This window comes from Telopea speciosissima, chromosome 8, assembly GCF_018873765.1.
Source record: "Telopea speciosissima isolate NSW1024214 ecotype Mountain lineage chromosome 8, Tspe_v1, whole genome shotgun sequence".
Taxonomy (NCBI): Eukaryota; Viridiplantae; Streptophyta; class Magnoliopsida; order Proteales; family Proteaceae; genus Telopea; species Telopea speciosissima.
This window is the reverse complement of record NC_057923.1, coordinates 9,854,229-9,926,317: the sequence shown is the minus strand read 5'-3', so window position 1 is coordinate 9,926,317 and position 72,089 is coordinate 9,854,229. Positions and strand designations below refer to the sequence as shown.

At 38.8% G+C, this 72,089-nt stretch overlaps 3 protein-coding genes across 4 annotated transcripts; 1 reads left to right on the top strand and 2 right to left on the bottom strand.

Moving 5' to 3' along the window:
- Positions 1–11,571: 11,571 nt before the first annotated feature.
- Positions 11,572–34,743, bottom strand: LOC122670470 (CRM-domain containing factor CFM2, chloroplastic). Its single transcript, XM_043867357.1, has 13 exons — positions 33,985–34,743; positions 33,035–33,566; positions 32,823–32,953; positions 29,647–29,958; positions 28,448–28,604; positions 27,761–28,053; positions 26,091–26,150; positions 25,905–25,979; positions 23,716–23,934; positions 23,393–23,630; positions 12,047–12,177; positions 11,721–11,957; positions 11,572–11,590 (listed from the first exon to the last, which is right to left on the bottom strand). Exons 1-12 carry the CDS (start codon positions 34,654–34,656, stop codon positions 11,751–11,753), a joined length of 3,027 nt encoding a protein of 1,008 aa, XP_043723292.1. The 5' UTR covers positions 34,657–34,743; the 3' UTR covers positions 11,572–11,590; positions 11,721–11,750.
- A 10,064-nt stretch (positions 34,744–44,807) lies between these two features.
- LOC122671974 (uncharacterized aarF domain-containing protein kinase 2-like) lies at positions 44,808–59,928 on the top strand. 2 transcript variants are annotated; one of them, XM_043869471.1, is made up of 7 exons: positions 44,811–45,020; positions 48,386–48,538; positions 48,612–48,694; positions 51,798–53,136; positions 56,181–56,450; positions 57,525–57,680; positions 59,318–59,928. In XM_043869471.1, exons 3-7 carry the CDS (start codon positions 48,687–48,689, stop codon positions 59,435–59,437), a joined length of 1,893 nt encoding a protein of 630 aa, XP_043725406.1. In that variant the 5' UTR covers positions 44,811–45,020; positions 48,386–48,538; positions 48,612–48,686; the 3' UTR covers positions 59,438–59,928. The 2 variants fall into 2 exon arrangements, with proteins under 2 accessions (XP_043725407.1, XP_043725406.1); XM_043869472.1 differs by lacking the exon at positions 59,318–59,928 and adding an exon at positions 58,411–58,511 and having other exon boundaries at positions 44,808–45,020; positions 48,386–48,694.
- Positions 59,929–67,653: 7,725 nt separating this feature from the next.
- On the bottom strand, positions 67,654–69,060 carry LOC122672014 (protein JINGUBANG-like). Its single transcript, XM_043869523.1, has one exon. The coding sequence runs from the start codon at positions 69,058–69,060 to the stop codon at positions 67,702–67,704; it is 1,359 nt and encodes a 452-aa protein (XP_043725458.1). The 3' UTR covers positions 67,654–67,701.
- Between the last annotated feature and the right edge of the window lie 3,029 nt (positions 69,061–72,089).

Here is a 72,089-nt window from a genome sequence, read left to right as displayed (position 1 = left end):
TCAAAGACGGATTCATTTCTAGAGTCAGATCGAGTGGAATCTGTCTTAGAAGTGGCTGGGGCCAAGCTAAGGGCATTGGGGGGGGGGGGATTGAGATCGGGTTGGGCCAACAACCCACATCAGCTTCTAGTATAAAATTGCTAAGAGAAACCAGTAGTGTCTCGTAGCTTTTGCATGATGAATGAGAGATTAGAAAGCTTGTGAACTTGAAGTACAGAAAAGAAAACTCAGTTGTAGAAAATTTGAATAAGGAGCAAGGCATTGTGAACCAGCTCTCCTCAATGAAGATGGTCTTTGACGATGAGTTACAAGCCTTGTTAATTCTTAGTTCGTGACCCGACAATTAGGAGACATTGGTGGTGTCTCTTAACAATTCTGCACCAGATAAAGTCCTCTTAGTGATTCAAGTCACAAGAAGGAAATCGTTGGGTTCGTACTTCAACAAGGTCGAAGCACTTGTCATAGAAAACCGGGTGAGAAAAAAAAAAAACAAACCAAGGAAGGAGATTATATGCCACTATTGTAAAAAGCAAAAATGATTCCCTACCCTCCCCCCCAAAAAAAATGGTATCAAAACCAGGGCGTGACAATTCTGGTGTGCCCCTGAAAATGGAAAAAATGCTTCGAAAAAAATCTGAATTCCCACGTGTGCTTCCACGTGGAGGGGGAGTTTCATGTGAAAGCATCTATCCCACGTACATCAGCATGAATATTCTGATAGGGAGGAATGTAAGGACTTGGGCACCCTCTTCTTAATTGCTAGCTTTTAAGGATGAAATTCTACCCAAATCCCAACATAAAAATGATGAAAAATAAAGACCCACAATGACAACTTAGAAAAAGAACATCTACCAGCCCTCCAAATGAATGAATTCATGTCATCGAAGGAATGTCATATTCTATTTTCTCATCTATGGTATAGAGAACTTTGATGAATGAGAGAGAAGAAGATCAAACAGCATTAATCAAAAAGCCATTAAGAGTTTTTTCAAGTGTTGAATATGAGTGTTCTTAGAGATTTAACCTAAATTTTTGCCCCCCCCCCCTCTTTTTGGTAGGCTTTTCCTTTTTTCTTTTTTTTTTTCCAATGTTTCTTTTGTTATGCAACACTTATTAAGGAGGATAACCTAATTTTGGAGCTTTTTTGAATGTTAGCTTGATACATATGTGCCAACATTACAAATGTTGTTTTGCCTATGGCTCTATGCAAAACACAAGAGGCAACCGAGGAAGGAAGGCATATCAATTTTTCTATTTATGGTGATGGAATCGCGATAAATAGTACCATCTTTCTAAGTCTACCATACCCAATTTCCTTCATTGAGGGCACTTCAAGTAAAACAATACAACCAGAAACATCCATGATGATAACGAACCACAATATTTGACACATGGTTGAGATGAATTATGTGAAATTAAATGGTTTAGAACAAATTATCCTATTTTGAACTACTATTCTTTAAAAAATAATTATTTCCATAATGATTTTTAAATATATAGTACTACAATAAAGTATCACATATATGTGTTATCCTATATGCCTCCTACTATGATCTAATAATAAAAATTTCAATAGATAATAGAATTTGTGATCGAAATTTTCTATTAATTAGTTAGTCTACCCTAAGATATATTTCCTTTTAATAAGATCCAATAATCATAAGTTCTTCATCATGTGCACGACCTGCATTAAATGCAGTCAGATTGGTATATATGACAATATGAAATGACTTAAAAACCCTCACACCCTTCATTTGATGGAGTACGTTGATGGGAAAATCTCCCGTGTACGAATACCTTCCCCTAATCCTAGTTCAAGTACATGAGCATATCATGTAAATCAATGTAAAATCAACAATTGAAAAATCGTCTAGAGATCTCACATTTCCAACAATGCAAAAGAAATTCAAACATATATATAAATCCACAATGTAAGCTGATCCACCATTACAGATTATGTATGACCATAGTATTTCCATCTCCATGAATTTTAGTTGAAGAGCAAAATTTTCTAAATTAAAAAAAAAAAGAAGTTAAATTCCTTGCACAACAGCTATTTACACATATTTTTCTTAAGAATCCAATCCCTCCCTATTTAACTATGCAAACATTATGCATTAGGTATCATATTAAAGTGGATTCACTTGGTTAACTACAACAAGTAAGAGCTAGTGTACTCACAAGGGGCAAAACTGTGGACCTGAAATTTTCAAGGAATCTGAGGCTGTATTTGGTATGCATTTTAGTTCAATTTTGCATTCTTGGATGATAAAAACAAGTGTTTTTTTATCGTTTAAGAATGCGGACATGGAATATATTCCAAAAATACATACCAAACACAGTTTAAGTACTGCTGCACATAGTGTGTGTTACATCCATCTTTTCCCCCATGGATTACAATGGCAGATTGGTGGATGGTCCCTCTCTGCTTTAATCTACAAAAGACATCATTACATGAAATTTCAAATGGGGAACACCAGTGCCCTTTCCAACTTAGCTAGTGTGGATTTGTAATAATAAGGCAGCCCAATACAGTTGGAGGGTTTATGCTTTGCAGTTCTCTTTCTACCTATAAAGATAATAAAGAGGTAAAAATAGTTTTATTTAAAAGAATATGAAATTGATTTATCAAAAATTATCATGTGGTTGTATATTAGTTTAGACCAACAAAACAAATACAATTAAGAGTTAAAGTGAGAGAAATTTGAAATCCAAAGCAGATTTCAGTTTTTACTTTTTTTTTTTTTTTTTTCTTAACAGAATATTTAAACACAACTCATAGGACAGATACTAGAGATTCTACTTGGCAGATCCTCATGGTTATGCACATGCATGTCTATCTATCCCATGTGTTCTATATGCAAATGAAGAACCAAGTTAGGAGAGCATCAAATTTACATGAAGGTATCAAATACTTTAAGAAGAACAAATCTTCTTCTTAAGCCATAAGAATCACAAACCCTAATCTAAGAGAAGTATATAACTAGAATCTCAAATCCTAATCTAAGAGAAGTATATAACTTACCTTATGAAGACAGATATGGTGGCAAGAGAATTGAAGTTTCTCATCTCTTCATGAGAAAATCCAAGTAGAGCCTTTATTTTCTTGCTTTATCTCCAAGATAATATCAAAAACTTTGCACCAAAATATAAAGAGTATCCCAAGCAAACAACCAATAAAAACCAAACTAACCTTGTTGAAATAGTAATCTTAAACAATATAACATACCATACCACAATACTAACATGTCTTTCTTCTTGTGTTCTTCAGTAACCTAACAGATAGAGAGACACCCAATACCCTAGTCCATAAATATAAGCAAAAACAAAAAGAAACCCATCATAACTAGTAGAGAGCTCTACTAAATTAAACTAGTGTGATTTGCTTGATCTAGCAAATTATCGGACCAACAAGCTTGATTCCCCAAGAAAAGAAAAGAAAAGAAAAGAAGAGAACCCTTTTCACCTCTTAAGAAGAGGCTAGTAAGAGAGTACAGTTGAGAGGGAGGGTTAGTTCTTCTTCAGTGAACCCATCTTCTTCATCTTCAGATCTTGATCTCTTCCTTGTCTTTGTCTTTGTCTTTGTCTTTGATGGTGGATGAGAAACAAAGAGGAAGTAATGATGGAAAGTCACGGGGAAGGATTGATGAGAGGAAGAAGAGAAGAAGGAAGTGAACGTGAGAGGACGAGGACATGATGATTGCTGTTGGGTTTTGGCGTTGAAAGAAGAGAGAAAATCCAAGGTATTGTGTGCCATCATCTCTTTCTCTCTCTCTTTCAGTCTCAGAGAGCTGCAGAATTGATAGCTATCTCCAGTCTCCATGTGGGAGAGAATTATGATGAAACCCATGAAACTATCTTTTTCGTGCTCTTCCTCCCAAAAGAAAAAAGAAAAAACCTCTCCTTCCTTCCTCTCATTCTATAATATTCCAAAAAGGCTGTTTCTGACTGTTTATATATATCTCAGTATATACTACTACTTGTATGTGAGTATTGAGTGATAGATATGGAAAAGCATTCTTGGGTTTGGTAAAAGTCATGGGTGGGCATTTGTCAGGCAGTCACAGACGGAGAGAGAGAGAGAGAAAGAAAAGCTTAGGAGAAGAAAATAGAAAACAAAAAAGACAGAAAAAATGTTAGTTGCTATTCCCAAAAGGGTTTCAAAATCTGTATATTCTTTAGTATTAGAGAGGGTAATGTCCAAACAGAAACAGACACACTCTGTGATTATCAAGTTATCAATCCTAGCCCACCACCTTGATATGGTGGATCTCACTTACTGATCAGCCAAAACTGATGATCTTGTGGTTGCAACTATCTGATCATGGTTCTGAGTATCGGTATCATATTACTCGCATTTGTATCGATTTTGTTAGTCACCAATATCAATATCGTTTTGATACTATATCGATAGTATGGTATAGGCAAAGAGTAATTTTTTTTTATCCAAGCCGATATCGTATCAATAGTGAATTGATTTTACAAATTACCAATACTCATTTTTATACCATACACTAAAACCATACATCTGATCCACATCTAATCATTTCCCTATATATGGGTTACAGAATGCACATGTTGAGAGAGAGAGAGATAGGGAAGGGTCTGTATTTGGACTTTCCCTAGGGTAGGGTTTGGGTAATGGGAAAAGGTTGGATTAGGGTTTTGTTTTGTTAATTAAAAAAAAAACAAGATTTATGCTTAGTTGTCTAACTTTAAGCTTCGATAATGACCCCACTTAATAAGTAATAACCCTGCCCGATGACTTTATATTTGACCCTTAGAGAAAGAATCATATAACTTGAGTGAAAGCAGCTTTCCATTCCACTTTCTTCCTTCGGTTGAAATAGAAATAGAAATAGGGGAAAGTTTAAATCAATTTCAACCCCAAAGGTCCAAACATCAAAAGGTTTTTTCATCTTTTGTTATCTTCTATGTTTCCACCCATGGCACCGACTGAAAATTTAGCCATGTCACCACCTTATATATCACTGTTAAATGCCAATCTGACGTCTGTCAAGACATGAGGACCCACAAAACTTTATTTCGGGTTCCACTTACAGAGATTAGGGGGACGGAATTATAGGGGTAGGTAGTGGTGGTGCCTCAGTGTCTGTGGTTTCTATTCCTCAATAGAGCAATAGAGAGGCCAAAAGATTCTTTAGGGTCCTACTGTGACTTGTTTGGCCTTCCAAAGTTCTTTGGTGATCATCATTGCAATGTAGAAGTGGGTGTCAGCTCTCCTTGAATACAAATTGGAAACTAAAAAAATAATGTTAATTTGATTCTTGTGCATCTTCCCAAACCAAATAATTTTGTGTTGTCTATTTTTTTGATAAAATTAATTTTGTGTTGTCTCACCATAACTAGTAGTGGTTTAAACCGTTGGAATGTTGATAAAACTCTCTTTTACACTTTAACCTTTTTAGGGTTTTAGTCATGCAAATGTCAAAGCAACTTTCCAACTTGGGTGATGGATAGATGGGGCGTATTGGGTCGGATCTTGCTCTCTCTCTTTTCCTTGATCAAGTGTTTGCTTTCTTTTGAAAGCCTTTCCTTTGTTCCATTTGTTCCATTTAGCACTACTATTTGTGTCCCAACATAGACTAATAGTTTGTTATTGGTAAAGTTTGATCTCAGTTCAAAAAGTAATGTGATTCTTCAGTGGACAGTTTTGCATTTTCTGAAGTTAGAATGGTTTTTTATAAAATATTGTTGTCTCTTTGAGAGATGTGAGATTGAGGATTTGTAGTTTTGCTTCAAAGAAGTAATGAAATTGTTCTATCAATCGTAGACGTAGCCTTCCTATTTGGGGGTGAACTATGTAAATCTTGTCTTGTGTGACTGTTCTTCTCTTTCTCTTTGTTTTTCTTCTGCAATATCGTCATTCTGGGCATTGTTCTGTAACATGGTTGAGTACAACAATTATTGATAGAGATTACTTGGGCTGTTGTATATTGAAGGTCAATTTGCAAAAAATCAGATTGTACCAATAAGGGACCGCATTGTACGAGAGTGACCGGCAAGGAGATGAGATAAAATAGGAAAATAAAATATAAAAGAAATAAATAAGAGATAAGAAAGAGATAAAATATGGAAAATTGGCTTTATAACGAAGTCTGTCTTGGCTTGGGTGAGAAAGCCTATCTCATCTCTTTTAAATAAAATTTAGGGAATTCAAATCCGCTTTCATTCATCGAATAATAATAACTTCTACCAACTCCCTATTTATAGTAACTAAACCCATCTCTACCACTATTGGATAACTCCTCAAACTACTCCTATCGTATGTGAATAACTCCCACTAATCCTCTATCACGCGTATAACTCATGCATAGCCTTAAGTCACGTATTGCTTTTGTGTAACATTCCACCCCTTCCCCCCCCCCCCTTAAAATTGCCTTTGTCTCCAAGGGAGATAAGGTACAAATAAAAATTAAAATAATTTTCCTCGGATCCCACATCTTGGTGGAGTCTTCTTCATCATTGAACATAGAGAAATCCAACCTCACAAACTTGGGTAAGAACCTAACAAAATAAGACAGTTTGGGATGATAGCCTTTACCAAGCAATATATTTGAGCATTTTAAATCACGGTATATAATAGGAGAATTCACCTTATCATTCAAAAACTCCAAGCCTTTTGCTGCAATGCAATTGGATCATCCATCCTTGGTTGGGGGGGGGGGGGGCTCCTTCTTGAAATCCAATGAGGGATCTACCTTTTGTCTGTTGTGATTCATTTGCCGAATTCTCTTGATATTCCCAAGTTGTACTTCATGGATTGGGAGTGTAGCCATGGATTTGTGCCCTCAGTTTGGATCGAACAAGAACTAATCTTCTCGAACAACTACTTGATTTTCTCCATGATATGTTGCTGCCTGATGATAAGAGAGCTCACATTATTTTCTATCTTCTTCACTCGTTGAACCATGCTTAAGTCTGATACCACTTGATACATACACGGCAAGGAGATAAGACAAAATAGGAAAAGAAAATATGAAGTAAAGAAGAGATAAGAAAGAGATAAAATAAGGAAAACCGGCTTTACAACGAAGTCTGATGTCTTAGGTTGGGTAAGGAAACCTATCCCATCTCTTTGAGAGATAATTTTGGAAATTCAAATCTGCTTTCATTCATCGAAGGTGTTAGGCATCTCGCTTCACCTGGTTAAACTAGTCTTATTAGTTATTTGATATTTTATAACTAGGAACATGATGTGGATTAAAATATACTCTAAATGTAATATGATAAATCCTAAACCTAATGTAACCTAGGAACATGATGGGGTTAAAGAAAGTATTTTTAAGTATAAACTATAGAGAAATACGAAACCGTCATGGGTAGGAGTTGGTTGAGGAAGGGATGGGAAGTAGAGCAATTCATAAATTGCAGGGAAAGACTGATTAATAGACCAATCCCTTTTTTTTTTTTTTTAATAGATAGATCGGTTGGGAGAGAATCGGCCGATCCCAAATGATTCCATCCAATTCGAATTGACATTAGATGAGAATCAATGGAACCGATTCCAATCCCAATTCCTTCTTCAAATTTTGACATGGGTAGGACTTGTAGTTGGTTTGAGGTGGGGCTCCAATGTTAATAAGGCTAAGGACTTGTAGTTGGTATCCCAGCATCATCAAGGTCCAGTCAATAACCTTGAAATCTGGATTTGATGGTTAAAAATTCAAAGTCATAATGTCCGAGATGTAGCCTCCATCATCGCCCGGAAATTTATCCTCTCAAATGCGGTGCTTAAGAATCTAACTGTCCACCTAACACTTAAAGAGGATAAAAAGACATCATTGCTAATGTTTTGATGGTTGGATTCTTAAGTTTGGTGCGTCTTGTTTCTTTTTCTCTCTCCTTTCCCATAAAATGATGAATATATCTCCTATTGATTAAAGAAAAAATTACATGATTAGCTACTTTTGGGTTTTCATTTACAAAATTGTCCACCCTATGTTTGAGTTAACAAAAATAGACAAAAACAAGTTAAGGTTTACAAAACTGGACAAAATAGTGTCTCTCCCTCCCAAAATTATTTTTTAGATATCTTTACCCCTACCATTGCCTTCTCGCCCAGACATCCTCCGTTCCCTGCAACCCACCCCTATCCCCGTCACTTTCATTCTCTACTACCCAAACCCGCCCCTCCCTTCCCTTCCCTGTGATTACCTAGGACGCCTGGACGAGAAGGCAATGGTAGAGGTAAAAATATCTAAAAAAGTAAGTGAGGGAGGGAGGGAGAGACACTATTTTGTCCAGTTTTATAAACCTTAATTTATTTTTGTTTATTTTTGTTAACTCAAACATAAAGTGGACAATTTTGTAAATGAAAATCCAAACATAACTAATCATGTAATTTTCCCATGATTAAATTGATAGAGGTTTATTGATTGGCTATCGCCTGCCAGCATAGCCTCTGCTAGTGGGCAGTAAATATTGAAAGGTGGAAGTCTTCAAGTATAGGGGCCCATATAATTGGTGGGATGGAGAGAGAGAGAGAGAGAGAGAGAGAGAGGCAGGCTCATTCATTGTCTGCTTCTAGAATATGTGGAAGTACAGAGTACTCCAATGACATTATGCATCCTAAATTACGGAGGTGATTGTGTTATTATTTTATTAAAGAAGAAGAATGTTGTTTGATCGTGTAGCCCTTGCGTTCAATATGCAAAATTACTCCTCCACACCTACTAAAATAAAAAATCGTATTCATGTTGATGCCCCTACATCACGTGATTAGGTATCGATCTCTTGTTAATTTATTATTATTAGTAAGGAATAGAGTATTGTTTGGTCACAAAGTTCTTACACCAAGCATGGAAAGATACAAAATTACCATTCAACTCTCAATGAAATTAAAAAATCCTATTTAAGTAGATATCTCTGTGTGCACTCTCATTGACCCATGCTGGTGCAGGAGCCACACAATCAGGCAGCAATCTCTTGCCCATTTTGTTATTGTTATTAGGGAAAAACAATGTTGTTTAGTCATAAAGTTCCTGCACTAGACATAGGAGGATGCAAAATTACCATTCAGCCCTCAAAAAATTAAGAATCCTATTTAAGCAAATACCTTTGCATGAGCTCTCATTGGCCCATGTTGGTACAGGGCTACACAACTAGGCTGTGATGTCTTGGCTTTATTATTATTAGGGAGAGGGTTCCCTGAAAGACAATGTGGCCCTGCATCAACGCAAAGGACCAATGAAAACATGCACGAAAGTATCAACAAAGGTGGAATTTCCACCTTTCATGGGGGCGAAATGATCATTTCATGCATCTATGTGCCTGGGAGTATGGGCTACTACACTGCCTTCCAAGGTTATTTTTCCCATATCAATATTGCATTTACATTATAGATAAGGATTGAGGAAGGAGAGGAGAGAATAAGGGGATTTGAAAAGTGATTGACAAATATGATATTTTTTAGAGGGAAGCAACAAAATGTCATTCACCGTTGCATCTACCATTAACATTCTCTTTTATCAGTGACACATCACCCTCATCTTCTTTGTTTTTTTTTGGGGGTCCAACATCACCATCACCATCACCATCACGACTTCAGGACATCACTGGGCCTTCTTCCCATGTGAATATGTGATTCCCTCTCATAATTTCCAAATTCCAACCCATCCCTCTTTGCCTCACTCGCTCCTTTGTCAAATGCATGTTGAACCGCATGATAGTGTTATGCGGCCCAATCCTATGGTGGGTTTATTCCTGGGTAAACCCGAGATCCATGTGGGTCATAGTAGCGCCCGAAGTATATTCGATGGTGTAAGCCTATAAGGGCTCTTGGTCAAGTTTTTAGTAAGGATGTTAATGGATTTTCGGAAATTCGTATTCGATCGATGTTTGTATCTGTTTAGGAGAATCTGAATCCGTTCGAAAATTAATCGGATATGAATTTGATAAACCTCCTATCTGACCGATTATTATTCGATTCATTTAATAATTTGACAGTAATAAAATATCTGAAATTTATCTTTGTGTCTGTCTATCCAATTAAGTTTTTTTTATTTTTATAATTTTATAAGTTAAAGATAATGTGATTTTTTTTTCTAGATTTTCTATTGGTTTTATATATATTGTTTTATGCATTGTGATATATGGAATCACATATCTATTAAAATAAATACAAGATAAAATTGAAAATAGAAAACATTAGAAATCAAAGACTAAGAAGAGTAGAAGAAATGATAGTTGCTGAACTCTCAAGTCTCAACCTTAACCATCATCAACAAAACGGTAAAGATGTCAACGGATAGGATACTATCTAAATTCATCCGAAAACTAATGACATATTATCTGAACCAATCTAAATATAATCGGATACGAATATGATAATGTCATTATCCGACCGAATTCGACCCGTACATCCTTAGTTTTCAGAGCTCGAAAAGAAAAAAAGAAAGAAAAAAAACTGGATCAATCGAGCTCGCATGAAGCATCTTCTATGTGTCGATCTCCAAACCCCAAATTGCACCGCACTCGGCAAGTAGGGAATTGGAGAGGATTATAATCCAATGGCTTTCTCCTGATTCTTGACTTTGGATTTTGGAGAGAAACAGAGAACACCAGAAGGAATTGATACAAAGGTTCCGGGGATTTGGATCCTCTACGGCCTGGGATTGAGCTGCTATCGTGCAACACTCAACTCACAAGCCACCACATGGATTTGATGCAAATCCAATGGTTTCAGACTAGTTAAGACTTAATCATGTGTCTACAATATTTATCTAAAAAATGGTAAGAAGTTCTGTTTGTTTGTTTTAGGGTCGGGGCCTCGGGGGTGGGTAAGATCTTTTGAAAGTTTTTGGACCACTAAGAATATGAAGAAAAGGTGCACACATGGTAGAGTACAGTACCATACGACTAAGATGAGCTATCAATATTGGAAATGTCAAATGTGATCCACCCATATGACAAAAAAGTCACATTGAACGAAAATGATTTTTATCTGAAAATTTTTAGAAGGGCAAGAATCAAGCTTTTCACACCACTGTGTATGGCCTGCAATGCTTACCTGATGTGAGTAGTTATCTCCTACTGAAAATAGTAAGTTTTTTATTTTTATTTTTCCAGAAAATAGCTTCAATAAAATAGAAATGAACAACGAGTCCAAAACTCAATGACTTACCATCTTGCCAAGCATCAAAAAGAGATGACGGAACAACCATGTAAAAGGCAAAACTATTTTTGCACAGAAATCTGTCAATATATTTTGAGTTCCAACTCTAATGAAAGTGAACCAGTTGAAACGTCCCTACTGTTGAGTATGAGCTACCCTCGTGGTCCATATACACAGGCCAGCAACTAAAACATTTGATAATTGTATGATGCATGAATCTGCAAAGCTGCTGAACATCATACAGAGATAACGCAATTGTTAGTATCCCAAATAGTGCAATGGCATGGAGGTACTGGCATCACAACATAGTGCAATGGCATGGAGGTACTGGCATCACAACAAGCCTTCCTCTCCTACATAACGGATCTTGAAAAGAGAAAATAGTCCAGAGCTCAATTCAGATTTCACCCAACCCTAAACCAAGTTTATTGAAATAGTCCAGGCCTTCATCTCCTACAGTTTCAACTCTTTCACATGGTGAAAGTACACTAGTGCGCTTTTGATGCTGTGGATGTGTAGTAAACTTGGCACCTCTCCTCGAGCATTAGAAGCTTACCAGGTGCGCAAAGTCGCATCTACTTACCATTTCAAAAACTACTATCGCCCAACAATATTACTCTGCTTGGTTACTCTGCAATCCACATTCAAGTCTAATGGCTGCCATGAGCTGGGGCGGAACCACCTCGGTGGTCCTTTCTTTGCATGGTGAAGTAGTACTTGAAGATCGTTTATCACCACCAGGTTCTTCCCCATCATCCCAACCCCTGTAGAGTATCACTTTGCTGGGCTCCTGAGAGACTAAAACTGCACCAGTTGCTTGCTGCAAAAAACAAAATTGGAACTATAACTTTAAATATTTCCTTTGAAATGGATAAGGGCACCAGAAAGAGGTAATCGCCACAGGCAAACCTCCAGCATGAAGACCACCTCCTGGATTGAAGTTCCCTTGGCTCTGCTTTTGATGTTGACTATAGCAAGGCGGTTCTTTCGGAAATGCGTCCTTATTGCTTTTGCAACACCTGTTACAACATTGTTCCTACCTGATTTAAAGCAATACAATGTGTGAGTACCATGATTTAGAATGCAAGAGATTTATGAAACAATAAAGAGCATGTCCATTGAGATGACAATTTAGTGCTCCATTATGCCAATCCTTGTAGCTTTGGCTTCGGAAAGATTTTCTTGCAACACACTTGTGCAAGCTGTGACACTATCCAAGGGGATTCAATCATGCAAAAGACCAGCTCCATTACCTAATGATAACAACTAACACCAGTTTCCAAGTCAATGGTGCAAACACATCAATCTGAACATCAGTGAGAACCCCAACTGTAGGAAGGAAAACAAGTTCAGCAATGCTGGCCACAATCCTAATGGTACAGTGTGATCAGTCATCAGTGTTTTAATTACATGAGATATTGTTTATTACTTATATCAGATTGTTCATATGGTTTCTCTTAAGCATACGAGTTATAATTTTCCTGAAACTCATAAAATGATGAACAAAATTGAGCGCAAGCAGATGCCAAGCAGTTCAGTCTATGCCAATTTTAAAGTTGAGCTCAAGTATGAAAGCATTTCACATGGTATGAGGCTCCAGCTTGGTTCTATAATATGGGAAACTTAGGGTTGGGCTGGCTGCTGGCCCGAGGCATAGAGAATAAGAAGGCTACACACGAGTTTACATCAGCCTGGCCCAACCAGCAGATTGAAATGGCACAAAACTAGTGTAACTAGATAAATATTCATTGTTTTGATCCACATGCTTCTTATGAGCACTCAAAACACCCCCACCAATATAGAGAGGAGGGGGGGAAGAAGAAAAATTGGGTCAGAGTAGTTGAACAAAAAGATGATAACAACAATAAGCTTCGGCAAAAGGTATTATGGGAGGCCCACCCATACTCTTGTATGGTGAGTAATACATAGGTGTGCCCTGTGGGAGGCTGATGCAGCGATTCCCGACCATTGGATATCTAAGGAACGGTCTGGATAGGCCCCTTGTCATATTTTAGCTCAAATTTAATTATTTACCCTCCCATTTAATGTCACACCCTTCCATATATGTCCATGCACCCTCTTCATAATCCTACATTTTTAATGCTTTGTTTTGCCACATGACCAACTTCGTTTAAGCTGAAATTTGGCATGTGAACAAAGAGACCTTGGGGTCTACTTGACCATGAAATTTCAACGCCATCCAACCTGCCATGTGGCAAAACTAGGTGCCCATCCTGCTATTTTGCATGGGTGAGCCCACCCATAAATACTGCTCCTGGTTTGGTTTTAGCTATTTTGCATGAAAAATGCAATCAACTTCCCATTTTCAGTCTTTTTTCTGGTTCTTCATGAAATCCCATCATTTAAGGGGAAAAAAAAGTCATCAAAAAGGTATCTAAAACTGCACTCTCTTGTTTTCTTTAATAATCATATTACGGAAGGAAGATTATCCCCATCTCAGCCCAGGCTAATGAGGCCTAACTTATTCTGGGGGGGAGTGGAACCTCGAGATCTGTGGTACTTTTCCTAGGCTGCTAGGCTAGTTAATGGGGGTTTTCAACTTCTAACGAATAGAATATTAGAAAACCTGAAAAAATCAGAATCACAGAGAAAGGAACAATAACCAGATTTACAAAAAATTAAATAACTCAAATAGAATTACTTTGATGGACTTGAAACTTAGGTCAATGGTTCACTTCAAGGTTGATCAAGCCTGCAAAGTTAGATGCGATTCTCACGGCCAGATTTCAAGATACGAGGAATCCTACTGCAAGTAAGAAATCTCAGACTTGCAGAATTGATGGAAGAATTTAGAAGGCTTAAACAGAAATCGATTAACAATTTAATCAGTGATTAAAACAGCAAAGTGAAATCAGAAACAGTAAAGCAAACCAGAAGTTGAAGGTAAACAGAATTTGACCAAGATTAGGAAACCAGAATTGCAATTAGAACTTGGAATTCTAAAACAGAAACTGAACAAGAAAAACACAAGCAACTGAAACCAAAATATGGCACTCTTATTCAGTAAATCAATTTAGCAAGCAGAAAATCAGTTAAAGCTCACCTGGAATCCACCAGTCCTTCACTACTGAATCCATAGCAGTATGGTCTTAAAACCACAGGACCAGAGCAGCAAGATAGTTTCTTCATTCATGAAAATCCTTGGGAAGGCTTAGCCCCTTAAATATATTTATAACTTTGTGTAATGTCCAGTCCCACTCAGCATAGGAAAGACTAGATCAATCCTGGACAGGAAAGGAAAAATAAAACCAAAGCTAACCATGAAAACTCCTCCAATCGACCAGCTGTGTTGGAGAGTCCTAAAATAACTAGGATTTTGACAGAACAAAGAAAACAGACCAAAGCAGGACTGGAATTACCTGTTCCTATTCCAGCCGGAACTAAAACAACTTAATAACAATCAAACAAAGAAAACAGGACCCAAATAGAGCCCCACAATGGACTGTGCATGAGAGACAAGGAAATCTGGAAAAATCCAGAACCACAAGCTCTAGAAAGGCCCTTCCAGCCACAGGCTTTTCTTCTTCTTCCTGTAATACTTGCGCTGGTACTTGGATTCTGCATCACTAGTGGTAGTTTAATATTGCTGCTTTCTGGATTGCTTCCCCTTTTAATACATAATACTGCTTCTGTTTCTGAACTTATTCAATTTTCTCCTCTCCCCAATGAGCTGTATTTGGTTGTCATGTCAAGTAGCTCACATGCTTGATCTGTTTTGTGCACTGAGAAGATTTGCTATTAGCTTTGATATTCAATTTGTTAGATATGAGTGTTGTGAGGCCAATAATGGATCTCGGGATTAGCGCCTAGCGCTAATACCGAGAGCCCTCTTAGCCTCGATTTATGTGTGGTGATTTTTACTGTTTTGCCCCTAACCCTATTTTTCCCTTGTACATCTCTTTTCTATTAAATTCAAGTGACTGCTCACGATTGTGTGAGCTCTTCTCCTTCCCTCCTCCCTTCTTCTCTTCTTTCTATCATAGTTGTCAAGGCGTCGCCTTGGCGTCCAGGCGAAAATCCATGTAGTAAGCGAGCCTACGCTTAACAAGACTCATGAATGGCGGCCGACTTGACCATCTAGGCGTCGCCAAGGCGGTTAAAGCGACGCCTTGGTACGCCATGAGGGCAAGTCAGACGCCAATTTGGAGAGTGTATTTGTTTTTTTATTTTTTCATGCAATTATATTTTATTCTTTTTGTTTAATTGGTATTGGTTGGTGTATATTTATCTCACGTATGCTGCTACATGGGATAAATAACCTTTACAACTAAAAATCTAAAATCCCTAAAAGTTAAAACGTAAAAGGCTAAAAGCCTATAACTTCTTCTCTAAAAAATTAAAACCCTCGACTCCTCTACGTAAAAGGTTGTGCGACCTTCCTCTTTCCTTTCCGGCTCCGGCAACAGCAACTCGACTCATGCGAAGGCGAAGCTTCCTCCTCCTCCTACCTTTACGGCAAGGTAAGTCTCTACTCCCTATGCTTCTTCTGATCTTCTCTTCTTCTTTTTTTTTGGCTTGGTAACTTCTATAGTTCTATGATGCTTCTTCTCTGTAGTCTGTAACGGTAACTTCTTCTCTCTTTTTTTTTTTGCTTGGCAACTTCTATAGTTCTACTTCTATGCTTCTTCTTCCCTGTAGAGTGTAGTCTGTAACGGAACTTCTTCTCTGTTTTTTTTTTTTTGGCTTGGTAACTTCTATCTATGCTTCTTCTCTGTAGTCTGTAACGGCAACTCTCCTTTTATTTTTTTTGCTTGGTAACTTCTATACTTCTTCTGCTTCTTCTTCTCTGTAGCCTGTAATGCCTACTGCTGCTGCTTTTTTTTTTTTTTTTTAAGTCTGTAACTTCTATGCTTCTTCTGCTACTTCTTCTATGCTTCTTCTTCTCTGCTGCTTTTTTCTTTTTGGGCTTGGTAACATGGTTAACTGCTGCCTGCTGCTTCTCTGTAACGCACTAACATCCTACTGCTGCTGCTGCTGCTTCTCTGTTTTTGTTTTTTATTGGTTAACTGCTGCTGCTTCTTCTTCTCTGTAGTACTAATACCTGCTATGTCTTTAAGATATGATACTATGATGCATCATGCCATCATGTATTGAGTGTTTGGGGGGGGGGGGGGGGGGGGGAAAAACTAACACTAGACCGCTTTTACCGCTTAGGCACCGCTTTAAAGCCTAAGCGCTTAGACAGGCCTCCACCGCCTTGGACCACCATGCCACCGTGACAACTATGCTTTCTATTCTCTATTTTGGCAGGTTACATGGTATCAGAGCTGATCCATTAATATCAGTGCACACCTTGCGAGATTTTCTTCGTCTTTTTCTTTTCTGCAATTTCTGGTTCCCCTAACCAGAGGTTGTGATCTTCAGAACAGGGATGATTTCACCCCTTCTTTTTGTCTGTTCCTGTCTGCGGATTGAATATCAGTGATGATGCTGTGAATCTGCTTCTTTTACAATACAAAAGCAGATTTCTGAAGGTCTTTATGGTGATTTTGTGAAGGAATTGATGACGGCAGGTTGCTGGCTTGATGTTTGGTCGATGTTTTTGGAATTCTGTGTGAAGTATTGATCGCGGCAAGGTGCTGGTCTGATATTGTGGTGATTCGATTGGTGTGTGGTGATTTATTTGATCATTTTAGTGGCAGCAGGTTGCCGATTGGGTGTTTGAGTAGGTATTTTTCGAATTTTTTGGTGATTCTATTGGTGGAAATTCCAAAAAGAAAATATGGGAGATGATGATAGAAAGAATGCAATGGTTACGAAGGTGGTGTCCTCATCCTCCAATCAAATCACAGAAAAGAAGCTTGAGGGTATCACAAACTTTCAGCAATGGAGGAAGATTGTGAACCTTGTCTTGACAGATCATGATCAGCAGGCTCATTTGACGGGAACCAAACCAGCTGATGATCCGACTTGGGATACTATTGATGCCCGGATTCTTGGGCAGATGTTGAATTCGATGGAGAACCATATAGTGGATTTGGTTACTCACATCGATACTGTTAAAGAATTATGGGAGTATTTGAGTGTTTTATATTCTGGCCAGAATAAATTATCTCGCATATATGAGTTGTCTCAGGAGTTCTACCGGACAGAGAAGAAGGGGAGTTCTATCACCCAATACTTTGCTGATTTCAAGAGAATGTATGAAGAGTTAAACTCACTCCTTCCTATAAGTTCCGATGTGAAACAGATGCAGACCCAAAGAGAGCAATTGGTTCTTATGGGCTTTTTGGGAGGACTTGGACAGGAGTTTGAGTCAGTCAGATCCATAGTTATTAAGGCGACGCCAAGGCGTCCTGGCGGTTTTGGAGGGTCAAGGTGTTTAGGCGCCTTAGTGGAAAGGCGTTATTTCATTTTTTTATTATATTTTTTGCATTTTATTCTAGTTGCTATATTTTTATTGGTTTTGCGTATATGATTTTCTTACAGTGCGATACACCGAATCATTTAAAAACAAAACAAAATTAAAATATGTAGAGTTTTATTCTATTTCTTATATTTTCATGGGCTTGTATACATTATTTCTGTATATTGTGTTACATTGAATCACCTAAGCCAAACAAAAACCAAAAAAAAAAACAAAAGTCTTCACTCTCACCGTCTCACCCATAACCAAAAGAGAAAGAAAGAAAACCTGCGAAAGAGAAAAGGAGAAAAAGAAGCAGCAGTGAGGGCGACTGTCGCGACTCCCTCAGACCTCACTCCTCAGTCCCTCTCAGTCCCCATCCTTGACCGGCGTCCGGCGAGGCGACGACATGTCCAGCCTTGTAAGTATTGTGCTTTTTTTTTTCTTTTCTCCTTAAAAAATCTGAACCTCTTCTAACCTCTTCACTCTCCCCTCTCCACCGACATCTCCATCTCCAGCCTCAACCTCCACCAGCGTCTGGCGACATCTCCAGCCTTGAAGGTAAGTATTGTGCTTTATATTTTTCTTTTTCCTTCTAAACCTCTATCTTCTAAAGTCTAAACCCTTTCTCTAACCATCTCCAGCCTCCACCCCCACCGGCGACATCTCCAGCTTCCACGGGAAGTGTTGTGCCTTTTTTTTCCCTTCTTCTAAAGTCTCCCTTTTCTTCTAACCTTCTCTGTGTTTCTTCCTTTTGCAGCGGTGACCTTTTACATCTTCCGGCACCGCTGCTTCCTTTACTCCGGCATTCCGGCCAGCAGCAAGTGTCCTGTTTTTTTTCGGTTTCAGTTCTTCACTTCTTCCGGCCAGCAGCACTTCTTCACTTCTTCAGGCCACTGGCCGGTGGCTTTGGCAGCTGCATTTTTTCCTTTTATTCTTCTAGCTTCTTCCTCTTCTTTGTTCCATGTCTGACCATCTTCTATTTTTTTTTTTTTTGTCTTATTCTCGTATACCTTATTCTTCTATGGCTGGCTTCTACTAGTGGTGGCCGGTGGCTTTGGCTGCTGCCGGAGTGGCTGTTGCTGTAATTTCTGTGATTCAATGTAAATTGTGCATTCCTTAGTATAATTTATGAAATGCATCTGTTATTGTAAGTTATGCAATCTGTGGTTATGTAACTATTTATTCTGTGATTATGTGAGTTTATAATTCTAACATCATGTGAGTGAGTAATAATGTGATTCATTGATTTTGTAATTGTGATTCACTGATTTTATAATTCTATGATTATGCTATTTTGCAATTCCTTGATTATATACTTCAATTCTTTCATATTTATTTAGTATATAAGTAGAATTATATAAAAATTAATATGCTATTTGTGCCTAATAAAATGGTTATATAAAAAAAGAGCACTAAAACGCCTTGTTCGCCAAGGCGACGCCTTGTTCGCCAAGGCGACGCCTTGCGGCCGCCCTATCGCCAAGGCGCTTAGGAAGGCCCTCAAACGCCATGGTCGCCTTGCTGCCTTGATAACTTCTTGGTGGTGAAATTGTTGCCTCACTCACGAATACCTTTTCTCGAGTTCTTCGAGTGTCCCGTGAGAGTTCTTGTGATGCTACACCTACAGCTGAGGGTTCTGCCCTGGTGTCTCAATCAGGGGCTGGTGTAGGTGGCAGTGGTGGTGGTCGTGGCACAGGAAGGGGCCAATATGGTACTTCTTCTGATGGTTCGGGTAATGTAAGGACTTGTCATCATTGTGGCCAACCTGGTCACATTCAAAGGTTTTGTTGGAAGCTCCATGGGAAACCAGCAACACAGCAATTTGCTAATTCTGCCACTAGTAGTGATTCAGCCCCTCAATCCCAACCCTCTGAGGGTAAGGTTGTGGTAATGTCAAAGGAGGAGTTTGCACGGTACAACCAGTTCTAGATTTCAAAACCCACTTCTTCCACTGCTACTCTGATGAGCACAAGTAATGCAGTGTGTCTTTCTACTACTTCCCATCCCTATATCATTGATTCAAGGGCATCCAATCACATGTCTAGGATGTCAGGTATCCTTTCTTCTTTGTTTCCATCATCTTCCAATGTTACTTTAGCTGATGGGTCTTTAGCAAAGGTTAAAGGCACTGACACTGTTCGCCCTAGTCCATCTCTATCTTTATCCTCTGTTCTCTATCTTCCCAATTTTCCTTGTAATCTTATGTCAGTTAGTAAAATAACCAAAGCCTTCAACTGTTCAATGACATTTTATCCCGATTCTTGTATCTTTCACGATCTTGCTACGAGGAAGACGATTGGTAGAGGACGGGAGTCAGGGAGGCTGTATTTGCTTGAAGATTCTCAATCGGTTGCATGCTCCAATGTTGCTTCCCCCCACCAGATACATTGACAGCTTGGTCACCCATCTTTGGAGAGTCTTAAAAAATTAGAACCTAGTTTTGTCACTTTTGTGTCTCTTTCTAGTCTTGAATGTGAGTCCTGTCAGTTTGGTAAACTTCATTGTATGAGTTATCCCCCTAGAGTCAATAAACGGTCTGTTAGCCCATTTTCTTTAGTTCATTCGGATGTATAGGGTCCTTGTCCAGTTTCTTCCAACTTGGGTTTTAAATATTTTGTTACATTTGTTGATGATTATTCAAGAATTACATGGTTATATTTAATGAAAAATTGTTCTGAGTTTTTCTCTATTTTTTGTGCCTTTGTTTATGAAGTTTATACTCAATTTGGTGTGTGTGAAAGTTTTGCATAGTAAATATGCCAAAGAGTATTTTTCTGCATTTATGGTTCAGCGTGGTATTATCCATCAGTCTTTCTGTTCTGACACACCCCAACAGAATGGTGTGGCTGAACGGAAGAATAGGAACTTAATGGAGGTTACTCATTCTATGCTGTTTGAGATTGCAAGTTCCTAAGTTCTTCTGGGCTGATGCTGTTTTGACAACATGTTATCTTATTAATCGCATGCCATCTTCCGTTCTAAAGGGTGGCATCCCTCATTCCTTCTTGTTTCCTACTGAACCATTATTTATCTTACCTCCTCGCATTTTTGGATGTGTTTATTTTGTTCGTGACCATCAGCCAGGTCTGTCTAAGTTGGATCCTAAGGCAATTAAATGCAATTTTTTTTTCGTTATTCGCATACCCAGAAGGGCTATCGATGTTACTCTCCTATGTTGCGCAAATATTTTGTCACGGCTGATGTGTCTTTCTTTGAATCCACTCGATATCATGTTGAACCAGTTGATGCATCTGAGTTAGATGATGATTTTCCAATTTACATTATTCAGTCTTCACTGTCACAAGGTTCTACTCCAATTGCTTCTCGTCAACGCCCTCCTGTTACCCAGGTTTACAGTCGCAAACCGATGGTCATTGCTGCCCCTCCTGTACTCGCGGACTCTATCACATCTTCTTCCACTGCAGATCTTGATGAGAATCCTCCTTCAGCTAACCCTGTTGTTTCTGACCTTGATCTTCCTATTGCTATGCGGAAAGGTACTCGTAGTTGTACTCAATATTCTATTTCTAATTATGTTTCTTATTCTGGTTTGTCATCCCTTTTCCGTTCCTTTTTGTCTATTGTTGATGCCCATCCCCTTCCTAGTCTGTGACTGAAGCATTATCTAGTCCCGGTTGGAGGACAACTATGGAAGAAGAGTTGTCGGCCTTAGATGTGAATCAGAATTGGGAACTTGTTCCACTGCCCCAGGGAAGACTGCTATTGGTTGCATATGGGTATATGTCGTGAAGGTTAACCCCAACGGCTCTCTTGCTCGTTTGAAAGCGCGACTTGTGGCGATTATTTGGATACCTTTTCTCCAGTTCCCAAGCTTGCTTCCGTGCATATTCTGATCTCTCTTGCTGCCACTGGTCATTGGCCCTTGTTTCAGTTGGATGTCAAAAATGCCTTCTTGCATGGTACTTTGCAAGAAGAGGTATATATGGAGGAACCTCCAGGGTTTGTTGCTCAGGGGGAATCTGGTCTGGTTTGCAGATTGAGAAAATCTTTGTATGGGCTGAAACAGTCTCCTCGTGCGTGGTTTGGGCATTTTACTGAAGTTGTTCTGGAGTTTGGTCTATCTAGATGTGGTGGTGATCATTCTTTCTTCTATTGGCAATCAAGTACAGGGAGAATTTTTATGATAGCATATGTTGATGCTATTATCATTATACGTGATGATTCAGCAGGTATTGTGGATTTGAAGTCATATCTGCAGCAAAATTTTCAAACTAAAGATTTGGGGAAGTTTAAGTACTTTCTGGGAATTGAAGTAACTGCTGAAGGGGGAGATGTTCTTGATGATCCAGAGAGGTAAAGAAGACTGGTGGGTAAGTTAAACTATTTAACAGTTATCCGACCAGATATTGCTTTTCCTGTTAGTGGGGTGAGCCAATTTCTTTCTTCTCCTCGGATTTGTCATTGGGATGCAGTTATTCGTATTTTACGATATCTTAAAAGGCTCCAGGTAGAGGGATAGTTTATTGAGATCATGATCACAACCGAGTTAAAGGATTTTCAGATGTTGATTGGGCAGGATCTCCAACTGATAGGAGATCAACTACAGGGTACTGCACATTTGTTGGAGGAAACCTTGTTTCTTGGAAAAACAAGAAACAGAGTATGGTAGCCCATTCCAATGCTGAATCAGAATATAGAGCTATGGCACACTTGACATGCGAGTTGATGTGGATACAAAAATTGTTATCCGAGTTGGGTTTTAAAATTTCAATTCCCATGTAACTATGGTGTGATAATCAAGCAGCAGTTCATATTGTTTCCAACCCTGTATTTCATGAGAGGACGAAGCATATTGAGATTGACTGTCATTTTGTTAGAGAAGATGCAGAATGGGTTAATTCTTCCAAGTCATGTTAGAACTAGAGAGCAGCTTGCAGATGTGTTTACAAAACCTTTGGGTAGTAGGCGGATCTATTATATTTGTTACAAGTTGGGCATGATGGATATATATGCTCCAGCTTGAGGGGGAGTGTCAGATATGAGCTTTTCTTTCTGAGAGCCCTCTTAGCCTCGATTTATGTGTGATGATTTTTACTGTTTTTCCCCTAACCCTATTTATCCCTTGTACATCTCTTTTCTATTAAATTCAAGTGACTGCTCACGATTGTGTGAGCTCTTCTCCTTCCTTCCTCTCTTCTTCTCTTCCTTCTATTCTCTATTTTGGCAGGTTACACAATTATTGGAGCATTCTTGAGTAAGGTTAAAGCCTTTTTCAAATTATAACTTCTCTGATCAAATTCTTTAATCTCACAAGAGTCTTTTCAATCTGAGTTTGCTTCCATTCTTTAAAGCATATCATTCGGGCTTCAATGAAATTATTGGATGGTTGACTATTCTATCTGATCGAGAATTGATTTTCTCTTAAAGCACAACCATAACCAGAAAGCCACCACGGAAGTGCCGATAAATAATCCCCACATAAGCTGCATTGTGTATTTGTGTATATGGATGTACGATAGCTGCACTTCAAATCTTACTCTATCCGGTCACACGTTATTCAAGTTATTTGATTCCTCCTTCCAATCCTGACAATTGCCACTGTAGATCTCAGTCTCACAAGTAGTTTTTTATTCCAGCTCCATTCATCTCCCTTCAACCCTATTAATCTACCTTGATTATCTAGGGTTTTACTTTCCTCGCCCCATTGTCCACATGGCTACATAGATTGTCAAATGCATCCTGTATACCTTTTCAATTAGTGGAAGAAACAGATGAGCACTCATAACATGTATTTTCAATACAAATTTATCGCAAAGCAATCAATTGCTAAATGGACTACTCTACTTGGCAAAGTGTGTGATTTAACTTGCACCTACCAAAAGGAGAGTAAACGATTAACTGTTTGAGGGATGATAAGAAATTACCAACAGCAAGCACTGGACGCCTTTTCATTTTGAGGGCTTGTTTTCGCAAAAGAAGTCTATCTTTGTTGGAAAGAGGTGCGGCTCTGAAGAAAACCTCACCATCAAGTTTCGCTTCTCCTCTTTGAAAGGATAACCTGATATTGTTTTTGGCACATTCGACTGATGACTTTTTCATCTCATTGTCAGAGGCATGAATAGTAACATTATCATTGGCAGAATACGTCATCATACCTTGCGACTGGAAACAGCAAAGGAGAACACCATATTAGAAATGACAAGAAACATAAAGATAACATAGAAATTTGGAAGGGTGTTGAATGTACCTGTGAATTCTCAGAACAAGAGGTAGGTTCAGAGTACAGAGAAGGTTCTCTGTCTGCTCTATCTACTACCTCAGCCAAAGAGTTACAAGAGAGGGTTCCATCAATGGAAACTGCTTCAGATGAAGATACCATTTTAGACTCGTCAACACTATTGCTTGGAGCATCCATCAAATTATTCATAGGCATTGAAGTTGAATCAGCTCCCTGTTCTTCTTTTGGCTTCAGTTATCATACCAGAAAGCAAATGCAGCTCAGATGTTCAGAAACTCATGGTAGATCATGAAGATATATAGAAACTACCACAGACAATCCTTTGCCTCTTTGCCAACAATCACCAACTTTGGATCTTATACCACTCTTTTCAAATTCACTTTCAAGCAAGGTTTTAAGTATCCTACCAGATCTGCCGATACGTATCGCATCTTAAAGGTACTGATACAATACCTAAAAAAAATTGTATTGACTGTACTGGGTCAATACATGACCCAGTATGACAGATACTTATCAATACACTTGATACATCTCCTATAAACTACATAGCACAATCCGTGATTGCAAAACACTTACCAAGAGTTTCTGTAAGGCATTCTAATCTCCTTTTTTTTTTTTTTTGGCAAAATACAGTTGAATTTTTATTTCTACTAGCAAAAGAGACTCTAGTAGTGTTGATTTCGTCATCATTTGGGGATTAAACAGCCTGCAATCAAGGATCAAAACCAGATATGCGCAAGAATAGTTATCAAACAAAATTTTGAATTATTTGCTCAAATATTGAATTTTTAGAGTCGTATTTTGCAATAGATCATTAGATTAGTGAAAAACAACCTGAATGATTACATCAAAATATTTTTTTTTTCTTCCAATGATGTGTGCATCTAAACCCTAAATCTTCCCCAAACTGAAAATGAAATCTTTTTTGGTATTAGTACATATAAGAAACATCATCCTCTATACATAATCAATTGAATGCACTTGTCTTACTGTATTTTGTTCTCCTTTTTGTACATGATATAGTTTACATATTACCTATTTATAGTGTTTTACGCTTCAAAACTGTATTTTACATATATTCTAAGCATTTCTATACGTTTCTTGACCATTTCCATGAGTATCTTTAGCATATCTTGCATCTCTCCGATACATACGATATGATACGATATGTCTCTTAAGATCACCCTTCGGATACAATACTTTAAACCTTGCTTCCAATAATGAACCAACTGGATACATCATGGTTCTTGGCCAGCATAGACATTAACTTGGAAGAGTGGATAGTGGCATTAGGTTTTCAATAAGGAGAGCAGTCAAATTCATCATGCCAATCCATTAACAGCTCCAATCCTTGCTTGATAATATAAAAGTGTAATAATACAATTATTAGGTCACATAAAAATACATGTTGGAAAGGATTGTCCAGAATTCATGAAGCAGACAACATCAACTCGACATTATCATCATCATCATCAATGTTCAAGCCTACTCCAACACTATTTGAAGCTGACTTAATGAACCCTGCTCCACCATTGATCAACTACTCTAATTGACATTTTGCCACCAGATCCAAGTTCTACTGTTCAAACTTGGGACACAGTTGCTATTTAAAGCAATGGTGTTAAAAAATGACATTAGGTGCAACAAGTGTGCTGACAACATATTATTTAATACAACTGGAAGTTGGAAGATATATTCATCATGTTAATTTAGTGGTCATTTAATACGACCATGCAAAAAAGAAGGCATTCAAGTGAATACAAAAAACAAATCTCTGTAGACAGATTGATTTTGAGGAAAAAAAACATGAAAATTTGTCACAATGTGTACATAATTCTTGTGTTCAGGCACAGCAAATAAATATTGACTACACAAATCCCAAGATTAGGCATAGATAATAGATTAATTGTTCATTGTCATGGTAGACATTTTTTCTTGCTCTAATACATTAAGTGCAACATATGATTTCTATCTAAACTTGATATCCTGGAGCAGCTTACCCATACAGGGGAGGTGGGGAGAACGAAAGAAAAAGAAACAAAAAGATGTCATCATAACAAAATCAGAGAAATAGCAAAGAACTTTGATGCATGTTTAACGCCAAGGTTTACCATGAAGGGGCACTACCACAATACGAAGTCCACAACTAAAAAGTAGCACATACATTCAGTTCTGGGTTTTTGTTGGTTTCTCCTCACCTCTTCAGAATTCCGCACATGAAAAGATTCCATTGGCCCGCTTAGATTATGTGATTCAGACTTGGAATTTGACATCTTATAATCAGTTTAGTGCATCAAGTTAGTGTCCATGTCGTCTCAAAGAATTGCTGTAAAAATACGGTAGAAGGGAAAAAATGTGACTTCCAAAAGAGAGGAGAAGCTCACCAATTTAAGTTTCAATTGCTCTATGTTTCTGGTAAGCTTCAAGACGTGGAGCTTCAAAGACTACATCGATCATATAAGAGAACAAATAAGATGATTAAACCAAATAAAATTACACTTGAAGTTAGGGGAAAAAAATATACAGAAATATAGAATTCACTAGCAATAATTTAAACAAGACATTCACATATATGATTCCCCTTGAGAAAGCAGGGGTTCGAATCTGGAAACAGCCTCTTTGCGAAAACAGGGGTAATGTTGCGTACATTAAGACCCTCCATAGACCCAACAGTGGCAGGAGCCTCGTGCACTAGGTACACCTTTTTTTTTTTATTCACATGTATGATTCCATGGTGTATGCTTTTTGCTGATGATATTTTTCTTTTATGGATGAGATTAAAGCAAGGATTAACGCTAAGTTGGAGTTATGGAGATCAACCTTGGAATCAAAAGGTTTTAAGATTAGTAGAACAAAGACGGACTATATGGCGTGCAACTTTTGTTACACTAGGATAGATAATGAGGTGGTAAAATTGATGAGAGGGAGATTCCACAAAGTGAGTATTTAAGGTATCTGAGTTCAATCATAAATAAAGAAGGTGATATAGAGGATGGATGAAGTGGAGAGGTGCGTCCAAAGTGTTGCGTGTCGGTGTATTCCTTTACAACTTAAAGTAAAATTTTATAGGACAATCATACGACCGGCTATGACTATGATGTGTCATATAGAATTAAAATAGGATGGATGAAGTGGAGAGGTGCGTCCAAAGTGTTGTGTGTCGACGTATTTCTTCAAAACTTAAAGGAAAATTTCATAGGGCAATCATACGACCCGCTATGACTATAATGTATGGTGTACAATGTTGGAAAAATAAAAAACATCATATAGATAAACTCAATGTAGCTGAGATGAGGATGTTGAGATGGATGAGTGACAAAAATAGGAAGGATAAAGTAAGGAATGATCATATTAAAGCTGATTTGAGAGTAGCTCCTATACATGATAAGCTACGAGAAAGTTATTTGAGGTGGCATGGCCATGTTCGACGGAGGCCTTTGGATGCCCCAGTACAAACTACAAAGGAGTGATCTTGATTCAGGTTGAAGGAACTAAAAGAGCCAGGGGCAGACCTAAAATGACTATAGGAGAAGTGGTGAGGAAACACATGCATAGCTCAGGCCTTGTATCAAGTATGACCTCGAATAGAGCTGACTGGAGGGCAAGGATCCATTTAACTGACCCCATTTTGTTGGGATGAGGCTGAGTTGTTGTTGTATTCACATGTATGATTCCAGAATCACATGTAATAGACATGATATATAGGTTGAATTTGTTCACCATCCATGGCACCCCCAGGATCTCCAAGGCCAAAATCAACCATATTATATGTCCCTGACTATCTAGCTAAGTTTTTGGGAGACAATTTGTCCTTCTTTTCATTGTCCGAGAGACTGTTTGTCCCTTCTTTCACTGTCCAAAAGAAACACTACTCGTTCAGGATCATCCAATTGGCTTCTTTGGTTTTTAGGAGATCCTAGTAGGGGGTCTTGACTCTTCACACTTTCTGTAATCACACCACAACTATGACAAATATGGACCAGAATGAGTAGAAGATCTTGAAGTCCTAACCACATTAACCTTCAAATATTTAGAAGAAATTAAACAATTTCACCTCACGACGTTGTGCCTCCAACGATCTCTTCATTGCTTCTCGCTTATTTAAGAGGGTCCGAGGTCTCAATTCAGCAGGGCGTTCATAATTCTTCCCACGATAAACAATGATCGCATAGCCCTTGCTCACTCTCTCCACTGCCACCAATATCCCCCCACTTTCAGCCTCTAAAGTCCTGGCCACTGCACGAACATCTTCTATGCTCCGGTAATTAGAAATTATCTTCACAAGTTCCCTATATTTCCAATGAAGATGCATGTTCTCGATAGTCCCATCAAAAACTCCCCGTCTGCCTGAACATGCATAGAGAAGAAGTTTATCAGAAATCAAGATTCAGGGGGGCTTCTTGAATGGCAACTGTTCTGAATCAGTGGTAAAGCAACGAAATAAATAGATAGGTAACTTAGAACGCACAGGCGATCAAGAATCTTAAAAACTGATCTTATTTAATCCAGTAAGGGTAGATGGGCTTGGGTAGATCAAGACGACTAGAAGCAAACAACACAAACAGTTTATAAAAACTGGCACCATAGGCTTTAAGGTCCATGTGCACAATAGAATGGGTTCACTTTTATGGAAGACTCACCCGAATGGTTTTGAGGGGTCTTCACATGCAATTGGCAGAGCATTTATTCCTAACCCAGCTGCTTTGAGTTCAACAATACTTCAATAGATTGCATAACTCACCCAACAGTAAGAAAGGCTTCATTTTCAGGCCAACCTTCCTTAGCATGTATCTTTCTTCTTCAGCGATACCTTCTTTGTCTAATTCTGGTTTCTGGTGCTCAGCTGCTTTCTCTAGGTCTTCTAGAAGCTTCTCTGCTTTTGCCTTCTTTTCTAATGCCTTTTATGAGAAATATGAAAGTTAGAAAATGATACAAATAAGGGAAAATCTTATTGACCAAAGTGGTGCCCTAAGAAGTCGTAACCTTACTTTTTTACGCTTTTAAGATAACAAACTCTTTCTTTCAATGAGGATAAATCTTGTCATTTAACATAAATAGTGCATTAAATAACTTTCAAATTTTGAAACCCCTTTGTTACCCGTGCATTAAATAACAAGACAAGGGACAGTTAAAAGAAGGTTACAACTTCTTTTTTCCAAGGTTCGAAGTCTCGGTATCTTGGCTGGTTTCGGTTAGCCAAAAAATCGAGTTGTCTCAGCGAGATCTCGGCCGAGTTGATGCATTTTTTATGTCAAATTTTGGCCCTTGGTTTCGTTGGCCATATGACCTGATTAGGTCATGAAACTGGCAGGACAACCTATTTTAGGCCCTATTAACATGGTGGAACCCCTAGTTTTTTTAAAAATACACCCAAAATGGTAATTTGACTTAGGACCCCCTAGGTTGGTAGTGTACGTTGTATGTATATACTGATATGGCCAATTCCACACAATCTTACGTATCAGAACACATATAATTTAAGTAAAACAGCTTAAATAAGCAATAGGAATGAAATTTCTATAATTCAAGTAAAACCCCTAGTTTTTTAAAAATCCACTTGTTCCAAGCTTGGTTGTGTAAGATTTGGTCAAAAAATCAGATTGGGGGGGGGGGTGTTGTGCATTCACAATCGAAACCCACCGAGACAGACAAGACTGGTTGAAATTTCGACCAAGTCTCGCCGAGTTGAGGCTTTTAATATCAAGTGGATGGTAACAGTTTCAACCGATACAAGATCCAAATCTCAGTGAGATACCAAAATTTTGACTGTAACCTTGTTGAATCCCTAACTCGCCTGTGGTTTCGACTCAGTAACACAAAAAAACCGAGATCTCGGCGAGACCTCGAACCATGCTTATTTCACCACTTTGGTGACAACAAGTTGCATCCTACAAATAAGCTTTACTAGGAGATAAGCGTAGCATCTTAAGAGATTAATACCATAGACAGCTTGTTGCTAATGACTTCAATAGCTGACTTTGTTGACCTCACTTCACGTGCTTTAGAGAGAACTTTCATTTCCCTTTTGTCATTTGTTTCTTCAATTCCATCTACAGAAAGAGATCCCTTAGTCTTTTCAACAGGTTCAGACATAGTGCCAATTGATGAACTAATATCCATATTCTCTTTGCCTATTCTATGCTTCCTCCTCTCATTTAATGCAGAAGAAACTCCCACTGGCAAGAAATCCTTTCCTCTGTAAAAAACAATATATTCCCTATCCCTTGAAAGGAGCATTCCTCCAGTCAATCGCTGCAAAATGCATTTCAAAATAATTAGATGTCCGAGTATAAATTACATATAAACAGATCAGCCTTTAAAAATGTTCTTCAAATGATTGACTTCCAAATAATAGATGGCATTCCAAAATTTAAATAAAATGAACAATAAGCATTAATTTCCCAGGTTAATTGTTGTTTGGTCAATTGAGACATGCTATCTGCTTAAAAGATGATGGAACACACACACAACTTATTAACAGAAGTTATTGATGAAGTGATTCAGGAAACAGCCTCTCCGCAAAGCGGGGGGAAAGCTGCGTACATTATGACCCTCCCCAGACCCCGCAGTGGCGGGAGCCTCATACACTGGGTACACCTTATTGATGAAGTGATGCGAAAGGAATAATGTTAATCCAGTGATATTTATGGTTAACATCAATCAGCAAATACCAGCACAACAAAGAAGGTTCTAGTTCCCCTCCACCTCTAACAAACTTCTCATTTGTAAGCATGCTCAGTGTTAAAGCAGTAATGCACTTTTGAGCAATAGGAGACAATTATTATACTCAACAGAAAGTAACTTTCTTCCATTTAATAGAAAGAACTACCTTTACTTTCTTTAAACAAGAAGAGCCTGATAGGATGAGGCAAGGATGTCAAAAGGAAGGAGAATTTCAAAACCCTCAACATTTTTTATTTTATTTTATTTTATTTTATTTTTTTTTTTTGGGGGGGGGGGGTAAGATATGACAAGTTTTCATGTGGAAGAACAAACAATCTTTTCAACTTCTGTACTAATTCTTCCGAAAGGGGTTGAGGCAAGAGAATGCTGTCAGTGACGCAGTTAAATGTTGGGTTAGTTGGGGATAATTATGTAATTTTTTTAATTTTCTTTATCTTGTTAGATTCGTAATAGCAAGTAAAAGTTAGTCTTAGTTGCCTTCAAACTTGTTTTCAGTTTTTAAGTCCAAGTTAGAATCCAAAGTAGATTCAAAGTCTATTTCAGAGTTTACGTATGAATAGGGATTAGTTTGAATCTTTATATATTGTGTAACCATCATATAGACAAATTTAAACTTGAATGAAAAGTTTTGGGTTAATAGCTTTGGCTGCCAAGAGCTGCGCATCCCTCTCTGTTCTCCTCTGATATTCCCTCTTGTTCCAGTTACGATCCATCTCTTCCTCTATCTTTGATTCAGACCACACTTCATGCTATTCCCAGGTTCGAGATTTCCTCAAGGTTCTAAATCTCGTTTCAGTAGGTCATTTTGGTCAAACTGAAATGAGCGAAATACTGAAATTTCACCGAAACACTGTATTTTTTGGCAGACTGTTTCAGTTGGCCATTTCGGTGGGCAAACAGCCATATTAGGCTCTGATACTTCAGGGAAACCTTGTTTTAGCCTATATAAACATACTTAAACCTTCATATTGCAAGAAAAGTCACACAAAGTGCTGTGTTTTGGATTTGCACCCTTGGTTGGCAATAACTGTTGAACCCAATTATATACCTTTATAATATTGCCTAGTCTACACACTGTTTAGTACTAGAAGACAGACAAGTAAAACAAGTAAATTATGTACCACGAGTGAAGAAACATAATATCAATTAATTATTTATGAAATAGTACAAACTACAAAGTACAGTTTGTTGAAGTATATCGAGCACATAGGAGGGAATCTCAAGCAGAATAATGGAATACTGCTCAAGCGGGTGATAGTGGGATGGAAGATGAGAAATGGAAACATACTGATCAATAGGATAAACAGTTAAAGATTTGTGGGAGATAATCTGGTCACCTGGAAAAGCAAGAAACAAACTACTGTTGCACGATCAAGCGCCGAGGCTGAAAATCGGGCCATGGCACATACTATTGCTGAGTTGATGTGGGTAAAGTCATTGCTCCAGGAGTTGGGATTTCCTATCGCTCAACCTCTGAAGATGTTTTGTGATAGTCAAGCCGCTATTTATATTGCAAGTAATCCAACGTTTCATGAGAGGACTAAGCACATTGAGGTTGATTGTCACTTTGTTCGGGATGCTATTATGAAGAAGTTGATTTTTACTCCCTTTGTCTCTACTACCAATCAACTTGGTGATATGCCGCCGTTTGGACCTGCCTTTAGGAGGAGTTGTTCCAAGCTGGGTCTAGGTGATTTGTATGCTCCAGCTTGAGGGGCAGTGTAGAAGTATAAGCACATAGAGAAGGATATTCTCGATCAGAATATTCCATTATTCTGCTCGAGACTCCCTCCTCCTATGTGTCTCTTCTATTTGTGGGGATTAGTTAGGATTGTCTAGTCATAGTTTCTGTTTATGTTAGTTCCTATTGTAACTAGGAGTAGTTTCTATTCTTCATATTGTAACTAGGATTCCTAACTTAATTAGGAATCCCCTCTTTTGGCTGTAATCTAAACTATATAAATAAAGACATGGTGAGGGAGACTGTTAAGTTTGATCCCTCTTGACAGCTCTCCTCTCTTCTTCTCTTGGTTCTCTCTTGTTTAATCTTGTTCATATCTTATTGTCAATCTATCTTAAAGGGCAACTTACTATGGGAAATTAAATAAATTTAGTTACTATCTGCCGAACTTCACTTGCATGGACATCATCGACACAGCATGACAGTTTTTTATTGCTAAAAGGAAACACTTGATAATGTTTTCATAGTTAGTACTCCATCTTCCTGCATTTTCTTACATTTTTCACTGTGATTTTAATCCAAAGCCCAGAAGACATCACATAATAGTAAAAAGAGCCAAGCATGCATCAATTGACGAATGCCAACAAAAGAAAGGCGTTAGGCAGCACAAAATTGTTCATGAAGCAACAACAGTTTCATCACCATCCTACATATAAGAATGAAAGATCTAGATATTAGTCATATTACTAACCTTTAACTCTTCAGCCATCATTTCACTGTTAGTATTTTGGACTCCTCTCTTAACTGCAATTTTTGCGATCTCACATTTTTCCCAGAGCTTAACCATGGACTCTGCCAGTCCTTGCAGATTTCTATTTCTCCCTGAGAAACAGGGAATGCAATTAGTAGTGCAATCAAACAAATGGAAATGGTAAAAAATAGAACTAAGAAAGTTATTCTTACCTAAAGCAAAATGGCATGGCAAGGGCCGACTGAGTCTCCTTAAGATGGTCATTTCATCATTGGTTAGTATAGGCTTTATTCCATATGGGAGAAGACGGAATGGTCTCCGGTATGCAGGAACAATAGCTGGTAAAAGGTCAGCATCCACCGGCATAGGATCGCATCCCCACCAATCAGTAAAACGTGGACCTAGCCCATCCAATACACGGTCAGCTACTTCTGCAAGTTCCATCTCACCTGGCAGTTGGAATCGTACTTTATCTGGAGAACCAACTCCATGTACCAATGGTGAACGATAAATCCAATTGCAAGGGACTGGTGGCGTAGAGTTTGCACCAGCAGTGTACAGTGATCTGGTAGCTTTTCCACCATCAACATCAGAATTCAAGCTTGATTCTGAAGACACCTTATTTTGAGGAGTTTCACTGCTGGAATTGAAGTCGGATAAGAAGTACGGATATTCATAGTCAACCCCTCTATATAAGATAATGGAACTTCCAGACCTCCATATAACTATCCCTCCTGTTTTTCTCTGAGCACAATAGTGCAAACTAGATTAAAACCAAATTAAATCCTCCCCCCTTCCAAAAAATGTGTTCCACGCCCGATAAGTTTGAACATTTTGAAGTTAGAAACTTTTACGCTCATATACATGTCAAAGAGGACAACTAATCTTAATATTGTCATGTGGCAGAGATATGCATATTGAACTGATCTCGTCCATAAGAAACAACCGATATGCTAAGACTGTTAACGAAAAATGCTAAGCAACTAGAGTTCAGGGTTATCCTTTAAAAAACAAATGATTACAGTGACTCGCAATTGAATATAAATGTTTAAAGCAGTAATTATATCTATTTCAGCAGATGTTTGTAATGAGTACTAGTAATAATACTTACTTTGATATTTCGCGTCAAAAACATATTAAATATTTAAAATAGGAAACTAACCTCCAGGATTTTATGAGTCCTCATCATGTTCGTCTTGCATATATCCTCGCATTTGATCTTGACGAGCTCAGACTGCCTCCATCGGTCGTGAATTCCATTAACAATGCCTTCCGTGATTCCCGCCTTCCCAACCTTCAATTTCTTCTTCAAAGCAATCCCAATGGTTCTAAGCCTCTTCAGCTCTTGCATTGGAATCGTAAGTTCCGCTAACGTAGGTGCTCTCTCCTCTTTCGTAACCGACTTCTTTTGCTTCTTTACCTCACTCTTCAACTCGTAAAATCTCGAAATTGCTGCTCCTGACCCCGACTTGGGTACCGGGTTCTCTGGAGTACTCCAGCTCGAATCAAGCGTGTGGCCGATTCTGTATTTGGACAGTTGGTGAGTTGAAGGGATGAAGATCTCACCAGCGGAGCCATGGCCAGTATCAGGCTGTTCGATTTCTTTCGAATTCTCCTCCAAGTAACCAAGACTACGGAGCTTCTCTGCAATTCTTTGGATGGCAGACTTGCTTACGGTCTCGGCATCGACTGTAGAGCTTCGAATGATCCATTGGGGAGTTTTAGTGTTTCGGAAGAATAAAGTTCTACAAGATGGTGAAGGTAAGAACAGTGGTGCTGAATCTAGGGTTCTTAAAGAGAATGAAGAGTGGTGGTGATAAAAAGGAAGCAACATTACACAGAGAGCGCTACAATGAGAAAGAGGAGTTTATCTCTAACAATCTCTACTACTGGAATCTCTCCGGCTCTCCGCTCATCCCACTTCGGATAACCGTTCTAGGTATTCAGACTGAGGAGAAGCTTTTCGCCTTTGCTATCCTTTTCATGATCGTCTGAGTGAGCAACCACCATGATTTGATTTGGTGGGCCATAACAAAGTACCAAACTAGGCCCAAGTCCCAACCCGCTTTCGGCCAATTTGGATCCTCTACTGCCGAGCTGTCCGGCAGGACCGTGCTGCGCAGACACGGTGCTACACGCAATGACCACCTTACCCCACTCGGGCAAGGCGCTCAGGCAGGGGTAAGATGGACATTGCACGCAGCATCGTGTCTAGGCAACACAGTCCTACCGGACAGCTCGGCAGTAGAGGATTTGAATTCGCTTTCAGCCTCACGAGTGAAATCCATGATGCACTTGGGTCGTGCCACCTATGGAAAAAATATCACCTGCGGTTCCCTGTCCGGTACAATTCTCTAGTGCCTCCAATAAGAGGGCAGTGGACCCCACCCGGGCAGAGTATTCGGTCAAGGATGGAATGGTCATTCGCCCCCCTTGTTAGGGAACCGCAGGAACTGTACCAAGCAAGGAACCGCAGGTGATAAAGATCCCCACCTATGGGGTTCTTGTACGAGCAACGACCTTTTTTTTATTATCATTATTTAAATATGTTGATTTATGCGTGAGCAAGGCAAGCTATCTGAATTGCAAAGATCAGACAACCTAGGATTGAAAATTTGTCAAATTGTCCTGCACGTAAGGGACGTGGCTTTCTAGGTTAGTGAGTCAACCACGCTCTTAATCTCCCTCGATATGTGATGTAAAGAAATAGAAGTAAAACAAGCAGCCAAATGCTAGATGTCCTGTACTAGGTTGATAATAGATGGCTGAGGATACTTCTTGTTATTGTTGATGAGAGAGATTAGCTTCAGATTGTCATATTTTACCACCACTTTGTCTATGCATTCTGCTACACATTCAAGGATATAGAATTTTTATCGCCTGCGGTTCCCCTGCCCGGTACAGTTCCCTTGCTATACCCGCACCCAAACTACACCTTAATTCTTCAGGCCACGTCAAACTTTCACTGGTAGATGTGGCGGTCAATACCTGTGATTTCGGGTCGTGACAGTCAATGAGTTAACTGGAATAAAAATGGTGGAATTTTGATCTGATGGGCGATGTGACCGCGTGAAAGTAAACATTTAATCCTTAAATATCATGTGTACGTGCTCCCTTCGTAACCCTCGAAAGGTGGGCCAAAGCCCGAAATTTATTATCCTATTTCTGGTGGGCTGGACCCTGAACTGGACCCGGTGGTGAGTCCACACCTGCCATATGATATATTGTGGATAAGGTGTCGTGGGCCCCATCATCTCCTTTTGTATTTTAGTGTGGGGTCTTAAAATATCTTAGGGACCCACTAGAGACAAATAAAGGTTTTGGAGTTATGTAGATTAATCCAACTATCCACTCATCTATTACTAATATCTTAGGGACCCACTAGAGACAAATAAGCTTTTTTGGGTTCATGGATTATTCTAATTATCCACTCACTAAGCCATGTATTAGTCTTATCCATCCACTCACAAAACCACTAAGCACCCACTAACTCTTCTAACCTAGCAAAACCGTGGAGGTGAGGAGAGAACGGAAAAGAGAGAACAAAAAAGAGAAAGGAAAGAAGAAAGAAGAAAAGGGAGAAGAAGAGAAAGGAAAGAAGAAAGGAGAGAAGGAAAGCAAGGAGGATCGTGGAGCTCAACCTTTGGAGCATCTGGCCACTCGATCTAGGTGAGTTCTTGAACAACCTATCTTCCTCTATATTCTTTATTTCTTTTGGGTTTGGGGAAGAACCTTTGAGGTTAGGGGTTTTTGACCTTGGGTTCCACTTGGAACCCAAGGATATTTATGGATTTGGTATCCTACCTTATTGTGGGCTTAAAGCCCACCTCCAAGACCTTTCTTTACCTTCTATTGGAACTGATTTTTTGGATTTATGGTTCTTGGTGGAGAAACCCTAGATTTGGGGTTTTGATGAAATTAACCTTTGAACCCAACAACCCTATGATAAGGGTAGGGTATTATGACCCTAGGTGACTCAAAAACCCTTTTCCCCTAGTCCTTGTAGGCTAAAACCCATGAGATTTCGAGTTTGGAAGCTTGCATGTGGTGAATTTCGATTTCAGCAGGAAGGTGGACTCAGGCCAGAAACCACCATAAGAGTCCACCCCCCATCTGTCTATAGGTGGACCCAGGAGTGGACCCAGACCAGAGTCCACCCCGTGAGTCCGCATGCTTGCTGGTTCACGTTGGACCCAGGAGTGGACCCAGACCAGAGTCCACCCCATGAGTCCGCATGCTTGCTGATTCACGCTGGACCTAGGAGTGGACCCAGACCAAAGTCCACCCCGTGAGTCCGCATGCTTGCTGGTTCGCACTGGACCCAGGAGTGGACCCAGGCTAGAATCCACCCAAGAGTCCAGTCTTGGGTTTTAGAGTATTTTGCCCGGGGTGGACCCAGACATTGTGCCTCCACTCAAGAGTCCACCTAAACTCTATTGTGTTACCTTTAAGCCTAGACTTCGAGACCCCTCCTACCTTACCTAACTCGCTTTGTCACGTTTCTTTAGGCACCATTACTCTTACGGTGAGGCTTATCATACATTGATCGATGATGAACCCTAATAAATGAATCGCGAACTAATAGGTGAGTGGGTGTGGATTTGACTTAATTTGGGAGTGTTTTGTATTATGTTATGCTTGTATGCCATTTCTCATGCATATTCATCCTTGCATTATTATAATTATGTTTGTGAAAATTGTGAATGTATGCGTTATGAATGTGATTTGTTAATGTCTTCATCATGTTTATAATTGGTCTGCCATGCGCCGTGTCGTGATGATACCGGGGTGATAGATGGTATAGGACGTTAATGCACCCGGAATACCTCTCGATACGATAGTATCATATTGCATCATATGGTTAGTGTTACTATATGATTTGTCATGCGTTGTGTCGTGCTGGTACCCGGGTACTAGATGGTATGCGACATTGATGCACCCGGAATACCTCTCGACATGATAGTTCATATAGAATGGTTAGGATTACGTTCCCCTTGTTACGACCCTTACCAACAGGGGTTTAGGTGTTGGGTAACCAAGGCTCCTTGTGTGTCTGAGGAGTGATACGAGGCCAGGTCAGGGATGATCATTGGTTATCGAGGTTTGCCTCCGGGTGACGAGTGGCTTCTACCGACGCGAGCTCCCTTGTAACAATTGAGGTCTCATCGCGATGATAAGATAAGTGATCCGTGATGTTTTCCGAGTTGTTGCAGTAGCAAGAACCTAGTGACTTAGACATGTTTGTTAGGTGGCTAATATTGTTAATTAATTCATGCATCATGGACTATGTGTTATTGTTTGCATGTTCCCCATCCCCTCACTGGGCTCAGTGGAGCTTACCCCTCTTTGCGCAACCTTTTTAGATGTATTGCAGGTGATGTTTTAGTGAAAATCTATGTGGCTCTTTCTCTTGGATATGTTTTACTTGGTGTTGCTATCATGTAGTCGGTGACTTATATCTATGATGTTGATGACTGTGCCAATGGGGCACTTGGATCGAGACACTTATTTCTTTATTCATTTTAAGTTTCATCATTTGTATGGTATAAACTTTCTAATAATTACTGTTGTTCTTAGTTTTATTTAACCTCGTGAGAAAGGATGTAATATATTATTTGTCTATCACATAGACTTTTGAATGCTTTTATTATTGTAAACGTTTTCATTCTTTTGCATCTACATTTACTTTTATTGTAAATGTATTTCTTCCCGCACTCTGATGTACATATGAGTTATATTGAGTTGACTGTGATTCAAGCCACTGCATTGAGATTCTAGCGGTGTGGGGTGACACGTGTCATCCTAATTATAACCCTTTTTTGTATTTTATCCCTTTTTGGGATGGGGGTGTAACATCCCTAGTGCCTCTAATAAAAGGGGGTGGACCCCACCCGGGCAATGTGTTCGGTCAGGACGTGGAATGATCATTTCAGTCCCCCCTATGAGAGGAACTGCACAATCGTACCGGTCAACGAACCTCAAGGGATAAAGGTCCCAAGGATATCTGCTTTGATAACCATGGCCTCTCCTTAGAGGATGTGATGAAAATAACATGGTTCAAATATGGATCTTTATCACCTCCAGTTTCTTGCCCAACCCAGTTCCCTAGTGCCTCTAATAAGGGGGGACTGGAACGACCACCCTACACCTGCCCAAACACTCTACCCGGATGGGGTCCACCACCCCCTATTAGAGGAACTGGCGAACTGGGCCGGGAGAAAACTGGAGGAGATAATTTTCCTTCAGATATTGCTGAAATTTATTTTCTCCGATAGTTGCGAAAGATGAAACCCATGCCACATTTGTCTTTTATAATCAACGCATCTGGGTTTAGAAGATTGAGGGTGGAGGAGGAGGTGTCCACAAAGGGGTAGGCATTGGAGGAGAAACCGAGGTAGCCATTTGAAATCTGTTACTCAACATAGGAACCAACGCACAAAATTCTACATATTCTTTCTCTGCCATTTGCAGAACCTCCTCCGGTAACAAATGATTTCCCCTAAAAACAAGGTAATTTCAAGTGCCCTTAGATTCCAACATATATAGGAGGCTAGCTCATATATAACTATGCGGAAAATAGTCTCTCGGCTTTGCTAGTCATCAGGAGTCCAAGCTGTTGAATAAAGTGATACAACTAAGGATCATTGGGAGATGAAGAGAAAGAGAACTGTGAGCCGAACTACACCATTCTTGTGATAGGACAATCAAGCAAGAAATGGTTTGATGATTCTCGGGCACCTGAACACATGGGGTAGATAGGATCAATGGGGAGGCTACGTCTTGCAAGACCCTCTGCGGAAGCGAGATTGTCTGAGCAAGCTCTTCATAGTAAGTTTTTGAATTTTTGGCTGTTTTTTTGTTGCCCATATGGCCTGCCGCATCTTCTAGGTGAAATATCCCATTTTTTGTTATGTTTTTGTAACACGTGAAGAGCCTGTTTTAACAACGACACATGGAACTATGGAAGGCCATGGGCCATTGTTTTTGTTGGTCCATATGATTGAAGACTTCACATACATCGCATCACTCTATTCTAAGAGTGTTAACTAATGTGATTTCAGTTAAACGGTATGATTCGGTTCAATTCACGGTGTCAAAGGTATAAATCAAATCGAACCATATATTAAACGATTTCCATGTAATGAAACCAAAACCGTATCCTTTATTAAACAATTATAAAAAAAATAAAAATTCAACATCCAGAAACCTACTCTTGTAGACAAATATATAAACAGTTATTTCATATAAACATATTCATTGAAAAATGCATAAGCAACTATTAAATGTGAGGGCAAGAGATCGTTGGTTGGTCGGTAGCCCCTACACCAATTAATGCGGAGGCCACTGAGAACAAATGCAGGGGTATCAACACAGATGGGAGTTTCTATTTCTAGAGGGGTTGGGCGGTAATTCCACGTGCTCCTATGTTTGGATGCAAGAGTCACGCGACCAAGCAGTTTTCTTTCTATCTAATACAAATTTACTATATCTTTTTGAATTTAAAATGCTTATTTCAGAAGAAAAAAAAGCATAAACAATTTCATCAACAAAGGGATGGAGCCATAGGGATGTTAAAGACTCAGGAGAATGTTATTTATTTAATATATAAAATAAAATTTATTCAATTTTAGTTGATTTAAACGACCAAAATGAATTATTTAACTAAACAATCTCATTTTCTTAACCAAAACCAAACCATTTATTAAACGGTTTCGCGGTTCGGATGTAAACGGATCGGTTCGATAAATGGTTTCGGTTTGGTGTTAACACCCTTACTCAAATTCCGTGGTGACAATAATCGATGAATTTAAAACTTTCTAAAATGTCACATCACTATTAAAAAGAATGGGAGAGGGATGCACACCGCCTGCATGCAATAAGAAGTTGGTGGGCGACACCAGAGAGGGAGCAGGACAAGGCATCACCTAGGAGGGTGGGGGTCATTTTAAAGGGGTAAAAGAGAGATAGACACAATGGACGCTAGCTCATGGTACACAAGCAATGTATCCAACCTTTTCCCTAAATATATACAGTACAAATCACTTGCAACTTAGGTTAGTTTGTTGGTATCTAGGTACTAGGTCAACTTTAAAAGCAAAAGACGAAAAAAAGGACAAGGTTCCCCATCTCGCCAATGTAGGGGGAATCTCCTAATCATGGTGAAAATAGCTTAAAGGGATTGGATTTTAAACCCTGGCAAAGATGAGATCCACATACCTTCCCAAATATGAATATGTTCTTCACTACCAATCTTCTAAACTAGTCCTTCTAACGAAACCTTGCATCCTTCCAAAATACAACGACATACCCATAATGGTTGATTTCTCAAGCCTGCATGTAAGAAATCAATCTCATGGAAATAGATGGACTTAAAAAATGGAACCCATTGAGACTATAGCCCTTGAAATAGTATCCAGACCACCTTGCCTGGCAAAGCTCAATTATGGAGTTTAGAATCTCTAAACCTGAACCCCCCCCCATAATATCTTTAGATTGAAATAAGCTCTTCCATGAAAATCCAAGGAATCTTCTCATTGTGATCGTTGGTCCCCCAAAAGATGCGAGAACATTCTTTGTAAATCCAGCCTTGATATGAAGTGGGAAGCTTAATATAGGTAGCTGCAAAATTAGACATTGAAAGAGTAATTGATTTGAGAAGAACTTCCTTATCCGCATGAGACAAAAATGGTGAGTCCACCCCTTTGGACGATGACTTGTATGATCACAATTTCATGAAATAAATCCAACTTCGAAATCCCAAACTCAATTGGTAAGCCCAGATACTTCTTCAGGGCCCATCAAAATATGGTATTTTGAGGACTCTTAAGAACCATCATCTAAAGTGAGTAGTTGTATTAGGATTGAAAGCCACTAACCCGATAGTAAAGACCTGAACAATCCTTCAGGTAACAAATTTCCTTCAAATTTACCTCAAAGAATAAAGACATGTACAACCGTCTGTAAATAGAATATGTGTGACAGCTTGAGCTCGATTCAAAACCTTCAAACCATGGATACGGCTTTCCGATGTAGCTAGAAAGAGGACGCTGCTAAGAGACTGTGAGCAGAGAATAAATAACGCTGGCGATAATGGATTCCCTTGTTTGATACCAGTGGATGGAACCAGAGAACCACTTTCAGCTCCATTAATCAGGAATGCATATCGGACTAATTGCATGCACTGATACACATCATAATAAACAAACTTACTATCAAACTACATCCACAGTAAAAGTCTCTCAAGAAAAAGTCCATTCCACTCCATCATACGTTTTCTTCATATCTAACTTTAATGCCAGTAATCACTTCTTCCCTTTCATCCTTTTCTTGATATAGTGGAACATCTCATGTGATGTGAAGATATTATTTAAGATCAACCTTTATAGGATATTATACAATTCACTTTTTGACAATTAAGTAAATGTGAATTAGAATATATTAGAAGCCAATGCTTTCAAAGCAATTAATCCTTTGATTTTTTTTATGGGGAAAAGGTTGGGCATGCTGCTAGGGCCCAATCCGTGTCACTCTCTCCCCCTTTGGAAATGACACCCAAGCTCCTCCCCAATCCGCCCTCCCATTGGTGCACGCTGCTACTAGCATGCAACATGTGGGGTGGCTTGGCCAACCCTCTCCCAAATAGAATTATACAGGAGACTTTGTGTGAGAGAGCAAATCGCAAGGTAGAGATGTTTTTTAGTTTTCCATTGGAGGGAGCGGATACAAGTAGAGGTGCCAAATGGTATGGTCCCGGGAAATCGAGTGACTCCTTACTGATTCGGTCTCAAGGGGGTCATTTTCAAAATGGTCTCATATACTAAACAGTCCCAAAACTAGGATCCGATCCCAATTAATATCGGGATGGTTCGGTTTCTTCATGGTTTGAGCATTCAAAGTCTCTAAGACTTAAATATAAGTGTTTCTTTGTGATATAACCCGATTTTGGACCTTCAAAGTCTAAGTACTTAAATATAAATGTTTTTTTTTTTACCCAAAACCATAACTTTTATTTGTAATTATGACATAACCCTTTTATAAGTTATAACGTACTAACTAACCCTAAATAAGTAAATATGTATCTTAAATGGCTCTTAGTCATTTTGATTTCATCTAATTTCTCATTGGTCTTTTTGGTTCTAGATCGCAGTTGAGAAACCTGTCCTAGAATCATCCCGTCTCATTTAATAATCGGTCCTAAAATCAGCTCCTGCAAGGCTGCAACTATCCATTCAATTTTTAGACAAGTCAGTTCCAGGGTTTAACAAGTCGATTCGGGACCATTCCCAATTCCAATCCCAAATCGAGAGGCCTTTAGGTATAAGTCCACTGAAAGCTACGAACTTGTGCCTTAGCTTTGCTTTGTCAACCTTATATTCCACGTGATAAGTCAACTAGTAGCGTAATTGGTGGTTCCCTTGCCACTAGATAGTAGGGTCACATAAGGTTACAAGTTCGACTCTCCTATTTATCGTGGTACTCTGAGATCATATGTAAAATATATTTTAGGCGAATTTTTTTCCTTATATACATAAAGATAGAAATAATTCATTCACCATGGGGTGAAGTGATCTCATGATTGGACTCTTGGATTATCATTATACTCCCACCCCTATCGAAGAATCAAAACTACCCTCCCCTGTGGCCATCTCACGACACCGATGCCAATGGTGAAGGAATTCTTCCTTTGCCACCGGTGAAGGGAAACTCGGTCCTACATTTTTATTTAAAAGATGAAAAAAGGTGAATTGTTATTGTCACAAGCATGGTTTAAAACAGCGATATCGATCTCCGTCGATTTTGATCCTAATAATGATACAGATCGGCTGGATCGGATGGTTTTGCCCCCATTTTTCTTAAAAATAGTAAAATTTTAAACAATTTTATCACGAATTGTTATGCAGTTACGTTATCAACTGATCCGGATCGGCTGATACCATATTGATTACCGTGGTCACATGGGTCTATTATGTATTCAATTATCGTATGACATATATTCCACCACGTAGACAGATTATGTATCTATTTCAATCTTAATAGAAAGGGCATGGTTTGGTTTAAACTTTAATAAAATATCCACAAGTGAAATTTCATAGTGTAATAATGCCCCATTTGTTAGATGGGGACTTAGGTGGGATGGGAAAATTGGGTGGGAACTTCAAATTCCCACCCCAACCTTGTTTGTTTAACCTAAGGTGGTGAACTTACAAAAGCTCAGGAAACAACATTAAATGCTTTTGTTTGTTGATGTGGCATTTGAAAATCCTACCGCTATGCTATCCAAAGTTCCACAAAAAACAAATGACTTTGGTTACCGATCATGAAAAAAGTAAAAATCCCATGTACTTTGATCCCCAACCCACTGCATTGTTAGACTCAGTCCCACAACATTCCCACCCCATCCTCCCCATCAAACAAACAGGACCACTAATTCAATCAAATATCCCCTCTTTGAATCCCATGCATGCAAATATTCCATACTATAAATAGCAAATCAAACAAAATTTAAGCCTCTAGTGGGAAGGCTCGACATGTCTTCATTTACAGGGATAAGCTCTCTACTCCACAAGAAGTTGTAGCAAAAGGCCCATGAAACCTCCCTTGAATTCAAAACTGCAACCCCAATTCCTCAGCCACCTGCTCACAATCCATAACATAGTCAACATTCAACAAACACAACATTGGTCACTCACTCCCCATGAATAATTCCTGGAGACCAGTATGTCTCTTTGTTGCGTGTACTTGTCGCACCCAATCGCCAATCCACTAGAGAGCGACGATCTGGCCAAATTCCAATCTCTAGCTCTGTCATCTTCGATAAAACCTTCGCAACGAAAAATAGAAAGAAAGGTTAGAAAGCCATTACTTTTTGGGTTCGGGTTTGACCCGCTCCGTTTTTTATACTCTAATTCGAATTCGATCATTTTATTAACAGTTGCAAGGGCTTAAAACTAAACAGGTAAACAGTATTCTTCGCTTTCTCCGTGTCTCTCTGCAGCCTTCCTCTTCCTTGGGGTTTCTCCACCGTCAATTCGTTAGAGGCGAGGAAAAGATTAGAATATCAGATTCTATTCAAATATATTTGACCTTGATCCAGGCTTTCTCTACCTCGGCACACCCAGCTTCTTTCCATTGTGTTTCGAATCAAGCTAGCTTGGGAAAGAGTTCGGCACTGCCAGATAAAAAGGAGTGGCGAATAAGGTTCGAGTTGAGCTTAATTTCTTATCTTTATGTGGATTTATTTATTTGTTTCTCCTTTTGATTGGCTATGGTTCTGGATGCAAACGGCTTGAATTGATCCACTTTTCTATCGTACTTTCCAACAGGTTCGTAACTTCGTATGTTTTTTGGATTAAAATTAATTACTCTTTTGGTGGTGGTGGTGGTCGTGGGTATTGGGGGGGGGGGGGGGGGGGAGGGGTTCCCTGGTGTTGGAAACTGTTCATGATCCTTCTCATCAATGGAAAAATCTCCTAGTACCTATGAACTAATTAGGTAAGGAATGAAATAGAAGCTGTAAGGTAACTTTCAGCCTTTCACAAGGATTTATTATTTAACAAAATTTAGTGATTATGCTCTGCAAACGTAAAAGCATGTATGCGAAGATGAGTGCTTGCTTTCGTGATATATCCATGCAAATTCTGATTAAAAAGATTTAATCATCTAGAATTTCTGATTAGAATGGAGTATATCAGTAAAGGAATCATAATTGCTGAAACTCTTTGTACATACTTCATTAAAGTTTAGATAATTTGTCAAGTACGCTCATAAACTGCTGCAGTTGACTAATTTCTCACATACAATTCCATTGAAGTTTCAAATTTTGATCAGAGATGGGAATGTAGTAGGGTATAATAAATCAATCCGTGATTAACTACTACTTTTTCTGCGAAAGCCATTTTGGCTTTGTTGGGTTAGGTTTATTTTATCTATGTATTAATTTTGATGCTAGTTCAACTCTTTCCACAACATTTGAGGGCCTGTTTGGTAACATTCTTCTGGAGTATTTCTGTATTTTTTTTTGTTCCTTAAGAACAATGTTTGAACAGAAAGTCCTGATCAGTGATCGTTGGCTGCAAAGTCTCCTCCATGTTACCTCAGGCATTTCGAACTTGCAGACAAATAAGAAGCGGTCAACGACACAGTGGAATCAGAGGAATAAAAGGAGCTGGTCCAAGTGTGGACCAGGTCAGCTTTGTCAGCCATGTCGAGGCGACCCAAGAAGGCAAGCTTGGCAATAATGATGATGGTGACAAAGGTGGGCATCCGATTAGACCGTATTTTCTTGTTTCGGGGTTAGAACATCTACTCCAACTCCGTCATGAGCCATCATTGATCTTGTTCCATGTTGCTCTGCTACGAAACCCATCAAACAGTTTTGTACCACTCCCTATTTCTCTCTTTCCTTCACATATAGCTATACAAGTAAAGGAAAACCATTCGATTATGGGCCTTGAAAATTTAAAGCTTCACACAACAATTCCAAGAGAGATGGAGATGGAATTGAAGGGTTTGTGGCTGGGTGTTGCGGGCTGGATTATAAAAGAGTATGGATGAGTTTTGGCTTGTGTTGATGCTTCTGAGCCTGGGTTTATCTGGCAAGTGATTGCTTTGTCTTTGCTCGGTTGTTTGAGACTTTATCGATGAGAGTGAGTCTTCGTTATGAATTGGACTACTGTCCTCTAATGGGAGGAGAGGAAATTTTGTAAGAGAGTTTAAGTTGTTCTGTCTCTGTAGTCTGTTAATTAAGTGTTAGTGAAATGGGAGAGAGAAGAGGAGGAGATGTAATGAGCAGTGTTTCCATGTTCCCAAACACATTTCTAACTTGCAGAAATACTTCTATGCAATAGAAACAAAAAAATATTGTCTCAGAAATACTTCAATGGGATAATACAGGCCCTAAGCCTGCGTCATGAACCCCTTTTGGGTTTCATCTTCAATTGGGTTTCATCTTCAACTTATATCAGTGTACCTGTCAAACCCATGGAGTCAAAGTGTTCAGAAGTTTTGTTTGAAATTAAATACTTTGGTTTTTATAGGGGTTAAAATTGTTGTTATTGTCTCCCCCCCATTCTGGGTTGAAACTGACCAAAGTCATGACTCATGAAACTTATATTAATTCAACCAAAACCAAGATTTGTTTCCTTTATATGGCCCACTTCCTTGCAAGGCTTCACTATCTACCTTGTAGCAATCTTTAATTGTTTTGAACTGCTGATAAAGACTTAAAGGCCCAAATCTTCTCTGTTAAAGGTGAAGACTGAGGAGTGAGGACATATGCGTGATTCTGTAAGTAATTTAAGAGATTTTATGTGTAGGTATTTGTAACAAGGTTGCATTTAACATCTGCTTAGTGCATGTATGTCTACACATGCATTTGGTGATAACCATGTTAGAGACATGCGAAGAGCATATTTCGATCCAGTCCTGCTTCTAGGTTCTAGGCAACCTAGAAGCAGAAGTTGGACTGGGTCGGGGGAAAGAAATGATATACTTGGGTGGCTGGTGGCTTCTCGATCCTGGATTCTAGTAGCACAAGCGGAAGCACTAATAATCCAGGAACATGGTTTGGGGTGAGGGTATCTTTGGCTTCTAGCTCCATCTAAGGTATAATGTCCAAGAATCTGGTGGGAAGCTTTTTGTACCCTTAAGCAGGATCCTCAGATTCTGCTTCTCCAACCTCAGAAGTAGGATTCTAGAATGGCGTCAAAGTCTGATAATCTGAGAGACAGGAGCTTAGCCAATCATGCATTTTTAAGCTGGAGAAGGTCTAGCTTTGGGCCATCAACCATCCTCCATAGGGGTTGTGCTGCAGAGTAGTGGGTCCAAACAGAGCCACAGACTAAAAAGAGTGCAGCCCATGTGACAGGGGGTCCCATTTCAGACTTTGGGCTTATCCATCTTGTTTTGATCTTCTGATCTCTTTGAAATGGGTTTTCTGTTACTGGCAAATTGTGATTGTGAACCAACTTAATTATGATCCTTTGCTTCTTCCGGTCAACAGGTTCATATGAGTCTGGGTTTGGGTTTGTGGCCGTCTCCGAGTCGAGTTTTATTTGAAGTTTGTTGGAAATTTTTTTGGGGCTTTTCTTTTGCTGTTTGGGTGTGTAATATTCTTTGAGATTTTTATTTTTGGTGGCTGGAGATTTGAGGTGGCTTGTCTCTCTCTCTCTCTCTGTTCCTTCTGCTAGTGCTCTGCAATGCTTTTTGAGTTCAATAATATTTTGGCTGGGATTTAAAAAACAAAGAGCTTTGACCTCATAGTTGCTTATTTTTGAGCTGATGTGTGACAGCTTGCATTTACTTCTACATCTTCTGTATGGTCTCTTGAATATAGCTTTTCTTGAATGTAGTAGTATTATTATTCTTTTACATGCTCAGTGGCATTGGCAAATTTTTTATTTGTTATTTTCTCAGATAAAGGAATAAATAATAGGGTTCAAACTTACTCTCTGGTTTTAGATTTACTTCAAAACTTCTATTCATTATATTGCTCTACAACTCTTACTTCATGCACTCTGAATTGTATGTTATAGCATGATTATTCTAATTTTCTCTTATTTTAGGTGTTATGCTTTTACAGGTGGTATTTCAACTGCTGTAAGAACTTCTTCAAGCAGGAGTAGTGTACATTACTCGGATTTATCGTGTCATGAAAACTTCAATTGCAAGTTCCTTTTTGCGAACCAAGTTCAATCTTTTGGCTTATTTCTGATGTTGTCAGTTCTTACTAAAAGCATCAACGTTCCCTATATCTTTTTCCTTGCTGCAAGTCTTAGTTTTGGCATGAAGGATAGAAAATGCCAGCAGGAAGTGCTCTGCTTCTTCATACTTTAGCCAGAACTGCACAGGTTGAGAGCAGACACCATGTTAAGGTATACAGCTGTTGCTGTAAAAGCTTGTTTTCATTTCTTCTAGTTCCTTAGTCTTGTTTATATGATTTTTTCCCGTTCCTCTCCCTCAACCCAAGAGATTATGAATCCTCAGTTTTGTTATTTTAAGTCACAGTTTGGACGAAAAATAAATTGTGTGCAGTTGTGAATGTCCAAAATTTGTTTTTCTTTTATGTTCTTAGCTACTACTCTGAGGGGGAAAATCTTTTACAAAGTCTAGTCAAAATAAGCTAATCTTATTCTTAACCGTCTGCCATTTTGAGCCAAGCAAAGAGAAGTGGTCTTGGAAAATCGACCGTTGGATGGGTAGTACAACCATGGATTAGGCACAAGTCTAATCTTGGGTTCACTTCTTAACCATATAGCTCACCATTTAGTGAGCTTTTACCCTTGTTTCGACAGTTGAACTGAAATTGCTAAGTTCAGTTTTCAACTAGTTTTCAAAGCTTAGTATTTCAGACTGATGGACGATGACAAGGAGGCTCCTTTAATTTGGTTGTCAACAGATCTTCCACATTGGCAGATATTTGGGCCGTTATGGAAACCTGTTGAGAACTGTGGGATTAGAATATTAGCACCTTACATTAGGTTACATTAGGGCTATAGATGATATAGTGATCACTAGGAATAACGATGCCAGAATGTCCCATCTGAAATCTTTGTTAGTGAATGAGTTTGAAACAAAGGATCTAGGGCCTCTCCGGTACTTTCTTGGGATTGAAGTTGCAAGATGAAACAAGGGTATTTTTATTTCCCAACGAAAGTACGTCTGGGACCTTCTCGGTGAAACATGAATACTTGGATGTAAGCCTGCAGACTCTCCTATTGAGGTTAATCGTTAGTTGTGTAGTGCCGTGGGTGATCCGGTTGACGGAGAGCAGTACCAGAGATTCGTTGGTAAGCTAATTTACTTGTCTCATACTAGACCTGACATTGCCTATGCTGTGGGCATTGTTAGTCGGTTTCTCCATGATCCCAGGACATCTCATCTTGATGCTGTGCACCGTATATTGAGATATTTAAAGTCTGCCCCTGGGAAAGGTATTCTCTTCTCTAACAATGCAAACTAAGGCTTAAAGCGTTTACTGATGCCGATTGGGTTGGGTCTGTTGATGATCAAAGATCTACTTCTTGTTATTGTTCCTTCTTTGGGGGTAACCTTGTCACATGACGAAGCAAGAAACAATCAGTTGTATCACGGTCTAGCGCTAAAGCAGAGTATCGTGCCATGGCCCAAGGAATTTGTGAACTCATGTGGCTTAAGGGATTACTGAGTGATCTGGGAGTTACTTCTGAAGATCCTATGCGCCTCTACTGTGACAACAAAGCTGCCTTCAATATTGCTCATAATCCAGTTCAGCATGACAGGACAAAACATACTGAGATCGACAAACACTTCATCAAAGAGAAGCTTGAGCAAGGAATTATGTATATCCTTTTTGTTAGTTTTGTTAATCAACTTGCTTATGTATTTACAAAGGGTTTGAATTGTAAGTTGTTTCATCCACTGGTCTCCAAGTTGAGCATGTATGGTATATTTGCACCCACTTGAGGGGGAGTGTTGAGAACCGTGGGATTAGAATTTTTGCACCTTACATTAGGTTACATTAGGGCATTACTTTATTTTCCATTTTTACCTTTTAACCCCTTTAGGGTTGTAACTACATTATAAATAAAGAGGACCTCTGTCATTAATGACACGTCACATCATTCTCTCAACTCTGATTCTAAACTAAGCCTTTGCCCCATATTATCATAGAGAGAGTAGCAGAGCTATGTGTGTTTCTCTCTCGCTACACGCAGATGTTTCCACTATCGTTGTAGTCAGATCTCAGCCATTGATTTTACCAGTTATACGTCTACTGTGTCTCATGCTTATCTATTGCCAGAAAACACAGAGTGGAGAAGTTGCTGTTAGATAAAGAGAATCTTTGGAAACCATCAGCTTAATCTATGAATCTTATGTCATGAACTGATAAGCTTTAATCTATGTAATCTTAAACCATGAACTAATGAACCTTATACTTATAATCTATGAAACCTAAAACCATCGACTGTGAAATCTCAACCTATGAACCTTAAACTCTATATTACTAAAAGCAATTGTTAATTGTGAAAAAACCCTTTTGTGAATCTGGTTGCTGATGGAGGAAATTGCCAGAAAACATAACCTAATAAGGGAACCACGAGCAAGATCACCGGAGAAAGAAATCGCTGGACAACACATCGAAACACTTGAGACTGTTCATGGGGGAGATTAAAGTGTTTGAAGTTGCAAAGAAATTAGCTGCTGGAATCACTGGACAACAAAATGAAAGAGAAAAACACTGGTGAGTGGTGAGTTGGTTGCACTAAAGGATGTCAGTGGGGGATCCAAGTTGCAGAGAGGGATTCCCCAGTGATGGAAGTTGCAGGGGGAGTGATCAAGGGAATTGGGAAGACTGAGTTTTCTTTCTCTTAACGTTAACATTCCATATTATGTCCTAGGATATGGTCATAACTCATAAGATCTGCCTGTTGCATGGGACCCGCACAACGGCCATTCTGCAACTCTTTTGCCATTCTTATGTATTGTAGACTTATGCAGAAGAACTTTTAAGTGGGGTATCTTTAATGTTGAAATGAATTCTGTACTGCACACATGAAAAAAGGTTAGATTGGAATGACAATATCATCTCCTTTTTCTTGTTTTAGTATTTTATTTAATTTCTTATCCATTTCATATTATTAGATCAGAACTACAATGTTTTACTCTGTTCATCACTTCATTGATAATGTCTCTTCTGTAAAATGGTTTTCCTTAGCTTAGTAGATGCATCAGAGTTCTTGATACATTTTTATACATTAGATGATAATAGTATTTCTCCTTGGTTCCTCTGTCAACAACTGACTCATACGATTAGTAGAAAGATAATGGAGTTTATTTGTCAAATGATTAGAATATGTAGAGATGCTTGGATATATTTGATTGCCTTGAAAATTGGCTTGTTTGTAGATCTCATGAAGTTCTGGATCAGCCTTTTGTGCTTTCAAATTTTCTACATGTCTGCAGCCTAGAAGATTAATCATTTGCTCCAAAATGCAGGTTTCTGGCATTTGGAAACATTAGGAAAGTTTCACACTTCCTTCTTGGAAATCAGAAAGCTAGCTATCCAACAGTAAAGAAACATGAGTCAATTGTTATCGCCAGTCTACCTTCATCCCTATGCAGATTATATTCACAGTACAAATTTTCAAGTAGAGGGAATGCTTCATTTGCGTTATACAAAGCAAAAGATAGTTTATACAAGAGTAGTTGTTCCAAGAACTTCTCTGTCATCCCAACAAGTAATTCTTTGACACAACATGCTCATATTGCTTGGAGAAGGCTTTCACAAATATGTTCTTATAGAAGTCCAGCATTTCCACCAATAAGTAGAATTGCCTGTGCTGTGAGCTTGGCGCTGACCAGATCACATCTAATAGCTCCTAGTGTTTTGGCCTTTGCTCTTGGAGAGGTAGCATGGACACAGAAAGCTTGGGCAGATATGGAATACTTTCCAACAAGGAATACTTTGTACATGCATGCACAGGATGGGCATGTATTTCTGGGATCTTTTTTCTTCCTAATTTTGGAGTATTTTATTTTATTTCTGAGGTCCATCTTTTTGGCAATTTTGTTCTCCCCTAGTGTAGCAATGGCACCATTTTCGGATTCTTTTGGTGTTGAATTCAGGATAGCGTGGCTTCGTACTGTCCGTATTACACTTGAAAAAGCTGGTCCAGCTTTCATAAAATGGGGACAATGGGCTGCTACACGGCCTGATCTGTTCCCTGTAGATCTTTGTACTGAGCTTTCAAAGCTTCACACCCAAGCTCCAGCACATAGTTTTGCCTATACAAAAAGATCTATTGAAAAAGCATTTGGTCGCAAGCTTCTAGATATTTTTGAAGATTTTGAAGAGGAACCTGTAGCATCTGGAAGTGTTGCCCAAGTGCATAGAGCTTCATTGAGATTTCGACACCGTGGTCAACAGATCAAGCCCTCTGTAGTTGCTGTGAAAGTTAGACATCCTGGGGTTGCTGATGCAATCAGGAGGGATTTCATGATCATAAATTTCTTTGCCAAAATTTCGAAGTTCATACCTACATTGAAGTGGTTGAGGCTGGATGAAAGTGTACAACAGTTTGCTGTCTTTATGATGTCTCAAGTTGATCTTGCAAGAGAAGCTGCCCATTTGAGTCGTTTTATTTATAATTTTCGAAGATGGAAGGACGTATCCTTCCCAAAGCCTTTGTATCCACTAGTGCATCCTGCTGTCTTGGTGGAGACTTATGAGCAAGGAGAATGTGTTTCCCACTATGTTGATGAGCCGGAAGGAAATGAACGAGTTAAAAGAGCACTTGCTCACATTGGGACACATGCACTTCTGAAGATGCTCCTGGTACGGTTTTCATCATGTTTTGCTTCGCTAGTTTCTCTCTCTCTGTGGTTCTTGAAGCCGACAATTATATATATTTAGTGTTCCTTATTTTCTGTTGATAGTGACATATATTAACATCATTGTATTCTATCATTTGAAGTTAATGATTTGCCTCTAGTCTAGTTGTTGATGCTTATCTAGATTGTGCTCTGGGCTACGTGTGGATCTTTTTCCATCTCTATAAGGTGCCATGTCTAGATTTTGGACCCATTTGGTTAATATCCACCCAGAGTAGTATTGGATCTCTCAATACAACAATGCCTAGAGTGTCATCAGCAAATAAATTCAAAAAAAGTTCTGCGGTTTTTTTTTTAGTGTACAATTTACATATTTTATTCAGGATGTTAAAATTGTACAATTGGTATGTGAACCATATGCACATATTCAAAAGATGCAAGTCAATCCTACTAGACAAACTTAAACCCATCTGTGTGAGGGCATGTACACACATGACCCCCCACCCAGCCCTCCCAAAAAAAGCAGTGTATTTCTTCAAAACCCTGCAGTGCTGAGTCCTTGCCTACTACAATATGAATTATGATTTAGTCGCTCTAGGCTGTTGTCTTCCCCTCACCCTTCCTGAAGATTTAACGGTTTTTTCTTAAAAAATAAAATATAACAAGAAGGTGGAACTAGCACTATGCTCTAGAAGAGCACCACATGTTGCACTTAAAGGCAACATGGATCCAACAGAAACTAATTAGAATCCCTCAGCTCTAAGTCCATCTTCATTTTGCCATAAAAGCAATAGCTTCATCATTTTTAGTGACGAGTTTTTCTGTAATTTTGTAGATCTAGTTCTTATTCGAAGCTCCCAACATGTCTGTTTGCAATGTGTTGATTATTTGAAAGCATAGAACTTTTATTAAGAATGAAGTTGCCTTTCTCTTTGCACCCTTGTTTATTTTGAGGTTCCATTTGTCCCCCCTCCCACAAGTAACACTTCATACATACAGAGAAAAAAAAGATGCAAAGCCCTCCAAAAGGTGGCAATACAAACCCCACTATTAATAGTACATAACATGAAACCCATCCTTACAAAAGCATCTTTCTCACATTGCCAAACTACTCCCAAATCAAAGTCTAGGGTTGTATTTAGTCTTTGTATAGTTGTCAAGGCGTCACCTAGGCAACGCTTAAGCGTATAGGCGCTTTGGTCGCCTTGTTGGTGTTGTCTTGCATCCAGGCCTCCTGCAACGCCTTGGGTTCCGTAGATGCCACGATAACTATGTTTGTATTAGTCTTGATGGGGATATCTATTAGGTAAGTTCCTTGCCACTTATCTTGTTTTACCTGTCAGTGCTTGCTATCTATGTTGGATCTGGTTGTGGTCCTGTGGAATTGTTTTGTGAGGATCTTTCGTTTTGGAAAAGAGGCTATCCATCCAATATAGGAAATTTTACTTTGATTCAGAGCACTCTTCTACTCTTTCCATGTAATTTCTCTCTGACTATTTTCGTCCAGTTTCTATCATATGAAGGCTTGTCAACATTTGTAAGGAGATTTTAATTCTGTTGAAAAGCATGACACCAAGAAGTTTTATTTGGTATGTTAGAAGGTAGTGTCTTGATCATACAGGGATGGGTTTGGCTTGGGAGGCAAGTTGCTTTGAAGTTATGGTGATGGCCGTGATAGTTCCTAATAGGATCATCGAGAGTAAATACAGGAGTAGAAAATTTTAGTTCATTTAGTAAAGCGGTTTACTTTAGCCGTGACTTTTGGACTCTAGCTAAGGCATTTTTTTCCTTGGTAGAGGACCAAATAAAGATGTCTATTAAAACATGGGAAATATATACAGAGATTCTAGACGGTGATGTAATCTGTGCACCTGTGCATCATATGTGCGATAACTGCACTTTGCAGCATATAAGCTGCTTATTCATCTCATAACAAAGGCTTAAAAAAAGTAAATGAAGGTTAGGGCTCTCTTAATATTAGGCTGACATAAGGGCTGAGAAACATGTGCAGCTTGGGGTCAGGATTTCAGTGAATGCACTCTTTAATGATGCCCAGTCTTTCATGATATACCAAACAAAGCTGTGACCATGTTTAGAACTTTTGTTCATTTTTTCAAAATTCTCCCATTTCACCTTATCTACATGCAAAAAGGGTAATCTTCCAAAGCAGCCTCCCTCATTAAAAGGATTCTTCATCCATTGCAGAAAAATCTCCGTTACTTCGAAGGGCATAACTCTAGCTATGGCATTATGGTTAGATTTTGGGAGGATTTGTGATGTGAAGACATTCCATTATTCTGGACTATCCCTTTACTATGAATCGGTGGATAAAAAATGGATGCCTATTAATAGGTGCTATGAACTCATTGCTGACGCGGTAGCTTAGTTGTCACGACGGTTAGGCGACCCAAGGCGTTTGAAAGGGTAAAAAAACAAGGCGACACCAAGTAGGCGACCAAGGCGCCCAAGTCGACCAAAGTGCCTGGACGCCTAGGCGTCGCCTTGACAACTATGCACGGTAGTATGGAAACTTACCTTTAGAGCCAACCTAAAAGTTTGGCTTTTGGAAGGCTAATCTTGCCGTTTTCCTTGGCTACTTGAATGCCCATGCCTTAAGATTTTATATAAAACTGAGATGTTTGGAAAGAGACATCAAAGGTTCTTTCTCAAGGATAAATAATGACTCCTCCGATACCTAAAACAGCTTAGTTGGAAATAGTACAACATCAAGAGAGTGATAAGTTATGGCCCTATATACATTTATGATCTATGTGTCCCTGCCTTTGCTCACTCATCTGCTAAGGAGCTAGCTGATATAAGTCATCCATTAGAATGAGATATTCCTGGATGGGCTGACTTCTAACTTCTTTTTCTGTTCTCTATTCTCTCTTATACAACTCCCCTCAAGCCAAAAGGAGGGAGTAGAGGCACTTGATCTTACTTAATAGCTCTAGATTCCTTTATGATTCTCCAATTGCTTCCTAGAAATTGAGAACATAATTCAAGCTATTGCATTGTGTTTACATGATTCTAAGATATATTTTTCAGGTGGACAATTTTATCCATGCGGACATGCATCCTGGAAATATCCTTGTTCGAGTAGCTCAGAGCAAATCTTCACGTAAACGGCTATTCAAATCCAGGCCTCACGTCGTTTTTCTTGATGTGGGCATGACTGCTGAACTTTCTAAGAGTGATCGAGTGAATTTACTGGAGTTCTTTAAAGCTGTTGCTCTTCGAGATGGCCGCACTGCTGCAGAAAGTACACTGAGATTGTCAAAACAACAGAATTGCCCAAATCCACAAGCCTTCATTGAGGTATATATGATTACTTAACATTTGTCGTTTCAGGTGTTAAATTCTCGATAGAATAAAGATGTTTCTTTCACCATATGCTTCAGCAAAGTGTTTCACAATGTAAATAATAAGAGAAGAGAAAAAAAGAAGAGAAAAAGAGCAGAGAAAAAGAGAAGAAAGAGAAGAGGGAGCGAGCAATGAGAGACGACAGGTCTGTATAACCTTGGGAGTCTCAACTCAGTGTTAGAGCTCCCACTCCATTCAATATATAATCACTTAGAGGAACCAAGGGACATAACCGGAAAATAAGAAAAGAGAAAACAAAACATATTACCTAAAATACCCCTAAGTCATCTCGGTATTAGCGCTAGCTAGTGCTAATACCGAGACTTTACATAGTCTCTTCAAACACACAACATTGTTATTTGTCCAAAGACCAATTAGAAGTCTAGTCAACCCTTTATACTACCCGCATCAATTTCTTTTAAGTTTTGAATATGACCTTCCCTGGCATGTGATCAATGCGTTGTTAATTCACTATAGGCAGGGTTATTTAATTGTTCATCATTATTTAGTTTCTTTTGAACCTTTGCATGAGTTGAAGTTTAATAATTGTTTTGGGTTTGATTTATTAGCCCTTTACATGATATCAAATCCCAATCTTCTTGCAATACTTCTTTGGGGCACTGGATCTGGAAAGTAGAGCACGATATATTTAACTTACTCCGTGGCTGCTGTGAAGTCTTATATTATGTCAAATCCCAGTCGTTTTGAAATATATCTTTTGGGTGCAAATTTGGAAGTTACAACTAGATTATTAAGACAGACCCCTTGTAAGGTTGGACTGTGGTCTTGCATGCAGATGTAGAGTATCCTCAATTCAATAGTACACTAACTTGTATGTTCATACATATTTGTCTTGTTCCATTGGTTTTACATCTGAGGTGAAGCACTATCCCCACAATTTGGGGTCAGCTACAAAACTGCTGTTGCATTCCATTCAATCTGGTTATTGGATGGTGTAATACAAATTTACAAACATAGTTGCCCCTAGCTATATGTGTATTTATTTTCAAATATTGTGCTGTTTTACAGGAAGTGAAAACGTCATTTGATTTCTGGGGTACCCCAGAAGGTGATCTTGTCCATCCTGCTGACTGCATGCGGCAATTGCTTGAGCAAGTTCGGCGTCATAAAGTTAACATCGATGGCAATGTTTGCACTGTGATGGTGACCACTTTGGTTCTTGAGGTACTCTCTTGATAGTGTATAGGCATGCCTGTGGAATTGTTGTGATAGTCAGGATTATTATTTCTAGGAGCTTGTGGCCTGATTCAGACATTTACCAATCCAAACACTAGTTTGGAGGAATACGACAAAACCCAACTTCCCTCCAACTTACCAACGGCCTAATTGCGACACATGATTTTTTCATTCTTGGACCATTTATTAATAATCAGGAGGAAAAATTTATTGTTATGAGGATATTAATTTCACAAAATCTCAAGATATCTAATACCCTTACTTCTTCAGTTAACTTTCAATCAAGGCGTTTCATCATTCTCTTCCTTTGATCTTTCTTTTATTCCTTCCATTGTCCTCCCTCTGGCTGAAAATATTGTTCAAGCAATGACTTCCTTGGCTCCCTGCATCTCCGGCAACAGTGCCATGCCTCTAATAATTGCAGCGACAGCGTCGATCTCTCCTTCCAATCAAGCTACGATGACAATGGCAGCGGTTTCTCCTACTGCTCTCGTGGCAACTGGCAATCTCTCTCTTTCTCATGTAGTTTTCAACTCCGATGGTTCCTACAGTTCAGAGTGGGGACAATCCTTAGTTTTGGGTTTAGGTTTAATTTATCCTTTTGGGTAAGATTTGCTACTAACCTATTGAGCAGTAAGTATGTAGCCCTAATGCTGTATTCTTTTCCTATTAGACTGGAAAAACTCTCAACATATTCTTCTTTTTCTTTAAAATAAAATTACAAAATTTTAGTGGGCACATGCAAAAAAGAAGCGGGACATGGTGTGCACATAACATTGCAAAGTATACATACCCTAGCTAAGCCAGGTCATTGTTAACAAAACTGGGGTATATTTATTGTTAGTGCTATGTTGGACGAGGTTGGTCTCTCTTTTGTGAAACTAAATGCATTTCAAGTGCCAAGATTCAATTCATCTCAAATGGAGCCATGAAAAGCTTTATTTGACTCTTTTAGGTCCAGTTCCGGATGACTTTACTTGTGGTAAAGATATTAGGGTTGGGGTCGGAGCCTTGGAGGTCAGATTGTTCCTGATTGATACTGAGTGGATGTTTGTGATTGGGTAATCCAAAGGGTAGGCATGTCCCATAAGAAAAAGCTTAATAATACCAGTGATTGATCCACTTGGTGGGATACTTTGGATCAATCCTGTATGATACTGATCCACTTGGTGGGATAGTTTGGATCAATCCTGTATGATACTGATACAGATCGGATTGCCTGACTGATTCAATACTCATCTTTACAACATGCTAGCGGCTTCTTTGGTTTTGATTAAATTCCATTCCAGTATCTGCCTATTTTGCCCAACTGGCAGGAGCTTATCTGGCAAAATGAGAAATTTCACATTGAGGATTTTGAAGTTATTATTTAGTTGTTGAGATAACGATGAAACTACTTATCAAGAATGAACATAGATATAGGGAATATCTGAACATATTGTATTTTAAAGAAGCTACTGCGAACCCCAATTAATCAGGATAAGCCTTGGTAAGTAGTAGTTTTGCTGTCTTTATAAAGCATATACTGCTTTATTACTAATGTAAAACATGAAGAGAATAGTTTAAATTTATTGAAATTTCTGATGTCTTTCTAACTCTCTCTTTGTTTGTCTTATAATTTGTAGGGCTGGCAGCGGAAGCTTGATCCAGAATATGATGTGATGCATACGCTGCAGACTCTGCTATTCAAAGCAGACTGGGCAGAATCTCTTTCCTATACAATTGAAGGACTGATGGCTCCATAAGAGGAGCACATCTCTAACTGTTCTTCTCAACAATTTTGACAGTTTAAAACATAAAAAAGATACATATCATGGTCCAGAGAAATTACAGTTGAGGTGTATTTGTTTAGTCTGTAGATCCAACATTTAGGTTTAACTCCCCTCTCTTTTTGATCGATAATGAAGAAAATTAGTGAAAATGAAGGAGTATAGAAGATGGGTAAAAGCCAACGCAGCTAGCAAAAACGTAACAAATAACAGGAAGATTGACAAGCCAATTGCTTTTCCTGATGAACTCCACCTTTCTGGAGTTGATTCCTAGCAATTCCATATTTGCCTTTGAATACAGTTATCAGTGAAAGCTTGTTCCTGTATTTAGTCATTATTATTATTTTTTATTATTTTCTGACCTGTGCATTTCGATTTCAACTGCAGAATTCATGAGAAATAACAATAAAGAAGTGGCAACAGATAAAAGAAATAAATTTTGGCGAGTGTTTTTCTTTTTCTCTTCATTATGTACATTCTAATCCTTAGGTATGCCCTTAAAGCATGGCTCTATGTCAGCCTCACATGGTGAACTTTTTAGTAAAAAATATTTCTTGAATTAGTGGAGCATTCTTCAGTGGGAAAGTTTAGCCACCTAAACCCAATGGACTTTAAACTTTACATGATTATTAAGGTTTGTGTTGTGTAGGGCTTGGGTTGGTGGGACCTTTCAGGCAAGCAAATTTTTTTGTGTGGCAATTAATAGTTTACATCTCGTGTGAATTAATGCTTATAACATATTGTGCTAGCAGTGTTGCTATGCAGGTGGGATGACAAAAGTTGCACCTGCCTGTTTTCACTGGTGATCATACCTTGTCCCTTGTTATCACAGGTACCTGAGGCCTCAAATCTCTTATTTACCAGGTTTGTCTAAAACGCCAATGTTTTGACAAATCATTGAGGTTATTAACTGTCCAGCTTCACAGATGATTTGGTTCAATGTCTGCCCATACATGGCTTACTATTTTGTTCAACAAATCCATTGGTCTAGTTGATTGGTACCAAGGGTCCAGTGGTCTGGTTGAGTTTGATGCAATATCTCATATACGGTTGCGAGGAATCTGATTCCTATTCTACTATTGTTGTATCTTCTTAATCTGTTTACCGCTTAAATTTACTAATTGTTTGACCTGTGTGAAGCTTATGCTTTACCCTTTTTTAGCATGTTTGTTTCTATTAATTTTCCTGCATCTATAAAATAGGCAATACAAGAAGGATACTAGAATCCATTAATAATGTGGGGAATAGCTTCATGGGTAATTGGTACTGGATGGTGACAAAGACTGCTCCTTCACTCCATATTAGAGTAGAGCATCATCATTAATGAGAATTCAGTTTCCCCCAGTTAAGACCATCATTTATGAAGTTATCTGCCTCTGTTTGTCATAATGACTGCCATCTAATACTTAGGTGGCCATATTCCACTAATTGTTGAATTGAAGATCAACAACATGAATTTCTGTCCTGGTGGTTTCTTGATTTCTTGGACATGCAAGAAATAGGGTTGTGCCTTAACCATCTATGCTCATTGTCATTTGCAACTGGAAGGGACGTTCTCATCAATGTTCCATACTAATTTTAGATTGGCAGCACAAGCAACTGTGAGGCCAAAAATTACTTGCCCCATGAGGAAGTACTAATGCAGGGGAAGATTATAACAATAACAGCTAAATGATGGAATTCTCAGTGGCCTTGCAAGTTGGATCATAGGCATTCATCAAAGCCAAGAATGATGTCAATTCCAGGTTGGCATGTTGGTATCTTTCCTTCACCAGTAGAGAAGAATTCCTTCTTCATTGGCGAGGTGACTCCATGAAGAAGGAATTCTTCACGGTAGCACCGATGGGAGTTGAAACCTTCCCGTTGCACCAACAAAGTCACCACTGTAGACCATTCCGTGGTGGCACTTCATGCTTTCTGTTTCTGTTGCTCATTGGTACTTTGAAATGGACAATAACCCTCACTGTGCTCCTTGGGTAACTGATATATTGCTTGATTTGATGGAGAATTTGAAAGAAACTGTTTGACATTTCAGAATCAATTGTATTTTTTAAATATTTCTTTATGATGAGTCTTTCATCTTTTATTAATTAAACTTTGTGTGTAAAATTAGTGTGTATCAGATCCACTGAAATCTTAACCAGTCATGCTCTGAGGTTATGCAGTGGAGATATCCCATCATTTTAGGTGTCCATTAAATCATTCTCTTTGGGATTATTGGTTAATCAGTCAGGAGATAGGTTAATAAACTCTATCTTAGTTAACACTTAAAGGAAAATAAGCTCTTGTCCATAAAACAAAAAGTTTGAAAGGGTTCTTTGGCTACAATGTCATTAATTTTGTGTTTTGTCTGGATCATCTATGCAGGCATTTCTCTTTCACTATCCATCTGTGTTCAACTTGTCCATGGCACTGAAATCCTCTGAGATCCTATTGTCTTGGTAGTTGACAACTCTAAACTTTTTATGTGAGGCCATGATCCATAATAAAATGAATAGAAATGGAGGATGGAGACTTAAGATAGTGAGTTAAAAGTGTACTAGCAATTTAAAAACAAATATTTTAGTTCTTAAAATATGTTTACAGGTGAAGTATTATTTTGTATATGAGAAGAAGATAAACCATGCTGAGCAATTTTTGTTATTTATTAATTGGTGTAAACTGAGTCATCAAGGGATTATTATTTTTGTTCTTTTATTATAAAAAAAGGGTGTATCTTGTTGTCACCAAGTAGGTGAAGTAAGAAGTTGTAATCTTATTTATTGGCCCTTTGTCTTATTCCTAAAAGTTATTTAACGTAAGGTTAATTTTGTCGTTCCACATGGAAATGACATTTTTTGAAAATAACATAATGATATGTGATTTTTAATTTATTTTGAAATTTTTTTTTCACTCTTGACTAAAATAACTTTTGATAATAAGACAAGAAGCAAAAGAGTAAAGTTACAATTTATAACCAATTTTGGTTAAAACAAGATTTTTCCTAAAAAAAATACATGATAGATTGCGAGTTGTTTTTGTTTAAAAATTTCTGAAGACTTGCCATGCAGACGATTCTTATGAGAAAGAACATTTTATTATGGAAAAAAGTTTCCCATGAAAGTCATGAACTCTGTACCATCGGTGTCTCACATGTATTTTTTTATTGTTTTAATTTCTTTCTTCCATATTGAACATGTGGGTATATATATATATATGTATGATATCACTCTTTGTGCTGCCATTGGTGGTGTGGGAGATTCCCACCCCTCCCTCATTGGTGGAGTGAAGAACCCTCATCTCTCCGTTATTATTACCTTTTTTGGGGTAAAAGATTTGCTTGCTGGCGCCCTTCATAAGACTCAAATTATTATAGCATATTCTCTATAAAATGTTTCATGTCTCCTATTTTTAATGTTTTTCCATAATACCCCTCGTTCAAGGTATGAAATTGCACACTGTCCGTGTAGCAAATCTTCTTCTTTTTTTTTATTTTTATTTTTATGTTTTATCATAGAGGTGGATTCTTCATAGGGAGAGGGTTTCTTTGAATGCCTGTGTGCAGTTTTGCACCAATAGGCGTCGCAGGTTCGAACTAAAGGGTTTTAATGGAATAGAGAGAATGTGGGGTCTGTAATTTTGTAAGCGGGCTTGCGAAGCAATCTACACGATTCCTTTTCCCTTCTTCATATTTCTTTCAAAGTTTTTGCTTATAAAAGGGATGACTACATTCTTTTGACTATTTAACATCAGAAACCAAAATATTACAGTTATGATCTTAGGTAATCCGATCTCTATATAATAAATAGAAGTTTTAAGTTAAAAGTTTGAGTAGAGCATTAATATGGGAAACTTGTCTCTCAAAGTCCCGTCTCAATGATCTCTGCAATCTCCATAGTATAAATAATACAAGTTAACCCTAAGGGGTTAGCGCAGTTGGCTTGGAGGGGACATGAGACTCCCCCTCAGGAAGCGAGGTCTCGTGATCAAACCTTCGCCGCTGAATAATTTCTTGGGGCCACCCTCCTGAGGTTCACTAGGGCCCAGAAGTTCCCGGTTCGTGCGTGGTGCGGGGGTCATGTACGAGTCCAGGGGGGGATTTAGTCGGCCTAAAGTCGGATACCCCTCCTGTCTCTCAATCCTTTATTCTATCCTCCTTTGAACTTGTATTATTCAAACCACTTGTATGGTTCAAACCTCTTTAAGGTTCCTAAGATAATAATTCAAATTTTGAGAGGGGGGAGGGGGGAGGGGGGAGGGGGGAGGGGTTGGGAGAGGAAGATATCCACGTCTTGTAAGCCCAGTCCATATTGATTGTGTTGTGCTCATAGTTTTAGGTATCAGATTGGATCCGCGGTGGCCGATACTATCACTTGATCGATATTGTATTGGTGGTGTCGTATAGGAGAGGGCAAAATGGTGCAAAAAAATCCGAATCGATATTCTGAGGGACAAAGCAGTCCGATATTTTGCAAAAAAGTTTTCTGCTACTTGGGTCAAGATAGAATATTCTCTTCATTGAAAGTTAATTGACGTTATGATTGAACTCTTGGAATAGTGAATGTCATTATTAACTCCTCTTTCTTAATCTGACGGGCAGTACCAAATACCATTTCTGAGTCCAACTAGATGATCGGATCGTGTGGAGTAAGAGATTTTCTTCTCACCGTAGGTAAAGGGAAACTTAGGTTGTGTTTGGTATGAATGCATTCCAAGTCGATTTTGCATTATTGGGTAAAAAAAACAACTATTTTTATCACCCGAGAACGAAAATTAACTTAGAATGCAAATCAAACGCTGCCTTAATCTTTATTTTGCTGACATTCAACTTATGAAGTTACGTAATCTTTATTATTATCTAATTAATAATGTATGATAATAACAATTTTCCTATATTATAATAGTAAATGTCAGAATAAGTTGTAGCATAATAGGAGGTTAAAGTCCAACTAACGTCAAGGTAAGACTTATGCTACCTTCTTTTTTTTTTTTTTTTTTTGGTGTTTTTAAAACTGAGAAGCCATATTTATGCAACTTATTGATGCAACAGCTAACCTAATTTTCAAGCTTTTGAATTGACTGAGTTATTTTCTGAGAAATCTGTGTGTGAAACCCTAGTTCCATGAGTATCTTTTTGACATGCAATTGTTTCAATTCAAGCAAGGTTAATGATTATATGATTGACACAGAAAATTTTCAGATTAATCCATGAATTGGAAAATTTTCTTTTTCACTCTTGTGGGTCCTGGTGCAATAGTAAAGTTGCTCCATTGTGACCAAGCGGTCATGGGTTCAAGTTTGGAAACAGCCTCTCTGTGAAGGCAGGGGTAAGACTGTGTACATTATGACCCTCCCCAGACCCCGTAGTGACGGGAGCCTCGTGGATTCCTTCCAATGTTCTCTCACATAATGAGCCTCTGGCCTCGCATTGGCACTCTTTCTCCTCAGACACCATGTAGGTTAAGGATTTAAATCATAGTTTCAGTATTGGTATTGGTCTCGGCCAATAGCAATACCAATATAGATGGATCATATCGGGCTAGATTGGACCATTTTGTGCTCAAATTTGGATTAAAAATTGATTTTTGAATCATTTTACCTTCACTAGATACCGGCACCACCAATCTGTATCGTATCATTCTCCGTCGATTCTGATATGTATCGACCAATTTACTGATACGATACCAATACTTAATACCATGATGTGGGCACCTCTACCAAATGAAATCGTTTTCCATACATACCATACCTGTTGCGATGTGAGAAACCCACGCCATCATTAAATAATCTTGTGAACTTGAGAATATTAACCATAATAACACGCAGTGTTCTAGAACGTCCAGAAGAATTCTATTCCTCACCAAAAAGTTTGGTTCGTTTGGCATTCTTCTAATTCAAACGAGTTTTTAAGTCTTAAGGTTGGTTGCAGACTTAAAAGAAAAAATGAGTTTCATATGGTCTTATCTCTAATCCTACCGCGTAACCAATTTCCCTGTTTGAAAATAGACGGCAATTAGGAGGAGTTGACATTTTAAGAGCTTATGTCACAAAAGATGTATGCCAAAGTGAGTGAATAAGTGAGCTTTTAAAGCTGAGACTCCTTGTTTCGCCAATTTATTGGCCAAAAAATCCACAATTGGGTTGACTTCCCTAAAGCAATGAGAAAATTTCCATTCAATAGAGGAAGGAAACGAATACAGAGACTGCTCCCTAGCTGTTTGCAAACCATAAATAAGAGCTGCCATTTCAGCTTCAAAGTTGGATTTCATCCCCAAGAAAATTTTAAAAGCAAACACAATACCTCCTAGCTCTTTTTGAATTTCCCAAAGAACATCCATGAATATTAAGTTTTATCCTTTCCAAATCATATTTGCACTAGAAAACTTGTTGAATATTTTGAACAAGGCATGGTCGAATTAGAAGTCTCAATCTTTTAGAGCATGCAAGCTTTGAAATTGAAGATACATAACCTTTCATATTGGGACTCACCTCAGCAAGATCCCGCAATATTACTTTGAAAAGCTGCGATATAGGTTTTTTTTTTTTTTTTTTTAACCCGAATATTCTCTGGACCCGGGCTGGCCCCTAAGCTATTATTAAAATCAAAAAAATGAATAACACTTACAAGGGGGGGACATTCCTGCCTTACCCCAACCCATTACAAAGCAAGGTGCACACACACTCATCAGAAAATCTCACTCCCATACAATACCCTCCAAGAATCAAAGCCTTACAATTGGGATTCCAAGGGAATCCTCCCAAATGATACGATTGAGGTCTTCAGGCAAAGCAAAATCAGTTCCGAATCTAGAGTTAGTGTCAGTCGTGCACGCATAGTTCGTAAGCCAATCAGCAGCTCTATTTCCTTCACTGCGATATAGGTCTCTTTATCCCCTCACATTGATGAAAATTTCTCTCCATCCATAGATTATATGGCAGTAAGACAAAGCCAGCTAGCCACAAACCTTTTAGAGATATACTCATATTTTTTTCATTTCCACCATGCAAACATATCACCAATATCTCTAGGAGATTGCCATGCAATTCCGAAACACGCTAGAAATTTTGCCCGTAGAACTTTGGAGACTGGACATTCTAAGAATAAGTGAGCTAAAATCTTATACTCTTACATCTCCCTGAAATCCTGACCATGTGGACCCCTTATATACAAATCGTGAGGCACTCCTTCCTGTCCACTCATTGACTTAACATGAGAAATTTCATAAGCAAACGGTGTGTAGATCCCTCCCCGAGTAAGTAATGAACTTTCTATTTATTGATACTTATTGTCAAATAAGGGATAAAGGCAAGCATACAACACATGGCCTCTGCTGTGCCGTCAAATGTGCATTGCCACCCCGCCGATACAGCAGCAGAAGATCCTGGTCCATTTACAAATTCATTTTATCTAAAGAGAAAAAAAAAAAACCACAAACAGTGTTTCTTTTGAATGCTGCCATATATCCCGGGCTGATGTTATAAAAGATGTCGACAAGGAGGACACCTTTTCCTTTAAGCCCCCATACCACTTTTTTTTCAGCAAAACTATTAAACTCTGTAGTGCTTTCTAATGACCTGCAAACTACAACCCATCTTCAGTGGCATGAAGAACAATAAAAAAAATCCATTCTTTGACTATTTTCACAAATAAAATAAAGAAAAAATTTCTCTCCAAAGACACATATCCAAAAAAATATGAAGACTGGGCATACTTAAGTTTGCCAAGTGGAAGGGTGATCCAGTTATTCTCATTATTGGAATTCATTCTCTAAGTGGTTATTAAATTTCACTTAAATTTACATCCAATTCCTTTGGATTTAAAAAATAAATAAAAAATACATTAGAAAATTTTATTTATTAAATTTAAATAGTTTATATAATATATAAATTATTATATTTTATTTTATTTTTAAATTCAATTTCACTTCCTTTCCCTTTCTTTTACTTACAATCAGAAGCAGTCATGGACATGTTTCTTTTCTTCTCCAAAAGACAAATCAAAGCAATAAGATGATCTGATTAAATCAAGCTTCTTAAATTTAAACAAACTAATTAATGAAAAAATCACTAGTTACATACTTAGGTTACAACAAAGAAAACAACCTATAATATACTTTCCTCACTCACTCATATTTACAATTAATGTCAGCAATCCGAAATCCGGAGGGAAAAAAAAATTAAAAATTAAAAATTAAAAAAATGAAGAGTAATGGAAATTAAAAACCTGCAACTTGAAAGTTGAGACCAAACAAACGGACCCTTCACTGAAAAGGAACCATAATCTGCCAAACCCTGATGTCACAATCCAAACTGCCACTGTAAAGCAGATAAGAAGAGCTTTTGTTCAAGGAATCATAACCATCAATGGCCGCAGTGAGACACTTTACGGGTCCTCTGTGTCCTTCCAAAACCGCCAAACAGCTGTAACTCTTCTCAATTCCTCTCCTCCAAACCCTGACAGTCTTGTCGGCCGATCCACTGCACAGCAAATCGGAAACCACTGCCAGACAGAGAATGGCCTTTGTGTGTCCCCTTAGCGCCCCAACTACGACCATGTGCCCACCTTCTCCTCCGGTGGCGGCGGCGCTGCTGTCCTTCTCCCAAACCACGATCGATCTATCGCAGGCGCCGGAGTATAGCACAGACCCATCAGTTGTAAGAGCCAAAGCATTAACGGCGGATTTGTGTCTCTCAAGAGTGGATACAAGAGAATGCTTCTTGTCACCAGGGAGCTTTCTCCAGACCTTAATCTTGGTATCGGCGGAGCCCGTGTACATGTGACCGTCGTTGGATAGGGCTAAGGCATTGATGGCATCGTCGTGGGCGTTACTAATGGATTCCAGGCATTTGAAATCGGAAGTTCGCCAGATTTTGATGGTTCGATCCCAGGAGACAGAGTAGAGAAGGGAGGCGTCAGGAGAGAGGGCTAGGGCGGAGATGGTGTCGACGTGATGGACCCATGTGCATTTCTTGTGGCGGCGGACCTGGATGTGGTTCTTGGATGGGAGGAACCGAAGGACACGGTCGGTGAGCGTGGGTAGAGTAGCTAATCGCTTGTACTTGCTGCGGTGGGAGTTATTGTCGTCGTCGATGTTGTTATCGATACTCCAGACGCGGATCTTATGATCTTGGTGAGCGCTGAAAAGTTTGTCTCCGGAGACGACGAGGGACTTGATGGCGCCCTTGACGATGGCGACGATGTTTTGATTGTTCGAGGTAGAAATCGTGGAGGTGGAGGAGGAGGAGGAGGAGGAGGAGGAAGAGGATGAAGAGGAGTTGGAATTGGGAATAAGAGGTGGGTGGCGGTGCCAGGCACGAATTTCACGGTCGGAGGAGCCGGTGTAGAGGAATTTGCCGGCGAGGGAGAGGGAAAAGACGTGGGAGGAGTGGCCTTTGAATGTTGAGATGCAGTGGTAGCTTGTTGGAGGAGTAGAAGTAGTGGCTTGGTGCTGCAGTTGTTGTTGTTGTTGTAGTGTGGCTTGTGAGGTGAGGGAAGGAACAGAAGGTAGACTGGGTTGAGATGAGAGAGAGCTTGACTCCGAGTCGAGATGGTGGTTTGAGTTTGATTGGGATTCGATGCTGTCTGTGCGACATGCCAAGGAACATGGCACTATCCCCATCTTCATCTTCTTCTTCTTTCTTTCAAGCAATTGAGAGAGAGAGAGCGAGAGACTAATGGTGAAGTGAGGAAGATAGATGACTAGTGGTTAGATGTATTAAAAAGGGAAAGAGGAGGAAGGAGTGGAGTAAGGGGCGGTGGAGGTATATTCTGGCAGGATGAAAGCTGGCAATGGCTATGAAATATGAAGTTATAGAATATATATACCTGAAGAAGCTCAAGGGAAAGTGGAAGGGCTTGCCGGCTTGGAGTTTGGAGGGAAGCGGGTGGGCCATATCCACTTCCGGTCCACTCCAATATGCCAAGGGGTAGCTTGGAGTTTGGAGGCTACTGAGCCAGCCTCCAAAAGAGTGCGGCTCAGGTACTATTCTCGTTGGGTCTGAGCCGCATATATGGAATCCAAGAGTTGGGACTCACGTTCCACTCATGGTTCGATGGTTTATGGTTCAGGCAGTACAAAAATGATTCGTAGAACTTGAGCTGCACTTGTTTGGGGAATAGGGAATAGTTCAAAAAAGGATTCTATCTAACCGCGTTAAACGATAATAAAAACAAGGGTGAGGTGATCATTTTACAAGTGAGTCCCCCTATTTTTACTGTCCTTTGATGGGGTTGGACCGCTCCCGTCATGGCTGGATAGGATCCAGGTCTGGTAGTTCTCTATAATTCCATGGGTGAGTCACGGTCCCCAGACAGCCACAACCACAAGGGAAGGAGGAAGGAGGAAGGGAGGGAGAGAGAGAGAGAGAGCGACCGACCGTGTGGGGTGGGATTGTGGGAATGGGATTTCATCATCATGAATGAGAGAGAGAGAGAGAGGAGACCGGAGACCGGAGACCAGAGAATCATCCCTCGTCAAATAAAGCCTTACTTTGACATCCTTTCAACTCATCTACATTCCTCCTTATCCTTCAGCTCATCTACATTCCTCCTTATTTCAACTCTCTCTCTCTCTCTCCAATCTCAAGAAAACTTATTTACTATTTTTCTTGGGATGAAAGAAAGGATCATATTCTACCCTCTCTCCCCTTACAACCCACCAAGTCTCTGAACAGATCTTTAACTAACGATTGATTTATAATTAAGTTTAATCTCCATAATGGATTCTTGCCCCATTGGTTAGAAGTGAAGTGATGCTAAATTAGAACAAAAATTAAATATAAATTTTGTAATCCTTAGCAAGAATAATTGTGTTACCATTCGACAATATTCTGAATATGATAACTAAACTCTGAGAAGCAACTCACCGTGCTGGTAGCCTGTAATGGAATCTTCATGTCCAACTAATGGGAGTGCAAGAGAGGATGGTAATATAGTTTGTAAACAAGGGATAAAGTGTCAAGAGGAGAGAGACTGCAAGAGTGTGTATGTTGTATGACATCATTTTCCCCCTAAACTTTATATGTTATTCAAAAACTTATTATTATTTTTTATAACAGAGATTTTTCTTATGACACCCATTAATTGGAAGGTAGAATGTGAGAGAGAGCATGACACCGTGATATGTTGCCTTTTTCTATTTATTTTATCACGGTTATATATAATTATAATTATATATATATACATAAAATATTTATCTATCTATATATATTTAAAAAATTGAAGAACATTCATAAAAATTCTATTAAATAATAAATAATAAAAATAAATTTCTTATAGAAACCTTCCTTAAGCTAGTGTACCTCAACCAAGCTCTCAACTACATGGAAATTGAAAAATCCTCGGTCTAAACCACCTAATTTTAAAAGGTCTGATGACATTGAAATCAAGTCAATCATACTCTTACCGAAAAGATTCTATTTCGAAGGCCATCATTGATCCACAACAAATATTGTGGTAGGAACCTCAAAATTTGAAAAATACTAAGTCTCAACCACCTAATTTTAAAAAGATGATAAGATGACATTGAAATCAATTCAATTGCGGTCTCATTCTTTTGATTGCTCTTTTTTCGGTGAAAAACACTTTATTATTATAGGAACAATGTTCCACAGCTATCAGCATACAAAGGAAGAAGAATACAAGAGGGAGGATGTCCCCTGCTAGAAAGAGTTTCCTTGACTAGAAGCTCCAAGTGAAGCCAGGCAATTTGCAGCCAAATTCGCCTCGCAAAAGGTAATTGTGAAGACAATCTCCGAAAAAGAACGAACAAGTAGCTTGTAGTCTTTCTTTTGATTACCCATTTTCCTATTCCCAAACCTTTTTTAAGTTGAATAAAAAAATTTTCATAAGAATTTAATCTCATTGAAAAAAAAAAAAGTTAAATTAAAAAGAAAACAAATAAGATTACAATTTACAACAAAAATTTCCCTTAAATAATCCCTACCAAATCTTATTTCTAGCCACTTTTCTTTTTAGTTAGCAAGTTGTAGCTAGGAGCAACACTTTTTAAGTTTCCATGAATGGCTGTCCCTGTCCATATTGTCTGAACGGTGGCATGCAATTGGATCTTTTCCATTTATGGAAAGTTATACACTGTTAGTGGAGACCCAAATCATCAGATATTTGCTATGTTAGGGCCTTAAGGGTGGGAACGAACAAATAAAGAAATGTAAAGTTATTGGGCCGCTAGACTCCACTCTCCTGTCCTCTTCTTCCATATGTTTATTAATGAAATCTAAAATATAACGTTAGAAGGAAGAAACCTCATCAGCTTCTGCTACTTCCAAGGCGCCCTCTCTATGAGCATCTTATACAATTGCAACTTGTAAGTGGTCCTTTGCTAATGATATTCCTACTCTCTATGCGTAGGAAACTTCGAATCGTTATCCTCTCCTATTACAGCATGGTATTGTAATTCATCGTGCAGTGCTATAGAGGCCATGTGGCACAACGGGCCCCACATGATGCACATAGCCTTTGCAGCCATCGCACGATGTGTTACAGCACCGTGCTATAAGAGAAGAGGATAAAAATTGAGGAAACTTCCACATAATGGATGCCGACTCCCCATGAGTAATGCTAGTTAAGTAGTAAGGGTGTAAATTGGTCTAGTTTTGATTAATTTATTTAATTCTTGATCAGTTTTAT

Coding starts and splice junctions, on each gene's coding strand:
- LOC122670470 (XM_043867357.1), bottom strand. CDS start 34,656: ATGTTGCTTCCTTTTTATCACCACCACTCTTCATTCTCTTTAAGAACC. Junction 28,054..28,447: donor GAAGCCTTTCTTACTGTTGG/GTGAGTTATGCA, acceptor ATGCATGTTCAG/GCAGACGGGGAGTTTTTGAT. Junction 26,151..27,760: donor TGGAGGCACAACGTCGTGAG/GTGAAATTGTTT, acceptor TGATCGATGTAG/TCTTTGAAGCTCCACGTCTT.
- LOC122671974 (XM_043869471.1), top strand. Junction 56,451..57,524: donor ATCCACAAGCCTTCATTGAG/GTATATATGATT, acceptor GCTGTTTTACAG/GAAGTGAAAACGTCATTTGA. Junction 57,681..59,317: donor TGACCACTTTGGTTCTTGAG/GTACTCTCTTGA, acceptor TATAATTTGTAG/GGCTGGCAGCGGAAGCTTGA.
- LOC122672014 (XM_043869523.1), bottom strand. CDS start 69,060: ATGGGGATAGTGCCATGTTCCTTGGCATGTCGCACAGACAGCATCGAA.